The sequence below is a fragment of the Trichomycterus rosablanca genome, chromosome 2 (assembly GCF_030014385.1).
Source record: "Trichomycterus rosablanca isolate fTriRos1 chromosome 2, fTriRos1.hap1, whole genome shotgun sequence".
Taxonomy (NCBI): Eukaryota; Metazoa; Chordata; class Actinopteri; order Siluriformes; family Trichomycteridae; genus Trichomycterus; species Trichomycterus rosablanca.
Window position 1 is genome coordinate 28907632 of NC_085989.1, and position 72089 is coordinate 28979720.

General features: G+C 36.2%; 1 protein-coding gene across 1 annotated transcript; it reads left to right on the forward strand.

The window, feature by feature from the left end:
* Positions 1 to 25956: 25956 nt before the first annotated feature.
* sem1 (SEM1 26S proteasome subunit) lies at positions 25957 to 29732 on the forward strand. The gene is made up of 3 exons (XM_062990680.1): positions 25957 to 26096; positions 28446 to 28539; positions 29456 to 29732. Exons 1-3 carry the CDS (start codon positions 26021 to 26023, stop codon positions 29496 to 29498), a joined length of 213 nt encoding a protein of 70 aa, XP_062846750.1. The 5' UTR covers positions 25957 to 26020; the 3' UTR covers positions 29499 to 29732.
* Positions 29733 to 72089: the final 42357 nt, after the last annotated feature.

The window sequence follows — 72089 nt, forward strand, 5'->3', positions numbered from 1 at the left end:
GTCTATGTCAACACCAAGAGTTAATATTAAGTTAGTAAAATGTTACAGTAGTAAGATGGTCCCATTCTGGGTGATACCCACAAATTCTGAAATTAAATGCAGTTTTAAGTGGCTCATGCTTATTTTTATAATCAATATTAAAGTCTTCAACAATTAAAGCCATTTTGGTTGATAAGGCTCCAGACTAAATTGGAAAGAAAATGCACAAATATTTAAAGAAAATCAGAAGGATCGGGAGCGGTAAATAGTAATTAGCCTAAATGTTAAAATTTAAATACGTTAAATAAAGATTTAAGCTTTGCCAAACACCAGCATTTTAAATGAGTTAGTTATAAACCATGAAAGATCCTTGCTTGCAAAGTCTAAGCCTTTGGGGGTGTCCTATTATACACACACACACACACACACACATATATATATATATATATATATATATATATATATATAGTCTTGCTTTGCCTCTTTTTTTGAGTGTGTTGCAGGCATTATATTTATAAAATACAATTAGTTTTGTCAGTAAAAACACTAAAAATGTCCCAAAGTGTCCCAACTTTTCTGCAAATTGGTTTTGGAATAAATACTACATTTACATACAAGGGTGATACAAGGGTGTAATATGCAATATAATTCTTTTTAGCATACCCCACAGTGCTGAGAAGCTTGAGCTGGAGTGCAGGGTCAGCCATGACCTGGCTTCCATTCAGAACATGATGTTAAAAGTTTTGCTCAAAGACTCAACTGGGGTCGTTGTTGGGGCCAGGATTTAAACATTTGAACCTAAAGTTTATTGGCTCAGTCTGCTAGGGTTAGTCAAACAACCAATTAGATGGTTCAGATCAAATGTTTGGTAGGACATGATTAATACAGCATGAATGGATAATCATTAATGCAAGCAAAAGTATGGCCAATATAACCAGAACATTTCTTTTTTTAATGAATGTACTTTAAATGCTCTTAAATGTGTGCTAGCGAATAAGTGTGAATGTGCAGCTTCTGAAGAAGGAGTGTCGAAACTGAAGGCACTTCGAAGGACAATGGATGAAAGGAGCTGTCAGTGCGAGTAGAAGAAGAAAAGAAAGCGAGAGTGAGCTGAAGCGCTATGGGAGTGCCGTACAGGGATGGAATGACAAAGCTGGGAGGTGAAAGTGGGGGTGGGGGGAGTGTGCAAGGTGAATATGAGAGTCCTAGGAGATCAGGTACAGACTCCCCCTTGACCTTTACCTTAGTCTGGAATTTAAAAATGACACTAAAGGGGAAGTTTGACTATGCCTTTCATGTGTCTGAAATAAAGCCACTCTCACTTGTCATGAACACACAAAGCATCCAGTAGACATTGCCTATTTGAATCATTTATTGTCCCCCCCTTACCATATACTAGGAAATAAAATTACACTTATTTAATCTAAATTGCAGAGCACCAGTAATCAAAATAAACAGAACCATGTTATATATGAGCTTTTTAAGTATAGAAGTAGTTGGATTCAGCAGTTATAAAGCACCGTCAACAAATTCTGTAGCTTATTTGGGGTTTCTTCACTATTGCTGGAATTTTGGCAAACTCTGTTTTAGCCACATTGTTATTTCTATAATCCTAAACAGATTTGCTCCTGCCACTAGAAAATCCTGGGCCTGGGTGTTTCTGTGGTGTTCACCACAGGCTGCATTAATGAGCTACACATGTTGATAAGTTATGGATTGTATTAGTTGCGACGTATGTGGTCCTTTGGTGGCATTTAGGGACGAGGAAAACATCTGATATATGGGGCCTTTATTTCCACATTAACATGAGGAGCACTTTAGATTTAGGGTTTTATGCTACCAGGTACTGATCAATAAGTAGGTGAACTGGTAACTGGTGAGGACAGATATAAAACCTGAAACTTTATTACACAAAGAGCCTTACATAAATTCTATGCATAAATACCTCAGAAATGTGTGCTGTGGTCAGATAAGTCCACAGTTTAGCTAGTTTTTGGGTAAAATGGACATCGAGTTCTCTTTTTCAAAGATTAAAAGGACCATCCATACTGTTAGCTAAGTGTGTTTCTCTTTACAAAATACAATAGAGTTGATTAGGGAAAAAAAATTCTAATTATATCAGTTAAATAAAGATTCAAGTGAACTAACAAATCACAGATTCTCCTCCAAACGTCCAAACCTTTTTGGAATTGGGTCTGTAAATGTGTATAAATGTAAAAGTGAGCAGTTCTGGATGCCTGTGTGCATGTGCACTGGAAGGGAAAAATAAGGAAGAAAAATAACACCAAAGGCTTGGGCTTGAAAATAATGTGTGTACACAAGCCTGGCAAAAATAGGGCCATCTGAATTTTACCAGTAAACATAGTGAGACCATGCAGTCAGAGAACTGTGCTGTGCCTTATTCTAAAGGAGGGGCAAAGGGGAGAAGTCAGAGGCGTCTGCTGTAAACAATAAGGGTGCTTTATGGATGCCAATCCAACTGGCCTGAAGCTAGAAAGACATCAGCGCATCAACACAGCAGACAGAAGCGTTTCACTGCCTTTAGCTTTAAACAATCACAGCCTTCTAAGAGTGCACAAGCCATTTACAAGTGCTAATAAAAATAATTAGTAGAAAAAACTTGTAAATGTATTAGTAATAGATGTAATAGACTTTGCTTAAAATTGCTGTATTTAACCATTCATAAAATATTACTCAACATATAGGTTAGCATGGCTAAGTAGTGATTGTTTAGGTCCCTGCAATGTAATGTCAGATTTTAAACAGTATGTCACCCAATGCTGCCAAACATAGCAGCACTGGTAAAGCCTGCATATTTAAATTGTAGAAACCCTCTGTTGTATTCTAGTCTACACACTCAGTTGGGTTTTATTTAATTATACAAAGTGGCAGCCTCTTAACACTGCTTTTCATGCAGTGTATGGTTTGACTTCTGACTCTTCTGAAAAATGCCCATTATCCTGCATGTGAGATTGCCACATAATGGACAAGCATAAGCATTTAACTGCAGGGTCAATACAAAGTTTAATAATTGCAAACTCTTTAAAGTCTCTTGAACAAAGGTGAAAGCCTGTAAAATACATGCACACTACAATATGAGTGGTCATTTTTGCCTTCCAAAATAATGATCCATGTAATGGGTTCAGGGTAGGCATATTCCTTTTCTAGCTAATTGCTTTTTTCTCTCTCATCTGCTATTCATCTGTTAACATTTTATTCATAGTTTTAATTTAGTTGCAAGTATATACCGAATGCATCTGACAGAATTTACTCAAAAAAGCTGGTATATACCTGTGGCAAAGTGTTTACTCATTTATTTCTAAATTTATTTCTTTATTTTAAGCAATGCATGGTGACACAGCTAGTAGAGTGGGTGTCAAACATCAATATGGGTCGTGTGGCCCTGGATTCATTTTAAAACAGAGATAATTTGGGCTGTTATTGTGACTTATCTGTTTGGTATCATACCATTTAAATGTATTTACTAACAAAAGGTATAAAAACAAACGATGTAAAATTAGATTAATAAGCTTTCTTTATGGGCGGCACGGTGGGTCGGTAGGTAACACTGTCGCCTTACAGCAAGAGGGTCCTGGGTTCCCCCAGGTGGGGCGGTCCAGGTCTTTTCTGTGTGGAGTTTGCATGTTCTCCCCGTGTCTGCGTGTGTTTCCTCCAGGAGCGCCGGTTTCCTCCCACAGTCTAAAAACATGCAGTCAGGTTAATTGGAGACACTGAATTGCCCTATAGGTGAATGGGTGTGTGTGTGCCCTGCGATGGACTGGCGTCCCGTCCAGGGTGTTGCAGTGTGCCTTGCGCCCATTGAAAAGCTGGGATAGGCTCCAAAAAACGGCATTACTAGAGAAAATCCATGCAACATCCAACATAAAAAATTATCAAAGAATTATCCTAACTGAACCTATATTTCAAAAAGAAATCTATAGGTTGTTCTATGTATACTGTAAATACAAAAGTTTTTCTTTACATTTCATTAAAACACCTTATTTGTCTTTCAAGTCCCAGAAAATTTTTTTCATTTTGGCAGGTCTCTATTAATATTAAAAGAGTTACTGTCAAAGGTAAATAATCTAAATTACAAAGAAAACACAAACAAAGTGTGCCACATGTTGACTGTAAAGTCAGGTTTATTTATACCAGCAAACTCTGTCTACATGGTTGTTGCCTAAATTCCTTATTCAATATTCCAGTGCATTTCCAAAAGTTCTAAAATAGAACAAAAGGTTAGAATTCTACTTTTCAGAGTTCATAATGCAATTCAATGTGAATTTTTGATTTTATTTTATATTTTAGATCTCCTAAGCACAGAATGTTAAGACTGAGGATGAACGGGCACTGTCTGAGAGAGTCTATGTGATCAAAGAGAGTTTATGTACGGAGTCAGGGTCTGTTAGCCTGTTATGTGGCCTTATTGTTCTGTCCAGATGGCATAGCCAGCCTTTGAGGCCAAGTGTACAGTTTTGACCTTATATTGACACTTAATTTGCCATTTGACCCTAACATACTTTGACACATACGTCTAATGATGGGGATTACTCAGACACAGGAAAGATGTTGTAGTAATTTGGTCAGCATCCCGCAGCTGCCTCTTCAACCCATACGCTGCTATATTCTGGGAACCGGTCGTCTGTCTCCCTCTTTACCCCGCTATCTCCAGCCTTAATCTAAAGGCCAGCTATTATGATTTCTGTACTTGGCGTATCTGAGGCTGATTTAGAACATCAACAACATCAATCACAAAGCAGAGAGGCCAAGCAGCTGGTTGAACCTTGCTGGCTGGGGCATATCCTTCTTGCATATAACATTTGTTCAAAATGCACACACCCCCACCCATATTTCAACCACTGTCCCTGTAACAGAACATTTTCAAGTAACCTTCCACAACCACACGATGGAGGTCTTATCCAAATATCTACAACCCCAAACCAGAAAAAGTTGGGACAGTATGGAAAAAGCAAATAATAAAAAAAACACAGAGTTTCTTACATTTACTTTGACTTTTATTTGATTGCAGACAGGATGAACCTGAGATATTTCATGCTTTGTCTGGTCAACTTCATTTCATTTATTAATAAACCTCCATTTCTGCATTTCAGGCCTGCAACACATTCCAAAAAAAGTTGGGACAGTAAAGCATTTACCACTTTGTAATGTTACCATTCCTTTTCACTACACTTAAAAGACGTTTTGGCACCAAGGAGACCAAGGGATTTAATGTTTCAGCTTTTATTTTGTCTCATTCTTCCTGCAAACATGTCTTAAGATGTGCAACAGTACGGGGTCGTCATTTTTCGTTTAAAAATTCTCCACACATTCTGTGCTGGGGACAGGTCAGGACTGCAGGCAGGCCAGTCCAGTACCCATACCCTCTCCTTCCACAGCCATGCCTTTGTAATGTTGAAAAATGCATGAATGTTGCTCTAAGATCTCAATGTAATTTTCTGCATTAATGCTACCATCACAGAAGTGTAAATGAGGGCACTGACACAGCCCCATACCATGACAGACCCTGGCTTTTGGAATTGTTGCTGATAACAGTCTTTTTCGTCTTTGGTCTGGAGCACACGGCGTCCATTTTTTTCTGAAAAAGACCTGAAACCTGAAATGCTGACCTGTAATCTGACCACAATACACGTTTTCACTGTGTGATGGTCCATCCTAGATGCCTCTGAGCCCAGAGAAGTCGATGCCGCTTCTGGACATGGTTAACATGAGGCTTCTTTTTTGCACAGTAAAGTTTTAAGTGGCATTTGTGCATGTAACTCCATATTGTGGTGCTTGACAAAGGTTAGCCAAAGTAATCCCTCACCCATATCAGCTATTGTTCAGTGGCAGTTCTTGATGCAGTGCTGTCTGAGGAATCGAAGATCACAGGCATCCTCCTGATTCCTTGAATCGTTGAATCGGTTGACATCACCTGCTTGGAATCACATAATCATTTAGTTTTTTCACCTCATTACTAGCCCTAAATTGCCCCCGTTCCAACTTTTTTTGAAATGTGTTGCAGACGTGAAATGCAGGAATGGATGTTTATTAACAAATGAAATTAAGTTAAGCAGATAAAACATGAAATATTTTGGGTTCAAACTGTCTGCAATTAAATAAAAGTCAAAGTAAATGTAAGGAACACTGCATTGTTATTTTATTTGCATTTTCCATACTGTCCCAACTTTTTCTGATTTGGGGTTGTAAATATTAAAAGAAGAAAAGAAGATTGAGATAGGAACATGTATATGTTATTAACCATTAGTATAAAACTTTCTATTGCTAATGAAATGGCTTACTAAGCATTATACACTTTCACCAACTATATTAAACTTAATAACAAACAAATAAACAATCTCTCTCTGTAAAAGGCTTTAAATCAGAGTGTAGTAAAACAGACTAGTGGGTTGGCTGTCATGTACACATAAAATGGCTGAATTTGCTATAGAAAAAAGGAAATTGTTCTCTTTTGCTAATTCTTAATAGAATACAAAGGCAATAAAAACTGTATACATGCTCTATTAAAGATGCTTATAAGTAGATTGCAGCATTGCTATTACATTTTAACACATTAATTTTGGCAAACCAGAGGCGGTCTCAGTGTTTGACTCGCAATTGTTAGTTCTTTCATATATTCTAATGGGATTCAAGTTAAAAGATTAGCTAGACCATGCAGGCACCTTTACTTTGCTATTTTAGGTGTTTAAAGTTGCTGTTTGTTGAAACGTCCAATTTTATTTTCTTTGCTTATGAAATCAGGTTCTTAAGTAATCTGATTAAAGTCCTGACCTTAACACCAGTATATGTGGACTGTTCTAAAATCTAAAGTATGTGCCAAAACCCAAAACAAATGACTGCCAATGTAAAAGTAAATTTGCCATTTAGAGTGATTAACCAGATTCAACCAAAGGTGTATCATAAGCTTATTGATTAAACATGACATGGCTGTCAAATGTCAAAACAGCTAAGGGACAGTAAAAAACATTACACAAATGAAAGAATTTTTTATGTTTTTTGGACAAAATATGATTTTCTATCATTTAGGTACAGTAAGAAACAATTGCAGAAATTAGAAAACTGAAATCACAAGACTGATATTGTATACATGTCTCATATTAGGTAGACTATACACCGATCAGCCATAACATTAAAACCACCTCCTTGTTTCTACACTCACTGTAAATTTTATCAGCCCCACTTACCATATAGGAGCACTTTGTAGTTCTACAATCACTGACTGTAGTCCATCTGTTTCTCTGCATGCTTTGTTAGCCCCCTTTCATGCTGTTCTTCAATGGCCAAGACCCCCACAGGACCACTACAGAACAGGTATTATTTGGGTGGTGGATCATTCTCAGCACTGCAGTGACACTGACATGGTGGTGGTGTGTTAGTGTGTGTTGTGCTGGTTTGAGTGGATCAGACACAGCAATGCTGCTGGGGTTTTTAAACACCTCACTGTCACTGCTGGACTGAGAATAGTCCACCAACCAAAAATATCCAGCCAACAGCTCCCTGTGGGCAGCGTCCTGTGACTGCTGATGAAGATGACCAACTCAAACAGCAGCAATAGATGAGTGATCGTCTCTGACTTTACATCTACAAGGTGGACCAACCAGGTAGGAGTGTCTAATGGACTGGACAGTGAGTAGACACAGTATTTAAAAACTCCAGCAGCGCTGCTGTGTCTGATCCACTCATACCAGCACAACACACACTAACACATCACCACCATGTTATTGTCACTGCAGTGCTAAGAATCATACACCACCTAAATAATACCTGCTCTGTGGTGGTCCTGTGGGGGTCATGACCATTAAAGAACAGTGTGAAAGCAGGCTAAAAAGTATGTAGAGAAACAGATGGACTACAGTCAGTAATTGTAGAACTATACAAAGTGCTTCTATATGGTAAGTGGTGCTGAAATGGACAGTGAGTGTAAAAACAAAGAGGTGGTTTTAATGTTATGGCTGTATATATAATCAACCCTTTGTTATGTTTGTAATATTTGTAACTATTTGTAAATTATGATCAATCCATCCATTTATTTATACACTAAATATCAGTGTATCAATTCCTGATTTGAACAAGTACTTTGAGAATAAATAATGAATACTATGTCATTTCATTTGTGTGTTCATTGAGGTACAAATACTAAATTGAATATTCATGTTTCAGTAGCACGTAACTGAACAAAATATTCCACTGATTTGCATATCTGTCAGTGCACTTAATAGAGAACAGTGGCGTTACAGGCACAGAGCCACAGTTGTACGCATCAGTAAATGATCCCACATGTAATTATCCCCAAACACAACACAGCTTCAAATACTGCACAATATATTTGCTGTTACAATAGAAACTCTGGCTATTTGGGCATTAATTTACTGTATAAAGTGATTGGATGATCCTATAACTATTTTCTTATTTAAACTAATGTAAAAAAAAGTATATGCTTAATTTACAACTACCTCTGTTAATAAACATTTATTCCAATAAATTATAATAATGAACAAAACTAAAGATTACACAAAGGGAACTTTAGTAAAACATTTTGTAAAACCTTCAACACAAAATAACTCAATTTTATGTTTCATTATAACATTTTACCTTGTAATATTACATAAGATGCTGTTACAGTATCTGGGCAGTAGTACTGGTTGCATGAAACTGTCTTTTTTGTTTTGTTTTTGCTTTCATAGAAACTCATTAGCATTTTCTAGCAAACCACAATTTGGTTTTGGGATTGATGAAATGATTTTGTTCTTGGTTTAAGCCAAAATAACATAAATAAATAAATAAAACAGAAGATTATGCTGACATAAGCAAAAGAGTTTTATGTAAGTTAAAATTATATAGCAATTTTTAATGTATATCATTTTCATTTTCATTTTCGGCATTTAGCAGACGCTTTTACCCAAAGCGACTTACAATTATGACTGAACACAATTCCAATATCATGTACAGTAAACATGCAAAAATTGCAATATGCATTTCTGAATGGTAGATACAATTTCTATAAGACTAATAAGAAGGTCACAAAAAACATATATGACACCAGAAATAGGATCTTGAAAACTAATCATCTTTAAAAATAAGCTGTCCCTTTAGTGTTTCAGACTTATATTAGTCATGATTGTTCAGTAAATGTTAAGTAAATATTTAGAACACTGTACGTTGTTCCAAACATCAGCACCAAACACTGTATGATAAAACTGACAATTTTTATTTAAATTATTTTTTTTGGAAATAATAGTAAAAACCTTAAAACGATAGAATTTAGTAGCTTTGGTATGAATACAGTGCACTTTAAAGGGGGGGGGGGGGGGGGGGGGGTAGTGAAATAAAATGGACCCATGGAATTCACTAGTCTTAATGACAAATCACTACTTTCCCTTTCACCACCTAGTGTTTTATCTGCACACTCCCCGTGGTGCTCTGGTCTTTTTTAAAAGCTTGTCATTGACTAAGCATCTCAAACTCTAGCCTTTAGTTACACCTGACAAAATTATTCCTAGTTTCCTTCACTAATGCCAATGAACAAGTGGGCCTTGATACGTTCTGCATTTGATTTCTATAATAAGGACAAATCACTTCTATGGCCAATAAAACACTCAAACAGTGTTGTTGCACAATGTGATTTCTTTAAACATGGAATTGACAGAGGATTTAGGAACACTTTTAGGATTTAGGAGAATTGATTCTTTTAACTGTTATGTCTTGGAGATACACTGATCTGCCATAACATTAAAACCACCTCATGGTTTCTACACACACTGTCCATTTTATTTACATCATTATTATCTACAATTACTGACTGTAGTCCATCTATTTCTCTACATACCTTTTTAGCCTGCTTTCACCCTGTTCTTCAATGGTCAGGACCCCCACAGGACCACCACAGAGTAGATATTATTTAGGTGGTGGATCACTGCGGTGACACTAACATGGTAACATTGTAGATGTAAAGTCAGAGATTATTGCTCATCTATTGCTGCTGTTTGTATGTAGTATGTAGAGAAACAGATGGACTACAGTCAGTAATTGTAGAACTACAAAGTGCTTCTATATGGTAAGTGGAGCTTATAAAATGGACAGTGAGTGTACGTAGAAACAAGGAGGTGGTCATAATGTTATGCCTAATTGGTGTATATACGAGGGTTCTTCAAAAAGTTTCTTCACTGTTATCACTGTTATATATATATATAATCTCAGAAATATAATATAATAATAAGTTGTAATTATATATATATGAATGTGAAGGTTAAATAAAAAATGTCCATAGCCCTCTATTGTCCAAACAACGATTTGATCTGAGGTGGTCCATCTGTAGATTTACAGCAATGGAAATTTCATGAGAGACTAATTTTAAATGCGAGTAACATTGACCAATCATATTGTCCTCTAAATGGGTGGGCTTTGTTATCACTTACTTTATGACAGGATAAAAGCAAAGCGTTATCACTTATTTAACTTTTGCCTTTTTTATGCTCATTTATTTGAATGGCGAGTATAAATGTGATTGTGATTTGTTTAATATAAAAAATGGTTAAAATGAGGGACACTAAAGACAGTGTGAGTAGCAAACAGTTATGGTTTGCAATTCATATTTTTCATTCACATTCCCTATAACTTCCAATAGCTAACTGTATTAATTTAATGTATTAATTTAACTATTCCTAGCATAATAGGCCAATTCCTGTGATGGAAACTGAACCAAAACTCCACGCTGACAAATAATATGTGAAGACATATTGGCGGCATTGGGAAATGTTTTTATAAAACAGGAATAATTACATCTTCAAACAGCCCACCAAGCTGTACAAACATAAGACTTCAGAGCTCCAGGGAGAAGAGAGGGCACTGTGTCCAGCAGTGGATTCCCAGCACATAAGCGAAGAATCCACCAGCGACCAGTTGGGCCTCTCTGAACCAGCGGACACATACACAGGTGACCACTATTCTAGTCATCTTGGTCTAACAACTTAATAAGTGGCTGTTAGAGGTTTTCCTGGATGAAGTCCAGAGCTAAAGGGGCCCTCAAAGCAGCTAAGCGCAAATGAGGATGGCTTAATTTATCAATCTCCCCAATCACAGGCATTTCCCAACTTGAGGCCACATGGTGACTATTATTACATTTTCTCAGTGCTGTAGGCACCTAAAACAGTGGCTGTCCAACAGATCAATAACTGCTTAATCAATGCAAATAAATTTAAATGTATGTTGTATTAACCACCAGATAATGCAGCGTGATCAAGCTCAACAGAATGTTTTTCTTTTCCTTATATCCTTTACAATATCCCTCTGTATGCTGTAGATATTATTACATCCTAAAGAATGTTGTTTCATTTTCAAGCACCTTTATAGATGACAGATGAGGAGTGGAAAGGTATTAGAGTGGAACACTTTATCACTTACTTTGTAAGCCCCTTGTTGAGGGACATTCACTTGAAAATGTCAGCCTAACATAGAGAGAGAGAGAGAGAGAGAGAGAGAGAGAGAGAGAGGGAGAGAGAGATCTGCAGTATAAATCTCTTTACAATGCACCATTGTGGTGAACTAGTGCAACATATGATCAAATATTTACTATACAGTAACTGTTAAAGGCTGATTTGTCAGTCATTGAATAGCATATCATTATTTATATCCATTTTATTTAACATAGGTTTTGTCATCATGTAAGGATAACCTGATTAATGGTTCAAGTCTGCCATTTAACTGTGACTTTCAGTTGTAATTTACACTTGGGTTCTTGCAATATGGCTTTAGTGAGAAATATGACTACCCAGATTGTTGATGACCTTTCGTTGACAAATGATTGTAAAATCTAAATATTTTTATTACAACGCCACCACAGTGGGCCTAGTTAAATATACAGTTTTCCCACAGAGTAAATGTCATAGGTCTTATTCATATCCGAGGTATGTTGTGCCTTAAAACATTCATTATCTTGTGTCATTTTGTTATGACTGTTTTACATAAATCAAATGCAAAATGAAGAATTATAATCAAGACATAAATCTAAAATATTTTTGAGACTTATGTACCACATACAATGCCACACTTATATAGCCAAAATAATTTAGTTACTTTAAATTTATCTCTGCCAGCATTAAACGATTATGTTCTATTACTTGCTGGATATGCTTATTTTGGTAATGATATAAAAAGCTGCACTTATTTAGTATGGAATTATTATTGTGATGACATGAAATTTGTCGTGATCCCACAGTGCACAAACAAAAACATGATGCTGATTCTAAATAAGAGAATGACTAAGAAGTGGGGCACAGTTGTGCAGACACAGGTGGGGGTTCAATCTGTCACTATATTGTGAGGTGTTTGATATGCTCTTCCAATGCTTATGTGATTTTTTTTCCAGGTGCTCCAGTTTCATTCAACCTCTCAAAAGTATGCAGTAGATGGATTTGTTAAATTGCCCTTAGGAATGAGAGATTAAATGGCTGAGTGTATGTTGCCATGTGATAAACTTGTCAGGGGTGTGTTTCTGTTTTCTCCCATCACCAGGATAAATGACTTGAGAGTAGTCAAGTTTAACTGGACTGAAGCTAACAGTTCACATTAGACAGAGTTCAACAGTGTTCCTACACTCTAATTTAACATGGTTTGTGTCATTATGTGTTAAAAGACTGTTGAACTGAGTGTGTAAAACCTTGTGTCTGGCATGTTAAATTATTAAACAATTAATTCATTCATTCATTTTAAGAAATCACTTCCCTAACAGGGTCAAAAGCCTACTCAAACACTAGGTGCAGGGCAAGAATACTTCCTAGACATAGCACCAGTTAATAGGAGGGCACTTGTCCATAGCAGGGCACCACACACTCATATGTAATGTAAAGAAACCCATTGCAATTGAATTTTATTCCACTGTATATTCAAGTGTAATTCTTGCTTGATTGGTGCTTTCAGGTAAAAGAACACAGACAACACACAGCTTGTGTTAAACGTTATACTAAATATTTTGTCCTTAACTGGACACATTATGTTGTTTTTATTTACATACACTTTTTGGTCAAAGTTATATAGACCTGCCTCCTAATTAATGAGTTTGTGTGTTTTGAGCCACACATCTATTGCTAACAACAAATTGTTAAAACCTAATATATAAAAGAATTGCTACCCTTTAACTTTGTGGCAGCAGTTAAGGCCCTTTCCTGTTTCAGCATGCATGACTTGTGCACAAAGGAAGGTCCATAAAGACTTGGTTTGACAACTTGGTTTGACAACTTGCACAGAACCCCGACCTGTACCCCACTGAACACTGTAATTCAAATATTTTTATTCATCATGATGATGATTGTGTATGATCTTACAAATGCTCTTTTAAAATAGTTAATGCTGCTATAGCTGCAAAAGGGACTACATATTATTGTCCATGGTTTCAAAATAGGATGTCCAACAAGCTTGCTGTCAGATGTCCACATACTTTTGACCATACAATGTAAAAGTAACATAAATGTATGTTCTTGCAACTCAATGCAGACCCCCCATATTTCATATCTCCCTTGCTGATAGCATTTATCAGCAAAATACTGATAAACAGAAAATATGCAACTTAAGCCCGAGCACAAGTAAGCCACGGAGGTGAACAGGATTACTGGGGCCAGCAAGGACAGACATTAGATTGTATGACCATAAAGGGCCATTAGTGTGTTGGCAAACTGTACCTCAAGCCCCAGATGACAGGGCTTTTCAAGAAGGACAGATGAAAAATATGAAACTAAAATTCCTCATGACAGACAATTCAATAAGTTGGTCATAGACAGGGGGCTGAATGGAAAAATGAGAAACTTTGTTGTGTATATCTTTTCCATATGTTCATGCGGCTTGAACTGTGTTATTACCTTGTTTGATTAACTATATACTTTGCCAAAAGCAGTGCCCTTATTACAGAGGTTCATCGTACAAGACTCTGGGATTTTAAACCTAGTGGTTAGATGGGATTAAATCTAATACCTAAACAATTCATTTCTAGGAATCAATGCTTATGAGCTTTTATGAAATAAATCATGTTAATTGGACAGGTTGGTCATCAAACAAGCCCTAGAAGAAAGAAATGTTTTGCAACAGCAAAGTAATTGTAAAATAATTTAATATAGTTGTAATGTTGTAGCAGAAATTTGCAATTTGCAGCCAAATATGATTATGTGGTCTACTGATAAGAGACCACAAGAGATCACATAACTATACCTGGAGCCTAGGACAAGCATATTTTTAAATGAGATATCCAAGTGAACAAACCTCATTTCCATAAAATTTGGGACATTTTGTAAATTGCAATAACAAGAAGAATCTGTGATTTGTTAATTCTCCTAAACCTTTATTTAACTGACAAAAATACAAAGAAAGGATTTCCAGTGTTTTCAAAGATCAATTCTATTTTGTGAATAAAAACAAAGAATTTGATACCTGCAACACAAACATTATTTTGTTACAGTAGCTCACAGTGCACAGGTACTGTTCACAGTAGTACATAAGACTTATTTCTACTACTACTACTAGTACTACTACTACTACTACACACACACAGTCATATCCAGATGGAATGTTTATGTGTTTATCGTGTTTATGTGTTCCTCGTTTGGCTAAAGTTGTGATTTTCTCTGCACGCGTCCTGGTTCTGGAAGTGTGCAGATCCAACAGTGTGGGCAGCTTAACACTAACAGTCTTCTCTGCAGACCAGATAATGCGCTGCAGTCTGTGAATGTTGCTCTTGGTGGCTGAGCTGCACCACACTGTAACAGATGTGGTGATGACAGACTCTATGATGGCAATGTAGATATGCACAATCACCTCAGTTTATGAAGGAAGTACATCCTCTGCTGGGCTTTCTTAATGATGGAGCTAATGTTGCTGTCCCACTTGAGGTACTTGGTTATTGTAGCACACAGGAACTTAAAGGATCTACTGTCAATACAGTTCTGTTGAGGATGGTGAGTGTTGGCAGGGTTGGGGGACTTCTCCTGAAGTCCATCTTCAGGTCCAGGTTGTTGTGGCTGCTTCAGAGGACAACCTTGTATCAGAGTCATGTTTACCACTGTGTTTCAACACTTTTGCAAACATTTTAATTAAATGTGTATTAATAAATGTCAGATTTATAATAACTTGTAATTATATATTTACATAACTGAAGCTAATAACTTCACGTGTTTATACAGAAATGGCATATAAACATTCAGCTTTCCCAGAGTTGGCACAATTGTCAGATCAAGGCCTTTCAAACAGGTAGATAACCCCATGTTCCGTTGTGTTGTCACTTTCCTTCACAGAGCAGGAGCCATGTTACTAATCTGAAATAGGGATCAGCCAGATGGGAGCTAGAAGTGATGATGGCTCTGCTCGCCCACCTTTTCTCTGTTTCATAGCTGCCCCATATCAAAACCCTGTGTCTTCGTCTTAGCACCCCTCAGGCCGAATTTTGATCTCTTTCCTGATAAGGGTCGGTGGAAGCGAGACTGCCAGACTGGGTCGGAGACTCTATTAGGACTTTGTGCTGTACTGTCTTGAAGGGGCCAATGAATGGCATTCTCACATGTGAAGAAAGGCCAATAGTCTGTCTGGGCAGCCTTGCTGTCTGCCGCCTCCCTACCCCTTGAGACTCCAGGCGCCACGGTGTAACTGCAGTCTCAGGTATGTTCAGTAGACACTGAGATTCCCAAGCACATGCCTAGGACTTTGTGCAAGGATGTCCACTTTTGTCAGCTGTATGCAATTAGAATGAACAATACTGTGGCAATGCTAAATGAAATGACAACATGACATGACAAAACAGTTTTATTGTATTGAAATAAGTCAGACTGATTTGTTTAAACCACTAACCTAACACTGCCCTTTTCGGCATAGTCTTTAAATCTTTGAATAAGCATTTAAGATGATTACTAAATAGTTTTGAAAATAGAATAAGTGAGCAAGATCTTAGCTGAGGTTTTCATCATCTGTCAGCAAATGGGAGCCACGGGGCAATTTTCATTGTGGTGCATGTGGTTTTGTGGTGTATGTGCTGTCATTTATCTAGACTGCAGCACAGAGGCCTACCCACCAGTTGCTGTCATTACTTGAACACACCACTTGTATCACAATGTAATTTGTATTTTATTGAAAAATGTGCACCCTAATTGAGGTGTTTTCTATTCATGTAAATAGTTTTACATTTCACCACTGGTTTTACTTAAAAGGTCTCTTTTGTTTCCACATATACTTGTTTTACTGGCTTAATGGCACTGCTGAATGCTAAATGGTTTATTCTTTCCTTTATAAAACTTCCATGCAATCAGTCATGTGTAAGATCTAACTAAAAACTACCAAATATTTATAAGAGTGTCAGCAATGGTATCATGTACCCAGTGTTAAACGAGCATGGTTTTACAGCTTTGTAAAGGATGCTGGCATTAAAAAAAGAAAAATTACAAACAAAAGCACAGGTATCAAATAAAACAGTAATAATGTACAAAGTGGTACAAACCCTATTTCCATGAAATTTAAGACATTGTGTACATCTACATTTATATCAATAATCTGTGATTTATTAATTCCCCTGAATGTTCATGTAACTAACAAAAGTAAAAAGAATCAGTTTTCACTGATTAACTTCCTTGTATTCTGTAAATATTAACAAATCTAGAATATAATGTCCTCAACATACTCAACACAAGTTGTGACAGGAGCAAAATAAGAGTAAAAAAGAATATAGAATATTGAAGTTACAGTGTTTTAAAACATATAATTGGGTATAAAAGAAGGATTTACCAAAGTCTCTGTGCAAGCAATGATGGGTCGTGGCTCACCACTTTGTGTCAAACTTGACGAGAGAAATGTCAATCAGTTCAAAAAGATCATTTCTCAAGAGATCACAAATAATTTAGATCTTGTACCTTCTACCATACATGATATTTGTTTGTTTGTTTATTATGATTTTAACGTCATGTTTTACACTTTGGTTACATTCATAACAGGAACAGTAGTTACTCATTACACAAGGCTCATCAGTTTACAAGGTTATATTGAACACAGTCATGGACAATTTAGTATCTTCACCTCACTTGCATGTCTTTGGACTGTGGGAGGAAACCGGAGCACCCAGAGTAAACCCATGCAGACATGGGGAGAACACCATACATGATATAGTGAAAAGATTTGGGAAATCTTTCCCTGTACGGCATAGCAAGTAAACACTCCTGTTGGAGTGTGACCTTTCAGCCACACTTGAGTACTTCAGAATACCGTTGTTACTTAACACAGGCCACCACTGAATCAAGAAATGCAACCTGAAACTTTATCACACAAAGATACAAAGGTGTACATCAATTCTGTACAGAAATGCTAGTGAGTTTGTAGATACTGTGTGTGTTTGACTGGCCTAACTGACAGACCTGTCTTCTACTGAAAATGTATGGTGCATTATGAAAAAGGAGAATCAGACAATGGTGACTACGGGCTGTTGAGCTAAACTCTGTGCTAAATGAGTTTGTAGTTATAAAAGATTCAAATGCTATCCTGTTGTATGTGACTATTTGTAAAAAATAGACAAAATAAAGACATAATAATACAAGCCAAAAAGATTTTTAAAGACTTTAGTAACAGGATGATGAAGTTTTAGGTTAATGTTATAAAAAAACTTAAATATTCCAACGATCCATGCTAATGTTTAAAACCCAGAGCCCAATTTCTTAATAATTCTTAGAAATGATAATATATATATATATATATATATATATATATAAATACTGTAAATATATACAGTGGGGGAAATAAGTATTTAATCCCCTGCTGATTTTGTAAGTTTACCCCCTTACGAAGACTTGAACAGTCTATAATTTTTATGGAAGGTTTATTTTAACAGAGAGAGACAGAATATCAAAAACAAACAAACAAAAAAAAAACATTAAATAAAAGTTATAAATTAATTTGTATTTAATTAAGGGAAATAAGTATTTGATCCCCTACCAACCAGCAAGAATTCTGACCCCCACAGACCGGTTATGTGCCCATGAGGCACACAAATTAGTCCTGTCCCTGTATAAAAGACTCCTGTTACAGAATCAGTTTCTTCCGTTCAAATCTCTCCACCACCATGGGCAAGACCAAAGAGCTATCAAAGGACGTCAGGGACAAGATTGTAGACCTGCACAAGGCTGGAATGGGCTACAAGACCATCAAAGTCCCTTTGCTCAAGAAGGCTCATGTACAGGCCCGTCTGAAGTTTGCCAATGAACACCTGAATGATTCAGAGAAAGCTTGGGAGAATGTGATATGGTCAGATGAGACCAAAATTGAGCTCTTTGGCATCAACTCCACTCGCCGTGTTTGGAGGCAAAGAAATGCCCGGTGGGGATGGTGTTCTTGGGGTCATATCCAGCATTTCTCTGCTCCCAGCTCCCTTGAGATCATTGACAAGCTCCTCCCGTGTAATTCTGGACTGACCTCACCTTTCTCAGAATCATTCTTACCTCACCAGGTGAGATCTTGCATGGAGCTCCAGAGCGAGGGTGATTGACTGTGATCTTGTATTTCTTCCATTTTCGAATTATCGCACCAACAGTGGTCTCTTTCTCACCAAGCTTCTTGCTGATGGTCTTGTAGCCCATTCCAGCCTTGTGCAGGTCTACAATCTTGTCCCTGATGTCCTTTGATAGCTCTTTGGTCTTGCCCATGGTGGTGGAGAGATTTGAACGGAAGAAACTGATTCGACGTGTTCAGTTTGTTTTTTAAAATTTCATTTATTTAATTTCAAATTAACAATGAACAGTCGCTTTGTTCGGCGCTTGGCTTGAGCAGTGCGGTAATACGTCATCAAAGTGTGCATATGAGATGAATCTGCTTTTGTGTGGAATAACTGTCAGATTCACTCTAAAAGCATCCACATGTATCTGTGTTCAGCAGGATTTTCCTCCCTGTTTCACTTTAAAACATGTTTTGCAACTCTGGGTTCTGAGAAATTGTAAGAATCAGCTTTCAGTGTCAAAAATAACCCTATTATTTTACATTAGCCTAAAATATATGAACGTCCACTGGACCATGGAATGCATTAATACATCCTTATGGGGAAAAATACCTTGAAACTCAACGCCTTTAAAACTCAACGGCAGTCCCAGAACCAATTGACGCTGAGTTTAAAGGTACCACTGTATCTTCTTCTTCCCGGCCTTCGTGATCATTGATGATCCATGGCGACACGGTGGATAGTAGCTCTGTACATCCTTCTGTCTTCAGCCATTTTGATTAACGTTGATATTGTAGTGTTCATTGTCTCTGTGATGTTGTCAATCCATCGTGTTGCAGGTCTTCGTTTTCCACTAACTTTGCCGAGCATGATATCTTTCTCCAGCGATTGGTGTCTAGCAATATGTCCAAAGTAAGATAGTCGTATCTTTGCTACTTTTGCTCGCAATCTCATTTCGGGTTTGATTTCGTCCAGTATCGATTGATTAGTTCTCCTGGCTGTCCATGGCACTCTGAGAATCCTTCTCCAACACCACATCTCAAAACTGTCTATCTTCTTCCAATCAGTCTTTTTGATTGTCCAGCTTTCACATCCATACATCATAGTTGGAAGCACCAGACAGTTTACTAGTCGTACCTTGGTTCTAAGCCTGATGTCTTTGCATTTCCATACTTTGTCCATATCTTTCAGTGCTGTCTTGCCTATAGCGATTTTTCGTCTGATTTCTTCTGTATTCGAGGCCTTGTTATTTACGATTTATCCGAGCAAGGTGAAATCATTGACTATTTCAATGGTTTCCCCATCTATCTCAAATTCATCCCTGCTGTTTGTGGCCAGTATTTTTGTCTTCTTCATATTTAGTGTCAGGCCCATTTCCATGCTGCATCTTTTTACTTTGACTATTAGATCTCGGAGGTCTTCTTTGCTTTCGGCCAGTATAGTTGTATCATCAGCATACCTCAGATTGTTCACTGTTCTGCCGCCTATTTTGATGCCTCGGTCATCTTCATACACCCCTGCATTACGCATTATCTGTTCCGCGTATAGGTTGAATAGTTGCGGTGATAGGATGCAGCCTTGCCTGACGCCCTTGCCAATCTGGAACCAATCGCTGTCACCATGTTCCGTTCGTACTGCTGCTTCTTGGCCACTGTATAAATTTCGCATCAGAACTATCAGATGCTCTGGTACTCCCATGTTCCGAAGTGTTGTCCACAGTCTTTCATGATCTACACAATCAAATGCTTTCTGATAGTCAATGAAGCACATGTAGACTTCTTTTTGGTGTTCTTTTGACTTTCCCATGATCCACCGAACGTCCGCTATTATGTCTCTTGTACCTCTGCCTTTTCTGAATCCTGCTTGATTGTCTGGTAGCTCTCGTTCAGTATAAGGTTGGAGTCTACGTTGAATGATCTTCAGCAGCACCTTGCTTGCATGAGGTATCAGAGCTATTGTGCGATAATTAGAGCAGTCAGCTACATCTCCTTTCTTGTGTAGCGGTATAATGATTGACCTTTTCCACTCTTTTGGCCATGTCTTTGTTGTCCATATTTTCTGGCACAGTGTTGTCATTGCTTCTGTTATGGCTTTGGATTCTTGCAGCACCTCTATGGGAATTCCATCTATTCCAGGAGCCTTGTTCCTGGCTATATCTTTAATCGCTGATTCCACCTCTTCTTTTAGTATGGCTGGCTCATCTTCATAATCTTGCATCTCTAAGTAACTGTCAGGTTGAACACTTTTGTATAGTGTTTGCGTGTACACTTTCCATTGGTCCTTGATGCCTGAAGCGTCATTGTACACCTTCCCATTTTCATCCCTTAGCATGCACGTTCTTGGCTTGAATTTTCTTTTGAATTGCCTGATCTTTTGGAAGGCGGATCTTGTTCTTCCTTTCATGCACTCAGCTTCCATTTCCCTGCACATTGAATCGTAGTAGGCTTCCTTGTCTTTGCGGACTGCCCTTTGAAACTCTCTGTTGTATTGGGCTTCTGCAGTGCTGACGCCTTTGGATTTGGCTGCCTTACGCTTTAGAGCTATCTGCAGGGTTTCTTCAGTCATCCATTTGGGACATCTTTTTTTCTTCACTTTGTCTAAATTTTGTTCGCATTCTTCGTGTACGATTGATTTCATGGTGTCCCATAATTCATCCGGAGTTCGTTCTTCGTCCATGTTTAACATTTCAAATTTGTTACTCAGTCGGCTCCTGAATTCCACTGGTATATTGTTGACGTTGTACCTGGGTGATGTCTTGACTTGATTGTTTTTTCGTAGCCTCACTTGAATTCGGCACACTAGAAGCTGGTGATCTGTTCCACAGTCTGCACCAGGTTTTGTCTTTACAGATTTTATCGAACTTTTCCATCGCTGTCTACCGCATATGTAGTCAATTTGATTCCTGTGCTGCTTGTTTGGAGCAGTCCACGTGTATAGACGACGTTTATGTTGTTGGAACATGGTGTTGGCTATGAACAAATCATTTGCCTTACAGAATTCCACCATGCGTTCGCCGGCATCATTTCGGTCTCCCAAACCATATTTTCCAACTGTTGGCATTTCTGTCTGATCTCCAACTTTGGCATTCCAGTCTCCCATCACTATGAGCTGATCGCATTTACTCACAATATCGATTTCTTGCTGTAGCTGTTCGTAGAACTGATCTACATCTTCTTCTTTTGCATCTGTTGTCGGCGCATAGATCTGAATGATGGTGGTGTTGATTGGCTTGCCATGGAGTCGAAGTGACATGATGCGCTCGCTGATGGTTTTGTACTGCACATTAGACGTCCCGGAGGCTTTGGTCCAATAGCGTCACAAATCCTGGACGTATTTCGACGCATCTTTGGCTCTTCCCCAGTAGATTGTTGAGTGCCTTCCGACCTGAGGGGCTCATCTTCCAGCACTATGTCTTGAAGTCTGTTGTTGCCACTATCCATTGTGTTTTCTTGGCTTGTACGGAAGTAGATCGCCAGGCCTTTCTTCCGCGCAGTCATGCATACTCTTCTATGACCGCTGCTGCCCAGTCAGAAGATAAGCAGTTGACCATTGTTGGGGTCCACATGCGACTATGATATTACTATAACCAACTCTAAATAAACATGTTAAACCCTGATCTACACAACATTACTATAACAACCCTAAATAAACATGTTAAACCCTGATTGACACAACATTACTATAACAACCCTAAATAAACATGTTAAACCCTGATCTACACTACATTACTATAACAACCCTAAATAAACATGTTAAACCCTGATCTACACTACATTACTATAACAACCCTAAATAAACATGTTAAACCCTGATCTACACTACATTACTATAACAATCCTAAATAAACATGTTAAACCCTGATCTACACTACATTACTATAACAACCCTAAATAAACATGTTAAGCCCTGATCTACACTACATTACTATAACAACCCTAAATAAACATGTTTAACCCTGATCTACACAACATTACTATAACAATCCTAAATAAACATGTTTAACCCTGATCTACACTACATTACTATAACAACAATAAATAAACATGTTTAACCCTGATCTACACAACATTACTATAACAATCCTAAATAAACATGTTTAACCCTGATCTACACAACATTACTATAACAATCCTAAATAAACATGTTAAACCCTGATCTACACTACATTACTATAACAACCCTAAATAAACATGTTTAACCCTGATCTACACAACATTACTATAACAACCCTAAATAAACATGATAAACCCTGATCTACACAACATTACTATAACAACCCTAAATAAACATGTTAAACCCTGATCTACACTACATTACTATAACAACCCTAAATAAACATGTTTAACCCTGATCTACACTACATTACTATAACAACCCTAAATAAACATGTTTAACCCTGATCTACACTACATTACTATAACAATCCTAAATAAGCATGTTAAACCCTGATCTACACTACATTACTATAACAACCCTAAATAAACATGTTTAACCCTGATCTACACTACATTACTATAACAATCCTAAATAAACATGTTTAACCCTGATCTACACTACATTACTATAACAACCCTAAATAAACATGTTTAACCCTGATCTACACTACATTATTATAACAGCCCTAAATAAACATGTTAAACCCTGATCTACACTACATTACTATAACAACCCTAAATAAACATGTTAAACCCTGATCTACACTACATTACTATAACAACCCTAAATAAACATGTTTAACCCTGATCTACACTACATTACTATAACAGCCCTAAATAAACATGTTTAACCCTGATCTACACTACATTACTATAACAACCCTAAATAAACATGTTAAACCCTGATCTACACTACATTACTATAACAACCCTAAATAAACATGTTTAACCCTGATCTACACAACATTACTATAACAACCCTAAATAAACATGTTAAACCCTGATCTACACTACATTACTATAACAATCCTAAATAAACATGTTTAACCCTGATCTACACTACATTACTATAACAATCCTAAATAAACATGTTTAACCCTGATCTACACAACATTACTATAACAATCCTAAATAAACATGTTTAACCCTGATCTACACAACATTACTATAACAATCCTAAATAAACATGTTAAACCCTGATCTACACTACATTACTATAACAACCCTAAATAAACATGTTTAACCCTGATCTACACAACATTACTATAACAATCCTAAATAAACATGTTAAACCCTGATCTACACTACATTACTATAACAACCCTAAATAAACATGTTTAACCCTGATCTACACTACATTACTATAACAACCCTAAATAAACATGTTTAACCCTGATCTACACTACATTACTATAACAATCCTAAATAAACATGTTAAACCCTGATCTACACTACATTACTATAACAACCCTAAATAAACATGTTTAACCCTGATCTACACTACATTACTATAACAACCCTAAATAAACATGTTTAACCCTGATCTACACAACATTACTATAACAACCCTAAATAAACATGTTTAACCCTGATCTACACTACATTACTATAACAATCCTAAATAAACATGTTAAACCCTGATCTACACTACATTACTATAACAACCCTAAATAAACATGTTTAACCCTGATCTACACTACATTACTATAACAACCCTAAATAAACATGTTAAACCCTGATCTACACAACATTACTATAACAATCCTAAATAAACATGTTTAACCCTGATCTACACAACATTACTATAACAATCCTAAATAAACATGTTTAACCCTGATCTACACAACATTACTATAACAATCCTAAATAAACATGTTTAACCCTGATCTACACAACATTACTATAACAATCCTAAATAAACATGTTTAACCCTGATCTACACAACATTACTATAACAATCCTAAATAAACATGTTAAACCCTGATCTACACTACATTACTATAACAACCCTAAATAAACATGTTAAACCCTGATCTACACAACATTACTATAACAACCCTAAATAAACATGTTAAACCCTGATCTACACTACATTACTATAACAACCCTAAATAAACATGTTTAACCCTGATCTACACAACATTACTATAACAACCCTAAATAAACATGTTTAACCCTGATCTACACTACATTACTATAACAACCCTAAATAAACATGTTAAACCCTGATCTACACAACATTACTATAACAACCCTAAATAAACATGTTTAACCCTGATCTACACAACATTACTATAACAATCCTAAATAAACATGTTAAACCCTGATCTACACTACATTACTATAACAACCCTAAATAAACATGTTAAACCCTGATCTACACTACATTACTATAACAACCCTAAATAAACATGTTAAACCCTGATCTACACAACATTACTATAACAATCCTAAATAAACATGTTTAACCCTGATCTACACAACATTACTATAACAACCCTAAATAAACATGTTTAACCCTGATCTACACAACATTACTATAACAATCCTAAATAAACATGTTTAACCCTGATCTACACAACATTACTATAACAACCCTAAATAAACATGTTAAACCCTGATCTACACTACATTACTATAACAATCCTAAATAAACATGTTAAACCCTGATCTACACTACATTACTATAACAACCCTAAATAAACATGTTTAACCCTGATCTACACAACATTACTATAACAATCCTAAATAAACATGTTTAACCCTGATCTACACAACATTACTATAACAACCCTAAATAAACATGTTAAACCCTGATCTACACTACATTACTATAACAATCCTAAATAAACATGTTAAACCCTGATCTACACTACATTACTATAACAACCCTAAATAAACATGTTTAACCCTGATCTACACAACATTACTATAACAATCCTAAATAAACATGTTTAACCCTGATCTACACAACATTACTATAACAACCCTAAATAAACATGTTAAACCCTGATCTACACTACATTACTATAACAATCCTAAATAAACATGTTAAACCCTGATCTACACAACATTACTATAACAACCCTAAATAAACATGTTAAACCCTGATCTACACTACATTACTATAACAATCCTAAATAAACATGTTAAACCCTGATCTACACTACATTACTATAACAATCCTAAATAAACATGTTTAACCCTGATCTACACTACATTACTATAACAACCCTAAATAAACATGTTTAACCCTGATCTACACTACATTACTATAACAATCCTAAATAAACATGTTAAACCCTGATTGACACTACATATATGTACACTACCACTGTATATGAACTTTTAATAATGAAATAATTATGTATGTAATTGTGTATGTAATAATTAAATGAAGTAGACTTAGGTAATTATAAGTAATTCTATGTTAATTATTACTGCATACTTCTCAGAGAAAAAGCATCAATACAGTGGTGCACCGTCCAGGTTTAAGTATGTACTAAATTCTGACCTTAACCACACATTGTTGCAGGCTGAACCCCGGTTGTGTTCTGCACATGCGCGAATCAAATGCGCATGCTCTATAGCTCCTATGACTGTTTTCCTTTGAAGCGCGCAGTAAGAAGCTAAGCTAGTTACCATGTCGGAGAAAAAACAAACTGTAGATTTGGGCTTGTTGGAAGAGGATGATGAATTTGAGGAATTTCCAGCTGAAGGTGGGTGAATTGTGAGAAGTAGAATAGTTGTGTGTATTTTTGTTACTAGTAAATAGGGGTTGTATTGTGAGGCAGTGACTCAGCGTGCAGCCTATGTTGAGTTGAAATGCTAACTAACTAGCATGAGTGTGTTAGCTCACTGTGTTTAATCTCTTTAGTAACATGCGGCAGTGGAAACTAAATATACTGTGCTGGTTGTAACATAACTGTAATGGTAGGAAAGTAGTAACTAATGTTAACTAACCTTTTACTCAACGTCACTATTTTGTTGCTGTGTTCTGTACATGACAGAATGAATTAGCATGTATTGTGACATGTTTTACAATTTTACGTTGGCTTAAATATCAGACACATGTTTATTAATGTAGAAACATGATGATCACTGTAGCATCATATAAGTCCTTGTCAGATCTGTAACTATACATGGTTATTCCAAATTATTTTTACTTTTCAAATTGATAAATTGGCACAGAATTAGAAAAAACGATTGAGAATAGGAACTGTATAAAGTACCTGTTTGGATTTCTCTTTGTAAATAGCTTGTTTATGAATTTGTACCTCCTGTACAAATCCACTACCAAATTATACATCATTCCTATTTAAAAAAAAATCTGCTATAAAGTGAAATGACTCATCCAAAACAAAAGATTAAGACTTTAAATAAATGCAGCACCATAAAAGAAACATTAAGACTTAATCAGTTTATATTCCTTTTAAATAAAAGTAATTTAAATTAAGCGTCTTTGGTTTGAAAATTCTACAGAATATGTAAACAAAACTATTTGTACTAGCAAGATGGTGAAGTTCATTTCTAAGCTTTGTACATCCTGGATAGGGCACAAATCCATCACGTCATATCCATCAGTGTGCTTCCTACACTGAATTATTCACTCATCCTTAGGGGCAGTTACATTTTTAACCTCTGACCCCCCCAACGTTGTGGCACCATGCCACTCTGTAACAATGTAATTTATGAAAATATAAAGCAGTATAATAAAACCAAATCAATAGAAAAGACAAAGCTACAATTTTATAGTAGTTGCAGAACCATTTTAATGTTTAGTGTTACACACACTAATGTGTGTGTGTGTGTATATATATATATATATATATATATATATATATATATATATATATCATTGTCAAAATATTATAAACAATAGGGCTGGCTTCTTGGACCAAGATTAGGCCTAAATGTAATTTTTTATTTAAATTACAACAAGATAGGCTGGTTGCATATAAGAGAGAACTGCATACAAGGTGTCCTGTTACCAGACCAACAGACTGCATTATAATTTTTTACTCTGCTCGTAGACAGCTGACAATAATGAATTGGCGAGCAAGGCAGTAGTAACATTTAATTTAGTTTTTTTTGTTCTCCTGTTTCATTTTCTTAAATAACCTTTAATGTCATTCTGTAAACAGTCACACTAAAGAACCCATTTCAGATGAAATATCCCAGCCTGGTCTATTTGGGAAAAAAAAGAAACATTGCAAAATTTAATGAAACAGATCACTCTGCATCCCACCTTTGATCATGGTCAGGCCAAAGGACCTCATCCACATCAGCTATGATGTTTTCCCTGGCCAAGCAGTGGGGGAAAACGCCTGGTGTGACGGATCCATCTCAGGTATTCAACTGCATGGATGTCATCACATCTCCTCCATTGCCTGGAGTAATGCTACCCGTATTTGCATTTGTACACTTTCCACTGCCATGCTGAAAAGAATTCCTCTACTGGATTTAGAAATGGGGAATATGGTGGACGGTACAGCACTACAAAATTTGGGTTATTGACATGCTAAATTTGAGTGTGACTGAGTGAAGGAGCAACTATACCAAATCTTTTTTATACTCTAGCAAATGATTGAAATATTCTTTCAATTAAGTTAAGTTGCACAGGTGCAACATGAGTGAGACTAATCATGGTGTTGCATTTTATAGGCCAGTTTTTCTAGGTTACCAAAGTGTGCTAAATAATTCAGTTTGTGTTCATAAATTTGCAAAACTGTGATTTAGAATGATGTTCGTGCGAGAACAATTGGAATTGTGCTTAGAGTTTAGCAGTTTGAGTCATGTTGTTGATACATTAGCTTTTCAGAATTGTGTGCATAGTTCCATACTGTTCGAATAAAATGGGGGAAAATAGTGTTGCCAAATCTGGGTTTATATTATGTAAAAATTATTTTAGTGTATTTTCAATCCACCTTTTTCCTCACATTTCTTGGGACATTTCTTTTTCTGTGGTCTGCATTTAGTTGTTAATTAGTTGTTAATGTTATATTTTTTTATGTTTTGTGTTCTCTGCTGTGAAACATGCCATTAAAATGTTTGTGTTTAATCCTCAGATTGGACAGGCCTAGATGAAGATGAGGATGCTCATGTCTGGGAAGATAACTGGGATGATGATAATGTTGAAGATGATTTTTCTAATCAGTTAAGGTATCCAAATTCCATCCATCCATCTAAATTGTATTGTTTAGTATAATCCATTATCTGGAGAATAGGGTCAAAAGGGGGATGTTGGGAGCAGGTAAAGATATTTTACAAGTCAACCTGAATTTGTTAATTTGGAATATTATTACACATCCACACAAGTAAAATATTACTACAGTTTAGATTTTACAAATTGCATACAATACAATAAAACGAACAATAAAGTGGAATTTGGTAAAAATATATAAGTTTGATGTATTAGGGGTTTACTTATTGAGCTGCCAAATTTTTTTTTTCATCATATCGTGCCAAACTTAAAATTATGTGCAGCCTTAAACCAGAGGTGTGTACTGACTTCTAGCTTTCTAGCTTCTAGCTACAGGAGAATGTTCTTTTAATCACAGTTTACAATACCATTAAATTTTTTTTCTAAAATGTATCTTGGTTAACCACAAGAAATAGAAATCAAAACAAAACAAAATAATTAAGATTTATGTACTGGGAAGAAAAAGAAAATGCATTGCTACACAGAATGGCTGACTGGAAAAAAAAGGTTTAATGGTGCATTAATATTATTTAGGTTTTAGTATACAGTGGAAAATGTTTTTATTACAGTAAATGTGTCATCAAACTGGTAATGTTTATTTTTTAATAAATAAAATAATGGCCATTTGAATGGTTAGTCAGTGATTTTAATTCATCATTATATTCTATATTATTATTTTAACCAAACAGTTTTTTTTTCTGGTAACCCTGTTAATGTTACCAGTCAAGTATTAAGAATTTCATGGAATTAAACGTCTTTCCCCATCCCTGGAAAGTTTTTGTAAAGGATAGTTTCAGCCAGTTATATGACAGAAAAAAAACCTTAAAATCTGACATGGTATAATGTATCTGACGTGTGTTTACCTTATTTTTGCAGAGCCGAGCTTGAAAAACATGGGTACAAGATGGAGACGTCATAACACTGATCATCTTAAGACGAAGATCGAGTTATCATATTTGAAGCTGTCACTTCATTATGGAAGTTTTCAAATGTGATTATGCTTCTTCTATACAAAGTCAAGTATCTTGGCAGATGTCAACAGGATGAGGAAAATTTAATGGACAGTCCCACTTGTTATATTTTGGGTTTTGCAGTGACTTTGTGCTTGTATTTGTTGATAGTTGGGATATTAAAATGAGTTTTTTTTCTGAAATGGTTCATTGGATTCTTTTAATATGGATGGAGAAATAAATGGATGAATATCAGTGCTTAATGATTGTGCCCAGTGCTGCTATACCAGTTTTATCTAACGCTTTTCAAAATCAACATGCACATAAGCTGTACTTTTATTGTGAAATGTGCAGAAATATCTACCAAGGTCAGACATAAAGAAGTAATTTTAGTCTTGATTCTTCAGAGGAATGGTCTACAATCAGCCATGGCCAAAATATATGTAGAAAAGCTTTATTAAGATTTTAGCATCAGAGGGAAAGCTGCTACTAAATGCACCTCTACAGCCTACCCCTATTTATCACAACATATGTAATCCCTGTTGTCGTGTTCATTCCTATCTGGTGGAACAAGGTAAAAATATAGTTATCATTTTAAATAATAGGAACAGAGACACACTACACTGCTTAAAGCCTGTCTATCCTATCTGAAAATGTACACAGACACTATATGACCAACATTATTTGAAACCTGGCTTTAATCTAGTTGGACAACCCATATCTAAATCATGTGCATTGATATGGAGTTGATCTCCCTCTGCATATAGAACAGTCTTTTTAAAAAAATTTCTGCCCATTCAGTCAAAAGAGCAGATGTGAGCTCAGACATTTATGTTGATGAGAAAGAACTGGCTCGCAATCTACAAACCCCATTTCCAGAAAAGTTGGGACACTTTTTAAATTGCAGTAAAAACTTTACTTAAACCTTAACAAATGAGATTTTGGTGTTATTTTCCTACAATGAATTCAATTTGTTAAATATAAACAAATTTAGATGCTAATGTCTGTAACATACTCAAAAATGCTGCGACAGATGCAAAAATAAATTATTAATAAAATTAAAACTCCTCACATATTCTGTAGTTGGTTATACTCACTGATATAAAAAAGCAATTTTACAACTTACTATAACTGGGCTAAACCATGAAATATTTACATGGAAGGAGGAATTTAGGAGCTGATAGAGATGTGTTGTTAGAGTTCTATATTATTTTACAGATTAAATAGCCATTAAAATATACTTCAGTTAATAAGGCAACGATTTAAATGAAATGGCAAATGACAATCTATATTGACCTCTTTCTGCTTTAGGGTCCCTGGTATCATCTTTTAACAGAGTAATATGTGATTGTGGTTGTGGTGGGATATCAGTTTGGTATATTCAGTGCTGCAAGCCCAAAGCTAGAACAGCTTCAGTGTTTTGTACTCGCACTTCCAGCTGAGCCTGTGGAGCTTTGCGAAGTCTCTGCAGGCAGATTATCCAGTTCAGTGTGTGTCAGAGGTATTGAGGTGGTCACAGCGTGCCCTGCCTGGGCCTGCCCACTCAAGATCACGGCCTGCTCTTCTGCTCCTCTCAGCAGGGGGCTTCCCCCATGCACACAGGCCGAGGCCAATTTGCCCAGCCGTACTCCCCCAGCAAAATGATTTCTCTGGATTTGTTCCTCTCAGTCTCTGAGCCATAATAAGCTGAAATTGACGCCAGTAAGACATCTTTTACCGCAGGAGGGCTTCTTTCCATTACGCCTTACCACTGTCTTTGGGTTTTTTGGATGCATTTTGTTTTTTGGTTAAGACTTTCTGTTAAATTTCTAAAAAAAAGAAAAAAAAATTGTGTGGGTTTTAACCAATACTGTTTGTGTGCTATAAGACTTACCCAGTGGAATCGTGAAGGGGTCTATGAAAATTTAATGAATTGAAAAATTACCATTAAAATTGTAAGTTTTCAGCTGAATTACATAAGATTTCTTAAAACATTTTAGTGATAACATGCTTTAAACATGAATGCTCCAGCACTTGTGCTTAATTGGATAGTGTCAGTATAGAGTGAATGAAATGAACTGATACTAAATCAATAATACCTGCACTTATTCTAATTTATCAAGGGAATACAGAGGAGCATATGAGCCTACACAGCCAGACAGTCATAAAGTGCAAATCCACTGATACCCCTGAAAAATAACTGCTTTGTGCTGGATGATTATTTTATTTGTTGGAAAGTTAACGAGGTGTAAACATCAGTAAGTAAGAGCAGCAGTGGAGAATCAAAGACTTGTTTGTTTGTGCCAAAGGCATGAGATTGGCCTCATGTTTGATGACGGGGGTCTTTTCTCAAAAATCTGTGTTGCAGGCTGTGAGAACATAATCTTTAGGTTTATGTACATCTGTTTCTTTTGTTCTTTTCCTAACTGCTTCCCTGAATTATGTGAAATTATGCATACTGTATTGCGTATTAAATTATATCTATAAAATTTTAATTAAATCACATATTAAACAATATCTATAAATTATAGATTTAAAATTACTAATGTATTTTATAAATATGCAGTGGGAGCCAAACGTCTAGTAGTGAGATTTTTTTTGTGTTTTTATTTATTACAAATACATTACAATTACATATAATTGATTTAAAAATGTGAGTGAAAAGCAGAATCTGTAAAAAATATTTATATGAATATCAAATATCAAGTATTGGCCATATTTGCAATAACAAACAAGCTTCTGATGAATAAATCAGATCCACCTGCTTTAGTCATCTGGATAGGACAAGAAAATCTGACTGTTTGAACAAAGTTAATGACATGGTCAGTTTTACAATTGTCCTCATTTGCTGTTCCAGAAAACATATATATTTTTTCAAAAAAGGCATTTTACATAAAAAAGTAATACACAAACACACACACACACACACACACTGATCAGCCATAACATTAAAACCACCTCCTTGTTTCTACACTCAGTGTCTATTTTGTCAGCTCCACTTCCCATATAGAAGTACTTTGTACTTCTACAATTACTGACTGTAGTCTATCTGTTTCTCTGCATACTTTTTAACCTGCTTTTACTCTGTTCTTATAATAGTCAGGACCCCCACAGGACCACCACAGAGCAGGTATTATGTAGGTAGTGGATCAATCTCACCACTGCAGTGACAATGACATGGTGGTGGTGTGTTAGTGTGTGTTGTGCTGGTATGAGTGGATCAGACACAGCAGCGCTGCTGGAGTTTTTTAAATACAGTGTCCACTCACTGTCCACTCTATTAGACACTCCTACCTAGTTGGTCCACCTTGTAGATGCAAAGTCAGAAATCGCTCATTTATTGCTACTGTTTGAGTGGTTCATCTTCTAGACCTTCATCAGTGGTCACAGAATGCTGACCACGGGGTGCTGTTGGCTGGATATATTTTTGGTTGGTGGACTATTCTCAGTCCAGCAGTGACAGTGAGGTGTTTAAAAACTTCATCAGCACTGCTGTGTCTAATCCACTCATACCAGCACAACACACACTAACACACCACCACCATGTCAGTGTCACTGCAGTGCTGAGAATGATCCACCACCTAAATAATACCTGCTCTGTGGAGGTCCTGTGGGGGTCCTGACTATTGAAGAACAGCATGAAAGGGGGCTAACAAAGTATGCAGAGAAACAGATGGACTACAGTCAGTAATTGTAGAACTACAAAGTGCTTCTATATGGTAAGTGGAGCTGATAAAACGGACAGTGAGTGTACTAGAAACAAGGAGGTGGTTTTAATGTTATGGCTGATAAATATATACACTAGTATTCTTTAGTCAATAAATTTACAATAGGAGAGTTTTTATTATTAAATGGTCCTTCAATTTGTATCTGCAATAATACGCAAAACTTGAAAATACTGGTCATGGTTTATAATTAAATGAGTTGTCTCTACTTGTAGTTATAACAGCTTGTACTCTTTTTACAAGATTTTACAAGAGATTATCTGTGAGAATTTGTGCCCACTAAGTCAAAAGAACAGTTGTTAGGCCAGACACTGATGTTGGATGGGAAGACCTGCTTTGCAATTGTCCCAGTTTATCCCAAGATATTTGGTGGTATGGAGGTCAGAACCCTCTGTGCAGGCCACTAGAGTTTGTCAGCTTCAAAGCTTCAAACCATGCTGAAACAAGAAAGGACTTTCCACAAACTATAGAAAGCCTATCATTTATTTTATAAAGCTGACTTTTAAGTATCTATTAGCAATAAGCAAATTTATTTGGATGCATTATGTGTTTACATAAAGATGTTTTTGTAAAATACTGTGATGCATGATGTGCATTTCATTTTACAATCATTTACAAGAACAATCAAGACTTTTCCCCTGACCTTTGATCGAAAAAAATCAACATTTGTAAATAACCTTTACTTAATCACATGAAACAAATTTCATGTTGCTTTTAATGTAATTGCTTTTACACATATAAATGTAATTGTTATATACTTTTATATTTAATATTGTTTGTATTGCAAATTTTCATGGCATTTCTCTTGTCTGTGGCTGTGAGGGTGCTTGTGGATTTATGTTGATCATGACCTTAGTGTGCTGCTCTTCTGTGAGCCAAGAAAAGACAGGGGGTTGTCAAGCTGGGAGCATGCAGCTGCTTCAATAATAGGCCTAATTGCACATTTTCTTTTGTGGGACTGAAATTAGCGGCAGAGCACAGCTACAATGCCCAAACCACGACAAAAAAAAAAGACTCATGGGGCAAACTGCTCACCAGTGCAGTCCATCACCACCCACCCACATCTCCCTGTCCACACCTGCAGTCGCCCTCGCCAAAGTAAACACAGATAATAAGGTGTAATTACTTTAAAAATAATAATGAGAGTCCTCATGTGACAATGGCTGGCCTGTTTATTGAGGGATGAAAATAACTTCTGAAGACACAGATGAGGGTTCCCCCATCAGGAGACCCTGAAAAGCTGTGCAGTGTGTTAACCTTGATCCTCTCCCACCCTATACCGGAACAGTATGAAGGGTACGTATGAAAGAGAATTCCTCTGTGATTTCAGCTCTGTCATTTGGTTTTCTGTGTCAAGCTCGTAGTACAGATCTACATCCATCATAAGATCTGTTAACATTTAAAAAATTACATTTACATTACCATTGAATTCAGCGGTTGTTTGGAGATTCATATTTTAGCTTTTACCCAGAATAAAACATTATGGGTTTGGATTATTCATTGTTTTTAAATGGCATCAGCAGTTGGTGGAGTGATGAAGACAAACCAGGTTTTTCCACAAATAATTACTTTTTTAGGTTTAGGGTTTTACTGCATACAGTGCCACTCAGAAACACCCCCCAAAAAAATTCAATCTGAACAGGGTACCAATCAATTGCAAGGTAACATATTCACAAATTTACTCACTAATGCCTTAGACCTTATAGATTAGTTAATCCAACTATCACATTTTTGGGAGATAGAAGGAAAGAGATTTCTCAGAGTAAAACAACATGGACACAGACAGACATTACATTTATCACAGGTGGTAGTTCAAGGATCAAAGGATCAAACCCAGATCAAAGCTGGATCAAAGACGCTCCTCCTGGATACAGTCATGTATATGAGCCAGGTCTTAATGGTCGGTGAAGAGGAGTAGCCACAATTTATGACATAGGCCTTAATGTAAGAAAAACAACTTATATGGCTCATTTGAAATGCTTTTGAGTGATCAATCTCTTATTCAAAACGTAATATTAACTATTATCAACCGAATTTACTATTTATTACATTTACATTTACATTTTCTGCATTTAGCAGATGCTCTTATCCAGAGCGACTTACAGAAGTGCTTCCATAGTAAATTATAATAAACACTATTATCCTAAAATCTGTAAGCATTGCCTAGAATGTAATGGGATTTACTCACCACTGTAAACATTCCTTACTCACAATATTAACGTTTGGTTTTGACAAAAACACCCAATCAAAACTGACATAGTCCCAGATGCCACTATGCCTAAATACATGAACTCTTTAACTAATGTTAGTTGTGAATTATTGACTGATGTCATCATCTGAGCCAAATAGCTCAAGCCCAACACTTGAAGCTCATATTCCACACATGATTAAAAAGAATATGTCTGCTCCATGGTATAATGACCATAAACATGCTTTAAATCAGTTTAAAAATTTGAGTGTCAGTTGTGGCTTTTTATTCGTCTTTGTAAATCAAAGATGTGTGGCCCCCGGTCCTGAGGGGTCCTACCTGCTGGTTTGTTTGCTGTGCTGTGTTTCGGCCCTCTAGCTTTAGATGAAGGCGCAGAGCTGGAGCGTTCATGATCTCAGAGAGTTATGCTAATCAAGTACGTTGAGTTGCTGTCGTTCTGCCTCTCCCATACGCTCAGGTTTGTTGATGGTGGGGGAGGTGGGGCTGATGTCACAAGTGAGCCCTAATGGCTGGGGTATATTCTGGTTCTCTTTTTAGATATGCTGTAATAATTAGGAATGCCAGAGTCTCATGCTATACACAATTGATATTAGTATTAATAGTTTTAGTTATATTTTAGCAACAATGTTTTTTTTACAGTAAGGGGCTTCTGACATGAATCTTTTAAACCACCTACAGATTTATTTATAATGTTGTTTTGAGACAGTTTGTATTCTAAAAAGAATTATACAAATACAATTTTAATGTCAATAGGATTCTCACAGCCCATATTGTGTGCAGCACCCAGAAAATGGGCTGCCATTACAATAAAGACTTTACAAAATATTGAGTCTATTAAAAATAGTGTAAAGACATTATGGTTAAAGTTATTCTGATTACTAAATATAGCCAAACATGATGGTTATATTCTTGAACTAAAATTAGATTTTCAATATGTTTCTCTAAACCATTTTTGGGATGTACAGTATTTATACCCCAAATTCTGCAGGGCTTGAAAACAGAAGCTGCTTTCTGCTAAAGATTATTAGCACCCTACCAGATTCAAAATTTTATGTGTTCTGTAAAATTCATTCTTTTTTAATTTCTAAGTAACTCTACTCCCCTGCAAAAAGAGTTCTGCATAAATTAAACTGAGTTGACACTGTGAACAAAGTTTGACATTACATAGCCTGTTAGCTTATAGTGATGTAAAGCCCAGTTGTCTGTGTCATTTTGTTTTATAGGGGTTTCTAATTGATGGCAGATCTGTTTTTGGTGGTTTTTGGATTTGGACCTTAACAATAGCTACTATCTGACAGGGCAGGCTTGACTTCAGGGATGCTGGACTGTTTGAATGCTATAGAGAACTGTATTATAGTCCAAAGTATAGCATTAGACACTCATATTAGTGTCTAAAATATTCTACTTCAAAATTTCTTGTAAACTGAAGCATTATTGTTATTATTTGATTGGTTTGATATGTGGACATCCCTTCTACATCAGAGGATCAGTTGTTTAGCAGATGAGTTTATTAAAAGTGACTTACTATAATGACCAAAACAATACAATCAATTGAGGTTTAAGTGTCTTGCTCAGGGGTCCAGCAGTAGCAAACTGGCAGTGGTGGGGCATGAACCAGTGACCTTATGATCAATAGTCCAGTACCTTGAGCACTGAGCTGCCTCTGCTTCTTTTAAGATTAAGTTATGATCAATCTTTGTACAATATTTTATGTCAAACAATTAATGTCAATGCAAGTGCAAAATACCTAGGGTTGGTAATTAGCTTCAACATTAAATAGTGACATTATGCCAGCGTGTGATTTGATGGCTAATGGTCAGCTAATGCTATTACATTACTGAATGTTTAAATTACAACTGCAGTAAATGCTGTTCAGTTGTATTAGTTCTAATAGCAGATTAAATATTATAAAACTATAAATGCATTTAGTAGTGTTGAGCTTGCTACTATCATTATGCTAACACTGGTTTTGAATATATCTTTAGGATGTCATTTTTGAGCTCACATTTTTCACAAGTTACAGTTTTGTTTTCAACCACCAAACTCAAGTACCAGACCCAAAGATACCCAGCAGACCAAATTTTCACATACTTCATTTTTCCCAATAATATTTTAAGCAGACCTCCATATTGAGCCATCTCACTGCACTTAATAGCCATGGCCAGTCAGAGAAGGAAGCATTAATAGAACTATTTAAGCACATCAAGGCTTGGTGGGGCAATTAAGCACTATTGATGTTATTCTCACCAGTGAATTACCAGTGCTCTGATAATTGTAATTAATTAATCATCTCGCTCACTCATGCGCTCTCATTAACAGGAGAACTGTAAGGTGACCTTTCAGGTGTGACACACTCTTTTTCTTTCTCCCTGAACAATTCACATTAGTGCTCTCTGTAGCAGCAGGGCCTCTTTAACATGAACATGCACTGTGCTCTATTCTTACACCAACACTTAATTAGCAGATTTACATTATATACAAAAAATAACTGTCTATAACCAGGCTGGGGATATTATTAAACCTTCTTTTTAGTTAAATGAACCAGATTACATCAGACATTGAGTCATCCAATACTCATTCACTGGTTTATCATGTTTTAACAGTTTGACTTGACTGTATTTTGCTAAGTTAAATAAAACAGCCTAATTCGGCACAGTTTTCTATTGTGACCATCTCTTTCTATAACAGACATAACTATATGGGTTAGTAGTTACACCACAGACACTGGACAACTAGACAAACTAGTGAAGTTGTGCTGGACTATTAATCGGAAGGTCGATGGCACCACTACCACAGAGTTGCCACTGTTAAGCAATTGTAACTTGCTTTGGATAAAAATTCCTTTCTTAAAAATGTGAAAATGTAAAAATACCTTGAAACTTAACGTCAGTTGGTCCTGGGAATGGTGTTAAATTTAAAAGACGTTGAGTTTCAAGGTATTTTTTCCCACAAGGATGAATGGAAAACCTGTTATTGCATTCCATGGTCTCGTAGAACTGCATATATTTTGGGCAAATGTAAAATAATGGTGTTGTTTTCGACACTTATACACTGACAATAACACAAATATAATATAAAAACACTGAAATATGATATACCTGAAATACCTGCACCTTACCTTTACTTCTTCTTATGCTTCTTAATCTGGAGATGTTTGATGTTGGAATACCATATTGCATTCAGTAAATGCGCTTTCACATGAGAAGCGGCAAAATAGCTGTGCACAAAACTTAACGTGACTTATTGTACTAAAACAACGAGCGAGGAATTTTATTAGTGGAGAGAACTTATGAGCAGTAATAATTAAGAGAGGTTTAGTGTTCCTATGTCATTCTTTTAATACGTTAAGTCACGGTTAGCTTTTTTAACAATAAGTGTTTTAGACTCGAGAAAAAAAGCTGATTCTTACAATTTCTTAGAACCTGCAGCTGTAACACACATTAAAAATGAAACAGTGAGAAAAAACCAGCTAAACACAGATACATGTGGATGCTTTCAGAGTGGATTTGACGGTTATTCCACACAAGTACAGATTCGCACTTTGATGACGTTTTACTGCACTGCTCAAGCCAAGCGCTGAGCAAAGCGATTGTTCATTGTTAATTTGAAATTAAATAATTGCATTAAAAAACTTAACACGTTGAGTTTAAGGGAAACGTTGAGTTTAATGGTAAAAATTTTTAGACAAAAGGCATTGAGTTTCAAAGATTTTGAGTTTAGGGGACATTGAGTTACAAGGTACCACTGTACAGTAAACATGCATTACAACAATTAAATATAATTATAATAATTAAGCTCCTAAATTACATGAAATAAAAACTGTAAAAAGTTGCCAAAATAATTCTTGAAATGAAACGTTTTTATTAGCTGACTTGCATAAATTAAACAATGACCTGGCATCAGGAGGGCATGCATGCAGTGGTATTTAGGATGTTGCTATATTTCAATAGACAATGTTCGTATCATTATGGCCCTCTTTATTTGATACCTTTAAATCAGTATTGGTTTTTAAAAAGCTGTAAAAATAACCTTAGAGACTTGAGACTTAGACACAACAAGGGCCAATTTATAGCTCCCAATCCACCTATCAGCATATGTGATAGTGGTGGCACAGTGGGTAAGGTCATGCACTATTGATTGGAAGTCTGTAGGTTCATGCTCCACCACCATCAGCTGCCACTCTGGATCCCTCAAGAAAAGCCCTTAGTCACAACTGCTTGCACTGAATCTGGCCTTGATTGTAAGAAGCTTTAGATAAAAGCATCTGCTAAATATGTAAATGTTTTTGGCAAGGCAAACAAAAATGTAGTAAATATTAAATAAATTATATCAGCTAAACCATTTTATTATAATAAAATTGATATTTCTGTATATTTAATGTTGACCAATGAATTAGTGAGACACCCATTAATAGGTTGCAAATGGCACATCAGGAACAAACCCAGTCCCATGCATGCAGTGTGAATATACAAGACAGCACAATGTGGAGAAACTGGATAGCAGGGAGATCCTCTGAACAATATGGCATTGGGCTTTGAGTTCCTGGGAGGCCTGGAACAGACACAGAGAATGATAAAACTCAACAAGGAAACAATTAATCATGTGTGAGTGGTTGTCTGCTAACAAGACAACAACAGTCTTCCAAATCTCTCCCCGAGGCATGATTCAAATCCTGAAAAGTGTTCAGCATGCGGCCTCTTACACACGCACACACACACATTATAACACACACAATTACACACATGATCACACAAGCATATGCACATGCACACACACACACACATAGACGTGCATGCACACTCATAGGTGTTTATGATGTTTTCAAATATAACGTATTATAACGTGGTTTATGTTTGCATCATTCTGCATTTTGCTTGATACTACACTGAAACCGTTTGGTATAAAGTAAATAGTCTGTTCATGTCTCGTCTTACTCTTAGTGCAAACATGTAAAATTCAAATTTGACATTAATCAGCTTCAGAAACAGGAGTTTGATGTTCATTTTCTTTCTGTTTTTGGAAAAACTTCATCCTTCATTTACCTATGTGTCCTGTGAGTGGCAAACTCCCCTGGAATGAGGCAAAGCAGGCGTGCTGTACCTAAGAGCTCTTGAAAATACTGAGTTTTGTACTGCTGGTCTTGGAGGTGGAGAATTAAAGAAATACATAAGCAAACAAAGAGGTGGTGTGTGTTTCATGATGGGATGTCTGGTCAGAATCACAGCAGTCATCAGAATAAGAACTGACATAGGTTACTGCAGGGCTTTCTGCTGAGGAACACTTTCTGCGAGCCAGCAGAAACAGCGCTTTGAATCATTGAATCACTGCTTGGCACTCAGTATAATTCACTGACTAAGAGAAGAAATATGTGGCATTTCACACTTTCATTTGTGATTTATTGGCCATTTGGATTTCCTATAACAATATAACACTATCACTTCATTAAACTCACAAATGATTCATCGAGTTATCATAAAAGGTTTTAAAGAGAATTTTATTTCACTACTTTGCACAGTGGCTCAGTGGGTAGCACTGTCTCCTCACAGCAAGAAGGCCCTGGGTTCGATCCCCAGGTGGGGCGGTCCGGCTCCTTTCTGTGTGGAGTTTGCATGTTCTCCCAGTGTCTGCGTGGGTTTCCTCTGGGAGCTCCAGTTTCCTCACACAGTCCAAAGACATGCAAGTGAGTTGAATTGGAGATACAAAATTGTCCAGGACTGCGTTCAATACAACCTTGTGGATTGAAAAATCTTGTGTAATGAGTAACTACCGTTCTTATCATGAATATAACCAAAGTGTGAAACATGACGTTAAAATCCTAATAAACAAACAAACAAACTACTTTGCACCTAACCAGGACACCCTAGGTTAAATTTCATGTTTGATAGATTTACTAGGGTAATCTATCATTTACCTCTGCACATTTTAATGGTCATGTTATGGTCATTTTTATTTTTTGTTTTAGTTTTGTCAATTGGCAACATTTAGCAAATAATTAAAAAATGAGCTCCAAAATGAACAGAAATAAGTTGTCTGTAAAGGTTGTGACCTATTTACACTTGGAAAATAATAATAATTAAAAAAACATTAATAAATAAGACTACTGTATATATGGTCTATTAGTTGCCCCACATTGCATTTGAAGACGCTGGCATGTATACATTGATTTTAATTTAATTCATTAAAAATCTGTTTATATTTTATTATAGACTAATTAAAAACCACAGATAAATCACAAATATTAATTATTTAATTAAATTATTAAAAATAATTTAATATTTATTACTATGAATTGTAGTTCATTTTTTCTGTTTTTCAAATGAAAATTAATGATAATCTCAATTAATAATTTAAAATAATTAATGAATTAATTTTTCTGTTTCTGCTAAATAAACTGTGGGCTTGTTAAGATCTGTGGTATGCTTCAGGAGGGTAAAAGGACAGAACTTAAAGATTTACTGGTGTACTTGTTTTGTTCAAAGGACCACATCATTTACCACAATACTCTTGAGCAGCAATTATGAGAGTGAGTAGGAATGTGAGGGCAAAGCATGCAGGCAGATGGGAGCAGAATAGCCAAGAGCCTTTTTGCTCTGTGGTCAGCTCTCAGTGTCTGTGGGCAGCATCTGGGTGCATTTAACTGTCTTGTTCGGCCTCCTCTCGTATTGCAGGTTTCAGTGTGGGCCCTTGTTTTTCTGGAGATGGCTAAAGCCGGCTGGTCTGGACCTTCTCAAAGTGCCCCAGTGCATCCGCCCGTCTCTCCAAAGGGGCAATTTTAGCCCTTCCCAGATGCCCCTTAGCATGTTTAGTGTAGCTCCTCATTTGAAATGAAAGATATTAAACAGATTCATTCAGAAGCCGCTCTTCTTAAGCCTTTTTGGAGAGAAAGAAGTGGGTGGCCAATGGCAAGCGGGGGCTACAAGTGTCTATGTGTGCACTCATGCACTTGTGTATAAGTGAGTGTGCACATAGGCGGACGGTGCAAATCCGCAGAGTCAATGGCATCACTGTGGTGAAGTCGTCGTGACACTAGGCAGTCCTCCTCATCACGCTACCGCTGTGGCTTTGAAAGTCCTCAGTCAATCTGCTCAGAGGTCAGGTTTTAGCAAATGATCTATCTAAGCAGAATGACTGCTCGCTGCGTTTATTCATATTTACTCGTTGACTACTGTCAAAGTTGTTTATTGCTGCGGCAGCTGAAAGCAAACCAGAGCAAGTTTGACTTGTTAAGTAAGATGGAAGGATGTTATTCAAACATAGGTTTATTTTCATGTAAACAAAAAAGCCTGTCAAGGCTTATTATCCTCACTCAGATTATGTCAATAGCATGTGTATCAACAACACTACATTTATTTACTTTGGTAAGTTTATTTGAAATCTTTGTGTTCAAATTGATTTACAAGACAGAATTACTGCATATACAAGTACACAAAATGCTTTTATAAATATGAACTAATTTTCGAAAAAAAAAGTTGGGACAGAAGGTAAAATTCATAGATAATTTGTTTAAGTATGCTAAATTAAATACGTTTATCTTTCTAACTGTATTGATTCAACACATTCTAAAAAGTTGTGACAAGAAAATTTAAGATTGGGAAGTTGATGATTGGGTATAAAAGGAGCATTATTAAAAAGCCCAGTTGTTTATTAGCTAGAATGGGTCAATGTACAAACAATTTAAGAATAGAAACAGTATTTCTCAATGTACAATTGCAAGGACTTGTAGGACCATTCTGATTGAAACCAACACAAAGTAAAAAGATGCATCTGTGTTATAAGGGTCTGTTAGTGCTTATGGCATGGTAACTTGCACGTCTGCAAAAACTGAGAAGCATTTTGGAGCAACACATGCTAACATCTAGATGACGTATTTTTGGGACGTCCGAGCATGTTTCAGGAAAACAGTGCCAGGTGGCACATTATGAAGGGAAATATACAACGTCAGAGATTCTGGTCTGTTGAGCAGTGAAAGTGTAATTTTTAAGAAGAATGGGAAAGAATTCCACTTTTGCAACTACAACAGTTGGTATCCATTGTTCTCAGTTACAGAAAATGGTTTAATATAAAGCTGATTTAACATAGTTGTAAATATGCCCCTGTCTCAACTTGTTTTAAATCATTGACTTTTGCAAGAGCTAATAAATACAAAAGTAAGTGGATTACTTAGAAACTGTAATATTTTTGTATTGGGGCTTGGGTAAGGCAGCAGTCTTTTATGCTAGCCCACCACTGGTGGTGCTGTCAGCCAGCTGGGCATCTACACGGAATTGTTTGGCTGTTTGAGAAGGGGTGGCTGAAATCCTTTGATGGGTGGCTAAAATCCTTTGATGGATTGCTTCCCATTGCTGTTTAAAGGTAAAATCAAATGAAATGTCTTTGTATCGATTTCTATTGGGATTCCAGGGATATTGGGTTTGTATTTAATTAGACCAGAAAAATATAATAGTTGTTTTTTGAACATTTGCTCATCATTATATTTATAAAGAAGCAATTAAACAAACTACAAATGAACCACACTAATTAAAAAAGTAAAACAATGTATTTAATGAAAAATTCAATATATTATAGAATACATTACTAGGTCCTGAGGACCAGGACAATACAGTCCTAAAGACCTGAAGAGGTCTACAGTTCCTCAGGGTATTCCAGTTGCATTTCACCTCCCAAAACATTCAGAACGTGGATCAGCTTCTCTACCCTAGGTGTAAATAAATGTGTAAGTGCATGTTAACCTGAGATGGATTGGCACTTTGTCCAGGTTGAATTCCTGCTTTGCACCAAGTGTTCCCAGGTTGCACCAGACCCATCTGATACTGAGATCCTGATAAAGTTAAAACCTTTTTATGTAGTTTTATAAAATTCATGCCATATCTTGTAAGTTTAATTTTAGTTTGCACATAGATGGCACTTTATACAGTGTTTACTTCCAGTACAGAAGAACATACAAATAAACTAAAATAAATGACAAATTTTGAAAGGACTGAAAGGTAAGTTCTGTCAGTCATTTTTATCAGTATACCTCTTCAATACCAACTATTAACATGTCAACATGTCAGACATACACAAAGTTTGTAAGCCACCTCTCTTTGTTACTTTAAGTAGAGGGTATTTAACCCTCGCGACCCCAGTCGTCACTATTTGTTTACTATTAATAGAATTGGCAAAAGCATCAATGTGTTCCAATCACTTGTTTTCAAGTGGCTCTATTTTTAAAGCCTTGATGTTAAACAACTAAAAATAGACACGTCTTTCTTTTCAAAGATGTATGTGTCATTAAGCAGGAAAAAATGACCCCAGGCAAAGACATGTCAGAGGTCAGCAGTTCTATCAACATTACCCAGACACTCAGCAGAGCCGGACCTGAGCTTTGACAGCTAAATTTAAGCAATCAGCTTTCTCCTATTACTCTGATCACAACAACTTGCTTAATTAGGGAATATGTTTTCCCTTTTTTTAGCCATAGAATATATGTAGCCTTTTTTGTTGTGCTCCTTGCATATATTCACTTTTCAAAAGGCCACAAACCAGCTGCATGCGCAGCTTTCATGTAAGTTCTTTTATATGGCATTTGCATGTGAATGACGCATAAATGTCACAAAAAATTACCCCATGAAGAAGGAAACGTTTGAAAATGTCATGTTCTGTTTATTGTATTACAAATCAAAATGTAAGTTATAAAACACAGAATTCATTAGTTCATAAATACCACTTTAAGGTATACTATCCAATAATAGATCAAGTTGGTGTCATCAATATTTTGGGACAGAACAAACTTGTTTTTTGAGACTGAGGAAACCTGCTGTGAAAAACACTGTGGTTTATGCCACTGCTTTAGGAACCTAAGAAGCTACCAGAGAAAAGGCATGAATTATTTTGAGCGCAAAACACATTTTCTTTGAAGACGATGTACCATTAGAGACCTTTTACTCTTTTCAAAATTGGTCGTATGCTGTGGTGAATGTTAACCTTTGCTTTTGTAGTAATGGAATTCGCTTTTTTCTTACCACAATGCAAATAGGAGCGAAAACGGCTGAAAATAAAGTAGAAAAACCTTTCAGAACAAAGAACAGGAGGACTAGAATCAACAAACCTTTTGTATTACCTGCAACAAGCTTCTCTAGAAACTGTGGCATAATGGAAATACTCCAAATGACTATGTTATTTCATGGTGTTGTTTGGGGTATTTCCATTAAGCCACAGTTTCTAGAGAATTGTTGCATATAGTAAAAATCAGTAAATTTACAGTGCTGTAAAAATGTAAAAATGTTTTACACACAATGTTTTGCACTCTGGGCATTTTTAGTAGTTCTTAATTAACCTGACTGGGAAGCCAAAGCACTCAGAGGAAACCCATGCGGACACAGGGAGATCATGCAAACACCACACAGAAAGGACCCTGGCCACCTGGCTAGGGAATTGAACCTAAGTAAACCTGAGATTGGCTGCTTTCATGGCTTACCACAAGCAGTGATCAGCTAGAAAGTTAAAAACATTTATAATTAGGACATCATTCTCAAATGACACTAAAAAAAATGTAATTTGCAATGTATAACTGTTAAAAAAATAAATGTTACAAAAGGTTATTTATAAACTTACAGATCATATAAAATGCACAATAAGAGAATAAGTGATATGTTGTTGGATCATAATGTAGGGTTTTTGTTCTAATTTTTTATCCTCCAGTATCTTAGAGTCAAAAAAATAATTGTGATATGTCTATATGTCTTTACAGCATTGGCATAACTGGGGTATTTTATACCTGTAAAGCTGTTAAGTTGGCTACCACTGTGTCCAATTAAAAAAAAAATTACTTTATTTTATCCATAATTTAATAAACGTAGTAACATTAAAATTAAAATCTGACACGCAAGTTAGTTATGGCCTCAGAAAATAGAACACTGAATATATTCATTTAAGTGGATATTTATAGACACACCAAACGCGCTCCCATTATACATATTTGCAACCCACAAGCTTAATCCGTATTTCTAAGACTGCATACAGAATTTAAATGTTGAGTTATGCTTTCTTAGTTTTATTTATGCATGAGACAGTGGTTATAAACAAAAAACTAAAGACAGTGGTTATGAACAAAGCTTTTGTTATCTTATGGTATTGGGATATTGCAGGAGATTTTTTATTCATACTAGAATAAAGGGTCAAAAATCTTAATGCACAACAGTGCACTCTGCTACAGCTCTACTCAGCAGGCCAATTCCAGCCCTTTTACATTAATATGTATGTTTTTAATGATAGATAATGATGGGCACTGAAATGTTGGGGTAAGTAAAAAAAAAAGACTGGAGTTGCCACGGCAACCACCTGGGCTGTGGTGTGCAGGGTGCATGTGGTCATGCTGCACATATTATTGAGACTGCTTTAAACACTGAGAGGCACACATACTCTGTAATTGCCTGAGCCATTCAGCCACTGTGCAGCGTGTGACTCTGGGGCTGGATAAATGGCTGCATCACAGCCATTAAGGGATAACTATTAGAGAATCATGGCTTAGGCTCTATATCTGAACCTCATTTGGTTATTTGAAGGGATTTGAATGATAATATGCAAAGATTGTAGGATTAGGTTAGACAATAGAAGACAAAATATTTCATGTTTACATGGATTATGTTGATAATAGCTAGCATTATGTTCTGTAATGCACAATTAGTGTTATTGCATGGTGTAGTTAAAGCTGCGGCTTAATACAAAAAGAGTATAAAAAGCTGTGTAACTAATAAATGTACACTGCAAAAGGATATTACAATTATTTTTTTTATAGTAATATGAACATATGCTACTACCATAATTGTATAAAAGAACATTGGAAGAATCCAGTACAATATAAGCAATAAAACAAAACAAAATTTAAATAAAATGTTCAATTTATAGTAAAAATAGGATTAATTACTTCTGAATAAAAATAAGTGGTAGGTCATTGGCTGTCAGGGCAACCAACCAACAAAACAGCTTATTTTAATTAATGGGTAAATAAAATAGCATGCATTTCAATAATTAAATTAATACAAATCTCAAATCCAGAAAAGATAGGACAGCAAGTAAAATACAACTAAAAACAGAAAGCTCTTGTCCGTCCACTTTGACATGTATAGTACCATGTTTGAATATGAAAGGGACTTCCAAGAAAATGTCTCCTTAATGGGCGAGCATTTGCTTGAATCTTTGAAATCATTAAAATATTTGTAGAAATCTGTAGATCTTTTTTTTAAAAAGTGTGAAGGACAAGGCTTAAAACACATTGTTACAAATGCAAAGTGAGAAAGCCAGCATTTGTGGTAGACTGGGTGACTTGCATGTCTGTAAGGGCACCATTAATGCTTACATATATTTCAACATTTCAACATTTCAACATATGCTTTCTAGACAATGTGTTTTTCATAGACCAGTATGGTAATTTTAACATCACATTACTAATACACCATTTGCACAGAGTGTGCGGGTGCTAGACGGCCTGATCACATACTGGCTGTTGCAGGAGAGCTAATCGATGATGGAAAAACAGTCAGGATCAGGAATTTGTGATGTTATAATGGTGATTCTAAGTTCAAAGACAGGTGAACAGTATCATATATATATAAAGCAAAGTAACTTCAGAGCAATACCAAAATTGAAATCAAACCTAAACTAAAAAACACACTTAAGCACATCTCAACCATAGCACTACCATTACATCTAAAGGCTGCCCCTTAAATGCTCTGTAGTATTGGACAAAACCATTAAATTAAACCATCACATTACATAATTACATGAATAAATAAACTTCATATTAATTATCTTAAGACAAAATCACTAACACAATCATATAAGAACACCATACAAAAGATAGCTTACACTTACAATTCCCCCCACACATACATTCAAAATAGAACATTTCCAAAATGGTGCAGACCAGGGACTCCAAATACCATCAACCCTCAGTACTCAGGTCCTTTGACTCTTAGCACAGCTGCCTGCACGCCTGATGAAAACCTGTAAGTACAATTACTTAAACCAAATCTTTATTTTAAAGAACAAATAATACAGTTAACAAGGCATATGCAATTATCACACTTCCTAAAATCATCCACACTGAATAATGTTGGCTAATTACAGTTTGTATTGTTTACCAAGTTAATGATTCTGGTGTTTGTACACTGCAGCAGTCAAGCAATAGCTTAAGAGTTGAAATAAAAAGAATCTTGACCCATTATCTCGGTCTGTTTTCCTCCCGACTTGTACATGTTCATACTATGAAACGGACATCAGCTCTGTTACACTGACTTAATATGACAATAAAATCTCCATCTCTAGTCGGCCCTTGTCTCAATCTGAAGTTTAGGAGGTTTCTTCACAGTTCACCAGGTTTTCTTCCAAGTACTTTGGCTTCTCCCCACCTTTCAAAAAGTTTTAGAAGGTAGCCAACTGTTGAGTTCTAAGGTGTAAGTAAGTGATTAAATAAGTGAGGTTGTGATGCCTTGACTCACTGATCAGAATGTTTGTTTGATTATTAGGATTTTAACGTCATGTTTTACACTTTGGTTACATTTATGACATAAACAGTAGTTACTCGTTACACAAGATTCATCAGTTTACAAGGTAATATCAAACACAGTCATGGACAGTTTTGTATCTCCAATTCCCCTTGCTTGCATCCTGCAGTCTTTGGACTGTGGGAGAAAACCCACACAGACACGGGGAGAAACATGCAAACTCCACACAGAAAGGACCCGGACCGCCCCACCTGGGGATCGAACCCAGGACCTTCTTGCTGTGAGGCGACAGTGCTACCCACCGAGCCACCGTGCCGCCCCCTGATCAGAATGTATTCTCAGCTTGTGCACATTGTTTTGGTATGGCGCCATCCATCAGAATAACCTTGACCAAAATAAAGTGGTTGCTGAAAGTGAATAAATAGATGGAAGAATAAATGAATATCTTAAAAGCTATTTAATAAATATATCTTGAGTATACTATGCCTCTTATTTTGTTGCTTGTTGTGTATAACAGTGTACATTTTAAAAAAGTTTATTCTTTGATAGATCTGTGCTACGGTTTTGAATAAAACTATGTTAAAAGTAAGGTGTTTAACTGATAGAGGAGAAACAGATCATTGCATGTCTTGGCACCACCTGAGCATGAGGAACTCATGTAGTATAGAGAAATGCATTAGGTACCAGATTCCTGCTGACTTAAAGATCTGATGGACACATTTTCAATCCTTTCCTCCCACCCCCTCTCCATTTTTGATGACAATTTCTTGAAGTGTAAAACATCATAGTCTCTTGGGGGTTAAAACTTTGTAAAGAGGACATGCTGAGAAAATACTAGGCCATGCACATGTGCATCCATCCTGGTGTTGAGTTTTGCACTCAGAGAGAACCAACAGTCTGTGTCCCTATTGAAGTGACAATGACAGGTCCAGAGCTTATTGAAGGTGCTCTCTACTCACCTGTCATGAATAAAGATTGGTACGTTAAGCCACTGCAATATTAAATATCTAAATAGTGTCTCTGTATCCTGGTAGAGACAGTGTTTACCAACACAGGGCAGAAGCCTCCATTCTGTTTAAGAAGCCACATCCTTTAAGGGAAGTCAGCTTTTATTGCATGAATACAGAGACATTATTTTACATGTGATCTATAACTATACCAAAAACTGTCTATCTGAACTGGGGCATCAAAACTTGGACTGGATAAAACAAATAGGATATGATGTGTCTTACATGTGTTCTTTTGGCAAAAATGTCAGTCACATGTATAATAAAAATGGACTCCTTAATAGTGTTGTATCAAATGATAATTGTAAGGATTTTTGCTAATTACACAGTAACTAAAACTGGTAAAACATGGGGGAAATTCCTAGAGGTTAAGTTCCCTTTAATAAATACTCTGATTCAGAACTGTTTTGTAAGGTCCTGCACACGTGTTAAAATAACTGAGAAAACTGATCTACACCTTCTGAATTATCCAACATTAAACCGTTTCAGTGTGTTGGTATAGCAGGGTTGTAAAAAGCAGATGGGTGTCATGGCAAGACAAAATTTGGCATGCTGATTTGTTCTGGTTCCGTGCCACATTAGTTGATGGTTGGAAGAGGTTCTGCAGTGATTTGATTATTTAAGTTTTGCAGTGAATGCACTACATGGTTTTAGTCATTTTCTAGGAGGCAGGGCATTATTAATCAACCATCATAGACCTGCTCGTCTGACAGGGCAATCTCTGTTGGCATTGAGACAGACTATATAATGTAGATGTTCTTACCAAACTCATTTCAGATGTATAGTATATCAAACACAGCTGTTGACAACAGTTCAGTTGGTTTCACTGAATCATTACTAGAGGACTGCTACTGAACAGTATTGCATATGGTTGTTAGTTTTAGGTAGTTTTAGATACACACCTTACAGATGTTGTTATAAGTTACACTGTTTTTGTAAGCATAGCAGCTATAACGTGTTTGAATTTTGTTTTAGCATGGGCTCAATCGAGTGGCTTTGTGGCTCTCTGCCCACTCTAAAACAGCAGGCCGCTGCTCTCAAACGTCAACTTGGTTAATGAAGCAATTCCTCTTGACTCTGCAATATGCCTGATTTTGCATTCTGGAGGCGTGTAAATTCTCAATTTCTTTGGATTTTCATCAGTAACAAAATTAATTAGAGTGGCCACGAAAATGTAATCATTGCTCACTGGAAATTGAAATAAATTAGAGATGCATGCATTGGGGGCTGCTCATGAGTGCTGACCTCATGTAATTACTGTATCCATTTGTAAAATTCATAAGAGAATTGAGGCAACTTTGAACCGAAAACGAGATTGCACGGTCCCATGAGTTTGCCATGAATGTACAAATAGATTCGTTGATAAGTTTTTTTTCTTTTTTCTTTTTTTATCTCTGTTTGAGTAAGAGGAAGATGGACAGATAAATTTATTTTCATTTACTTCAATAAAAAAAAGAATGTGCATAAGGTAGATTTATGGGTGGCGTCCTCGTTTTGCAGTCAAAATACCATTCAAATTTAAGGTACCTTACTAGGCAGCAATTTAAGGCATCTAAGAATCTGAAGAGCCTTCTTCTCTGGAGCAAGCATAGGATGACTTCAAATGCTGTCTATGTAGAGAGCTCACTAGGGTTTCGAACACACCCATTGGATGATAGCAGAAAGCTGGACCGGAGCAAGTCTGGTACTGTTCCAGAGAAAGCAAGTTTGCTAAACTAAGGAACTGGCAAATCTGTAAAAGAGAAATGGGTATGCTGTATATAGAAAGACTCAATTAATGCTAACAAGGAGCAGGTGATTTGTCAAATAGGAGAAACTGACATCTGTGCCTTTGTGCCCCCTCTGCAGGTTAAAAATGGACATGACAGTAGTACCACAGCAGAAGGACATGACTCCGACATGTCTTACTGCCAGACTTCTTCAGCAGCTAACCTACATTTCAACTGCTTCATCTTGGGCAAGGTCGTGGTGGGTCCAACAGTACAAAACTGGACGGGACAGCAATGCATGGTAGGGTACGCACAATCATGCATTGGAATTTATTTACTTAATTCTGTATGTTTATGGGAAAAAAACAGAGTAACCGGGGTAATCTACACACACAGAAAAAACATGCATTCATTTTTTACATACAATATTTTAAGGAAAGGATCTAATTTGGTGACCATGTTGCTGTGCATCATTCACTGACAGTATTTTCAGAAGTAGAACTACTTTACTGCTTTGTAAAAGAGTTACAAAAGACCTTCATAGTAGGTAAAGAGTTTATTAGCTATAAAGTTGCCTGTATTACCATGAGATGAGAGGTTGTTAAATGTTGGTAAAAACTTCTGTGGAAATCGGCAACATCAGTCCTAAAAGCTTGCAAAGATGCAAGATCAATAAAACTGAACACTTCACAGCACAAAAAAAAAACACTCCACTATATACACTACAAATAAACACAAAGCATTAAAATATAAAAAGACTTGGTAAAGGGTTATTGACATAATTTGCAATGCATTATGGTATGAATGGTTCACTTGTGCTCCTTTAGGTATAAAATCTTGTATCAATGCCTGGGCGGCACGGCGGCACGGTGGCTCAGTGGGTAGCACTCAATCCCCGGGTGGGGCGGTCCAGGTCCTTTCTGTGTGGAGTTTGCATGTTCTCCCCGTGTCTGCTTGTGTTTTCTCCGGGAGCTCAGATTTGAGAAGTGAGGTGAATTGGAGATATAACACTGCATGACTGTGTTTGACATTAAGCTTATGAACTGGTGAATCTTGTGTAACAAGTAACTACCATTTCTGTCAAGTGTGTAAAATGTGATAAAATCCTCATAAATAAATTGTATTAATGCCTTTTCCCAGGTAATCTAATTTCTTCTTCTTTTTTTTTTATGTTTAATCTTATATAATCATTTATCCCTGGAAGTTCATTATTAAAAAGAAATAGGCAAACTAATTGTTTATTCACGGTTTTTATACGTGGTTCAGGATTTTATTATGTAAGGTCCTTCTATTATATGGAATGCTTTGTTGCTTTATATAAACACTTTGTGCTGAAATTCCAAACGTTTTAAATGTGACTAAGAGCATGTGCCATGTTCAGTGCTTGAAGTAATGGCATTTGACAGTCAGACTGGAAGCACTTCCATCAAGATTGCTATAAAAAATAGCCAGTTACGTCAATTTGTTTTGTCATTCACTTAAGCCCTTCGCTTAGAATCGAGACTGGACTGTGTATTTAGATGTTTTGTACATCATAATTTTAGGCTGATAATTACAGATGAACAAATCACTCAAGTGTCAAGTGTTCACAATGAAAATATGTGGTACCTTTTTTGTTTCACTATGAGAAGCAGTAATCAGTGACGGATACCCAATCATCATACAATAATACAGTGCTGGGTGTGCTGGCACTGAGTGTAGCCTGTTGGGCTGGTTTTGTCCCTCCACCAGGCTGATCTGCTTTCAAGCCTTTTTGGCCTTCAAATCTGTACTGTATCTTTAAAATGGCTTTTTTTCATCAATGTCTTTGACAAAACTAGTAATGGCATGCCCACCTTTTGTGATTGCTGTGTCATATTCTTTGAAGGTCAGGTGTACTTTTATCAGGATGTGCTTGATATCACGTTTTATTTGTTTGAACATTTTTTGTCAGATTGGGATTTTTTTTTTCATTAAGTGAAGAAGTAACACACTACTGATCTGTAGGCTATGAAGAACATCGTTTTTGAAGTGCAGTCACGTTTATTCAGTGCATAGTTGACATGGATTTTCAAGTTTGACATCCACCGACACCCACCAAGTTTGACAGAGTGGCACAGAAAAGTGAGACCTCGCTGTTAGGATGACACCACTATGTGTTCAAAATGTCAGTGTCACTGTTAATGCTTTGTGGTGCTGTGGTGCAAATGTACTGGCAAATGGAAATGGTTCATGTTTCAAATTTTGCTAATTGATTTAAATAGCACAGTGGTTGCCTTCTGGAGCTAAGACACTTAACTTGATTTCAAATGCAGAACGCATGCTATTTATGAACAGATAGATTTTTTTCCTAATTGTCATAGTCAGTAGGGAGTATGATCTGTTAGCTTCACAATGTTATGCACATATGTAAATTGATCAATTAGGTATTTAGATGTGATGGTTTGGTGTCATAATTAAAAGGTTTGATGTTCTTTGACTGTAAAGGTTAATTAATGTACCACTGTCAGTGCTACATTGAGCTTGGGGATGGAAACTAAGGGAAATAAATTTTGTCATATACACCTTTTCACAGACAGTGGAGAGGGCAATATGGTGTCATGAGACCTTGATCCGTCACTCTGTATGCGTCCCCGGTCACAACAGATTTACACACTATTGTTTTTACTATTAAAGTTTGATGGCAATAACTTTTTTAAGGATATTATCAGCTTCATTCTTGTACACAAGAGGATATGGCTAAATCATCATTGATGCCAAAGTTACCAGGACCCTTTTGTATACAACTCTTTTAATGCTATTATAAGAGTTAAAGGTGACTATATTTATTTTATTACATTCTAGCTTGTTTTACCTCTTAATAAACTAAAGTATTGCCCTGTGATGGACTCGTGACCTGTCTGGGATGTTTCCCACCCAATGACACTGCAACTCTGACAAGGATAAAGGGGTTGTCAAACAGACAATTAATGAATAACAGGTCATGCATTTTACAATTATGGAATGGTTTGAGTCTACCAATATCCACAGTTTATGGATATAGTTAATGAACATGCAAGCTAAAATAAGTGTGCCAGGCACTCTGCTGTACTTCTGCCAAACAGATAAAAAGGAAGAACGGCTTAAGTGTTGACAGGCCCATAAATGCAGGTCTGGAAAAGAAGTAAAGTGAAACGCTGTTGTAATATAATATATTTACTCCCTCATTAAAACTTGCTGAAGCTGTTGTGTTGCAGGAATAATCTGTACACTTGCATTTATTTATTTTACCGCCTTGTAGTCTTCATTGCTAAATAAATGTTGTGTAGTTAAATGTATATATACAGTGTGTATGGTTAAAATGAAAGAAAATAATTTGAACCTTGTGATCAAAGCAAATGTATCCTAAGACTGGGAAAGCAACAATAAAAAAATGAGATGTCTTGTTTACAATTCTCCTGATGGTCAATTGGTAGACATGTCCCCTAGAGCCCTTCATTTTATAACAAACTTTACTGCTCACCAATAAAACAGTACACTTTTTGCTAAAGGGTTATCATTTTATTATACTATGCTTGGGGGAAAATATAGATTTTCATCTGCTAACATAGATCACCTTGTTACCATTAGAGGCAAAATTGCTTTGAAATGATTTGATACATTTAATTTAAAATTAAACAAAAGTTCAGTGCATTAATTGATGGTAAAAAAAACTTGCAAGTTTAAGTGTGCTTAGTCATTAGCTAATCATTTAGTAATGTTACATTCCATTTGGGTTTGTTTGGCTTAGTTTGTCACTGCATTTATTGTTGGGAAAACAACTAGTAATACAACTTAATAAGAGTAAGGGCTACTGCTTAGTTGCCCTTGAATTGTGACTACTAATAACTATTTTGCTTTAGGTTCTCAGACTTTTTTGGGGCTTGTAATTATATTTCATCAGAGATCCGAGGAAGCATGTGCAAGTTTTTATTTAGGCTGCTATTAACTTTAATCCGCACAGGTTTTAAGAAGACTGTGTTTTAATATTTTTAACCCAAACAATCTGAATTAAGAATCAAGATTGGCTTTTGCTGGTTGACATCCATTCATGAAATGGAACCTTAAAGTTATTAATGAAATGAATTGAAATATATCCATTGAAATTAGTTACATTGAAATTGATCATTTACATTTACATTTTTTGCATTTAGCAGACACTCTTATCCAGAGCGACTTACAGAAGTGCTTCCATAGTAAACATTTCATTTCTCAAGTTTTAGTAAACAACAGTCAAAGAACACGAATCTGCTGAAACCTGTTAGAACCAAAGTTTTTTTTTTTTTTTTTTTGATCAAATAGATTAATTAGTACTCTTGCTGCTTTTTACAGATCATATTTAGAGTTTGGTTTAGTAATATATTAATTCACTTTTATCTTTCTATTCTATCTACATCATTGTAGATAGAACTATTGTTCTTTTTAAAGTGAACATTGGACTATAAATTTGGAATATAAATTGGACTATGCAATTTCTGACTGTTATTGTGTGTTGCAAAGGATATGAAACAAGTGTTATTCATCCACACATTCCTCTCTAACTGGGGTTTGGACTTTGTTCAGATTTATTTCAGCAAAGAAAAGAGCACCTCAGTTCCTGTTGGTGAATGCTGCCAATTTCTCTCATTTCTGTCATTTTCTCTTTCTTTACACTCATTTCTCATATCCCCCCCCCCCCCCCCCCCCCCCCCTCTCTTTCTCTCTCTCTTTTTTGGTAAGTTTACTGTTTCAGCCCAGTCATCATTACACTGATGACCACAGATTTTAAATGGCAGGAGTCCATGTACTTGGTGTCTGGCTTAGACTTGTTGGGATTGACAGAAAGCGCAGTTTTGTGGGCATAAATTCCCTCAGCACAATGAAACATATTGACCTAGTTAGTCAATAATGAAACACTGAAGATGTAGTCCAATGCTGCCATTTGTTTCTCATTAGGTGATGTAACCCAAATACAGTTCAGTGATTTCTACAAACAGGTAGACATTTCCTTTGGTAACACTGGTGCTCCTGCAGCTTTTTTTTTGTATTTACTGCATGTGTGCCATGTTGCAGTATAATGTCTAGACCTGAAAGTAGCAGTGAGAGAGTTAGAATAAACTGTGCCAAGTTTGAATCTACGTACACACACTATATCTGAATAAGCTTTTTATATTACAGCTAATTGGGTCCAGATGCGTTTGGAGAACATACTGTGAGAAACATGCTGATATTGTATTTGTAGCCAAGACAGGATGCATTTTGTCTTGAGTTAGTCCTGTCTGACTATAGTTGTTTCTGCTGCTTTGGGACTGAAACATTCTTGTTATGTTTTGTTTAAGAACTGTGTATAATTTCAGTCATCATGGTATGGGATACAGTGAAGTTAGTTGTTCTTCAAATTAATATTTATCTGGAAAATTAAGTTACAGTTATGGCATGAAATTATCTAGGACTTTAGCATCCAATGTTTACGGTCACCAATTTACTTTATGATATTAATATGAATATTCATTGTCATAATGTAAAAAAACAACACTTAAATTAAGTTCAATGTACTACTAAAGTGCTAAATATTTCATAGAAACCCCTTACCTCTTACCTGATGAATCCTGATTACTGTTGAGACCTGTTTGTATAACAATGAGTTCAGTCTTCTCCAAAGGTCTCCATAGTCACCTAATCTTAATCCAACCTTTGGAATTTGGCAGAACTAAGTTTTGATTCATGAATATGATGTTGACATAGACCAATATCTAAAAGGATTTTTTTCAACACCTTGTAAAATGTATGTTACAAAATATAAAGGCTGCTCTGTTTCTGCACAGTACAGTATTAGCATGATGTTCCTACAATCCATATTTCCAGAAACATTTTGTAAAATGCAAAAATAAATCTGTAAAATATAACTAATCTGTACATTTTAAAATTTTCTTAAATCTTTAGTTATCAAAAAATTATATTTTGTACATATAACAAAATTAGAATTTGATTCCTACAACACACTCAGAAACACTGGAACAAAAGCATATTTACCAGTGTGTTACACCTTTTCTATTAAATACACTTTGTAAACTGTTGTAAGATAAGGATACTAATTGTTGCAGATTTGCAAGTGGAATTTTTGCCCATTCTTGCTTGATCAAAAACCTCTGCTGGTTAACAGTCCGTGGTCATCATTGAATACACATTTTTAATAGGAGACAGATCTGGACTGCAGGCAGGCCAGTTAAGCACATGCACCCTGTGTCTTAAGAAATAGAGTTGTAGTGTGTGCAAAAGGAAGCCTGGCATTGTTTGCAGCATACTTATGTCTAAAATCTTAATATACACCTCCGTGTCAGTGGTACCTTCACACATAAGTCACGTTTTGCTGATAAGGTCCTGAATAGACGTTTCTGAATCTAAATACAGCACACAATTCCACTCTTGGTCACTGTGAGATAAGCCTGGGCTTAGAGAACTTGGTGGTATTTTTGCATAAAAGTGACACACAACTTTCTTTTTGTGCAATAGTTTCAGGTTGAATTTCTTGATGCAGCGGTGGACTGTGTTAAATGGCAACGCTTTTCTTAAGTGCAGTCATATGTCATCTCAAATGACTATAATAATCTCAGTAGCATGATTGTTCCTCAACCATTGGAATCTGGGGGCTCAAAGATCAAGCTCATACAACAGTGGTTTATGGCCTTGACCTAAATTTCTTCCTGAATCTTTTCAAAATTCTATGTACTGTAGTTGGTAATGAACCTAAATAATTTAAATAAATTAATCTTGCTTTTATAAATTTTATAAAATACTGTTTTGAACTGTTACGGCATTCTCTCACAAACTTTGGCACAAAGTGGTGAACTGCAGCTCATCTTTGCTTGCAAAGACTGAGCCCTCTTTTAAACTCAAACTTGATACCCTCACCTGTTACCAATTTATCTGCTTGTTGTGAAATGTTTTACAATTGTGTAACTGAAACCTTCTATAAACGTTTCATTCATTTCGCCCCTTGTCCCAACTTCTTTGAGTGTGTTGCAGTCATCAAATTCAAATTGTGTTTGTTTACAAAATAACATTTTCAGCCAAAACTATGTAATTTGTTTGTACTCTTTGACAGTTCAAGAAGTAACAAATCATTAATTCTTGTTAATCATTAAGTCTCCTAACTTTTAAATTAGACACTGAACTGTCTAATAGGTGTTTTTTTTTAAGTTTAGTTAGGCCCCTTAAAGACGTTAAACATGGCTTTTTGGTAAATTGTCCACTTTTTCCTAATACTGCTGCAGACTGTATATGTCAGTAAGTAGCAACCAGATGGAGATAATGTAAAATGACAATATTTTACTATAGCTTTACATAAGTGATTCTTAATGAAACACTGACATGACATTTTCTCTATGGTTAGTTGATTTCAGGGCTGACTATGTTCTTCATTCCTTTAAATATACCATGTTATTAGCATTTGTAGTTGTGGCACCATGGTAAAAAACCATGGTAAAAATCTTATTTACCTATTAAAATGTGTATTTCTGCAAAATCTTTCAAAACATTTTGAAATGCTCATCATTATTTCAACTTACATAGTGATCCAGGAATTTTCATTTAAGTGGTTGAACATGAATTGTTTAAATATGATGCTTGTTAAGGCTTAAATTAAAATATTCCAGTGGTGCTGCTTAGTTGAATCATTACAAACAAGGGTTTTATTTGAATACATGGACAATTAAAGTAACAGTAAATACTGGGGTGCATTTTAAAGCGCAGGCTTACGAAGGATTCAACTCTACAGCTAGAAATAAAAACAATCATGTTTGGGCCACATTTGCAATAAGTTAAGATTGTAAACAGAGGCTCTGAGTCACGGCTCTTATGTAGTCCCATCTGGTGGTGGCTGTACCTCAGAAAATTGCAGGCCGGCTTCTGTTCTGGCATTCATCCTCCACATTTTTCCTCTTTTTTTTTCATTACTGCACTTTTTTCTTGACTTTTTTTTGTTTGTTTAGTATTTAAACATTTAAATTTTTGTTTTTTCATTGTACAAAAAAGGAACACTGAACACCTAAATTATTTTCATACTATTTTCATAAATTATTTTTATAACTAGTTGGTTGTTAGTTACTGATTATTTAATAACATACATTTCATTTCACTGTAAAATTTTGGTAATAAAACTATTTAAAATGTTAAGCTAAAACCAGTATCCAGTTTACAGTAAAAATGTGTAAATTATTTTACAGTTCACAGCAATGCACTGTGAAGCAGATACTATTTTTATGCTTACATACATTAATTCATTTGTCACTTAAAGCAACATAAATGAAAAAGCAAAATCCAGCTGTTTGCCAAAACAATTATTTCTTAACTGAATACACTAACGGCAGGGATAACAAGCAACAGATGTGATTCATTAATAACTAGCTGAAAACAAGTTCAGGAAACATGAACTATTTAAGGAAAGTGGTCAGCTAAAGGCACAGGCAGTACACAGATTATTATCAATGTCAAAATTAGGAAACAATGGCGAACCAGTTTTTAGATTCAGTTCATCTTATTTACTAATATTTATTTCAGAAAAAAGAAAAAACAAGATAATGCAACATCAAATCATCTTCACATCTCTTTTATTTCACTGCAGGTCTTTTATCTATTTTTTTTTTATAAAACACAAATATAATACTCTATTGTAATGAAATTTTATGGTTGAATGCTGTGGGGAAAACACCAATTAACCGTGTAATTAGAGTTTTGTTTCTGTAATACAATGCAGGGCTTTTAACAGTAATAAACTTTTCAACATTTACTTAATCTTAAAATTACACTGAGACCATATAAATTATAGTTTTATAGGCTAAATGAAATGTATAGCTTTACACAGCAGAAATAACATTTTAACAGTGTACAACTTACCACTGCCTTAAAAAATAAACAAAAATATTATGAGCTTAATCATATAATGTTCTATTGGGCATTTGGGTTTAAAAGGAGGTTAGCAATTACAACGAGCAATTACACTGACATATACTGTATTTTATGTCTATATTGGCTAAGTGACTTTTGAATTGAACAATTGCATTATACTATTAAGCTAGTAAATAATTTCTCTGAGATTTTTCTGTTTTATAATATAATATGCATATAATAACTGTGCAGTAAAGTTTATTGGAAAGAATCAATTTCGGTGCACTGTACACATACATGAATATACATACACACTTTTTAATACACATTTTACAAGAAAGTCTTTTTTGGTAAAATGGTAGGTTAGTGATAAAGAAGTAATGTAGGGGCCATATCTGGCAGTGTACAGGCCAAAAGCAAAAAAAAAAAAGCTTCTGTTTTACATTCTCAATATTAACACAACATTTTTATTACAGATCATATAATAAGCATTACAGTTTCTGTGAAAAGTTGAGTCTTTGAAAATACAGAATTTCTTAGTATTTTGCACTATGGAAAAGGAAGCAGGCACATTTGTGAAATGGACCATGTTAGTTCCTTTGCACAAGATTTTCTTGTGTCTTATACTTTCTGTTATAACTGAGCACATGCTCAGACAACTTTGGGAATTTGGATTTGACCTACTAGTCAGAAGCTTGTTTAAGTTAATACAGTTAAAGCCAATGTTCACCATTATGGTCAGAATAAATACAAAGTATTTCTGAAATTCATATACATTTTTAAAGAGTCAACTCTACTGAAATTGTTATGATGGTTAGAGGATTTGTTATAGGAATGGAATGAAAATATGAATGATAAACGTTATATTTAGGGAAAAATGTAGAGAAACTGTTAATGCTCTCTACAGCCTCTAAATGCTTACACTCCTTGGTCATTATGTAAACTATGCTTTATTAATATTTTCTTTATAAATGGCCACTGTTATCATTTCACATTAATTGGAGATGCAGTAGGTGCCATACTGGGATTAGGAAGAGCACCCTGAGTTGGATCTAAGGAACATCAGACCTCCCATGCTGTTTGTGGAGGAGTGTTTGGTGGCAGTCAGTCTTCTCTCTTTGATTATTTCCTTGTTTGCGTCTGTCAGTGCAGGCGTCTGCACAGAACTAACCAGGCAACCATGCTATTTATGGATAAAGACTTGCTTCAAAGATTCCTTAAGAGTGCATTTAAACATGTGTGGTTGCAGACATGTACTATGTAGAGAAATGTTTGTGTTGGAGAGTGTGCGCTCCCATGCGTGTGTGTGTGTGTCTAGTTCATAAACGCTCCGTGGAGCCTGTCATTTTCACCACAGTATGAGCCTTATAAACTTCAGGGTTCTGCTATATGTTTGTAAACACACACTTCCAAAGCCATTAGAAAGAAATTAAAGACAATGTCTGCTTAAACATTGTCGCCATGTGCAATCCTTTAATTGCGATGATGTGAAAGATGAATGGAAATTCAAGCCTAAATATTTTTCTTACATTATTTTGCTATTCCACCCATGTCTACTTTGTATTCCACCCATGTCTTTTTGCTGACTGGATTTAACTGTTCCGAACACCTCCATGGGGGGATTGCACACTGTATCTCTTAAACACTTTGGGATTAGCAGTTGGACCACATGGCTATGTCTGCAAAGCATACAGTGCCATCTAGTGAAAGAGATGACTGGTTTAGGATGCCATCCTCCCCCACTTTTCTAGCGAGAAGTGCTGTTATGTTACACACACACACACACACACGGTTAAACACACAACATTCAGTCACATTTTATTCAAAGCCAAACTGTTAAATCTTGTAACTTTTGTGTTATTTTATATCCTGCTGGTTATATTTGGCTTAGCTTTTTAAAATCATATATCATGGGTTGTAATGAGCACTGTTGGGGTAAGAAATGCTAAGTAATGATTTACTGTAATCTGATTACCTCTTCCTGTAACTTGCTTGCAATACTATATTTATTCCAAAAAAAGTTTTCAAATATATTTTTTCCATATTTAGAAAACAGGGCAACAATAATATATTTCTACAGATTTATCTGTATCTGTTGTCCTGTAAACACGGATGTTTGTGGGAAGCTAATAAAAGACTTACCTCATCCTATATTTTCCACTTTACACATGCCTCTTCTCATAAAATGACTTAATTAAAGTGGCCCTCCAGCCTTGGTTCTTAAAAAAATGCAACCGGTCCCCTTAGTGAAACTCTGTGGTAGCGTAGTTCCCCCCACTGAGTGCTAAATAAATACATGTGCAGTTTGACTCATGTCTTTTATTCCTTTAAAGATTTTTAGTACTAAAAAACAACACTGTCTGTGGGTGTGTTACCCAAAAACAGCAGGTGACGATAAGTCACACAATCGTACTTCAGTAGTTTAAACTGATATGACAGAGGTCATTAGGAAGGTCTATATACACCACCATGCCAGAACATTGCAAAGATACTGTAGTTACATAAGTCTGCTAGGGTAAAAGATGCTTAGAATGACTGGATAAAGATGCTTTCGTATGTTCTCCATCTACTTGTCTGTGATGCTCAAAGAGCATTTTAACTTTAAGGTTTTATTCTGTAACTGCATATAAGGGCAAGGGTAACAGGACTATTAACAGTAAATTTTGTCCAGATGCTTTGTCAATCTCATCAGGACATTTCATGACATATGCTACTCTTGACCAAAAAGCACAAGAAATTTTAACTGAATTATGTCATAAGGTTTAATAGAGTGATGAATCAACACTGGAATGGTTTGGACATATGGAGCAGTGGTTTGTATTGTGCAAGATTAGGCTTATGACCAGAAGAATACTATCCCCATGGTCAAGCATGGAGGTGGGTTGGTGATATGGGGATGTGTTTCTGCTGCTGGAACTGGCAGTCTTGACCATGTGACTAGCATCATGTATTCAGCAAATACCAAACAGTGGAGGTGGTAATTTTGCTGGAAATGAAGACCCACACCAATCAATTCCGCTAAAGGAAGTCGGACCCCAGAATCCATTCAAGTGGATTATAAAAATGGGTGGTTTGATTTATACAGGGATTAGGTTTTGTTTTAAACAGCAGAATGCAAGCATCCCTCAATCTTCCCACAACATTGCTCATGTTTGCACTAACAATAGACTCTTATCAGGAAAAAATACTTTAGGTAAAAGTCTTCTCCTCGATAAGAGAAGTTTGGTAAATGCTTTTTTTTTTTTTAAATGCTCTTTTTTATAACTACTAAGCTCAGTTATACAAAGACGACTGTCGCAGCGGTGACTTTGTCTATAGTCATTCAAAGACTCAGCACCATGCTGCTTTACAAGCACACTAACAAAGTGATGAGTCCTGGTGTAGCGAGTTTGACTAATGAACGCAGCTTTGTCTAGTCTTTGTAGTTTTTTTGGAACTATAATACATTTCTCCATGCTTCTTGTTTCCTGAAGGAACAGTGGATGTTGGGCACCCTGTTAGAACCACAGCATTATGAGGTGGAATGTTATGTCTTCTGTGGTGAAATTAACCCTTGGTAATAATTGGACTTTTTAGCAAGATAGTGAGGGTATGGGCACTGGACTGGCTTGCAGTTCTGAATCAACTCCTATAAAGATTGTGTGGAGAATTTTAAAATAATAAATGTGACCATGACAACTCCGTACTGTTGCACACCTTAAGACGTGTTTGCAGAAAGATTGGGACAAATTAACACATGAAACACTTCATCATTTGGTATCCTTAGTGCCAAAATGACCTTTAAGTTTTGAGAAGGAATGGCAGCATTACAAAATGATAAATGCTTAACCGTCCCAACTTTTTTGAAATGTGATGCAGGCCTGAAATGCAGGAATGAATGTAATGAATGAAATGAAGTTGACCAGACAAAATGATCTTGTGTTCATACTGTCTGCAATAAAATAATTCAAAGTAACTGCAGGTTTATTTTTATTTGCATTTTTGATACTGTCCCAACTTTTTCTGATTTGGGGTAAAATAAGCACTAAATGACCCCTTAATTATAGAGTGCAAAGAGTGTATTTTTCCTCTATTTTCACCTCAAAAGCTTTGTCATGACCCATTAAAAAAGTGTTATGATCCATTAAAAAGTGCTGATGAAAAAAGACTGCCAGTCTCCTCTGACTCTGTGTCCAGCTGCTGACCTTTTTAACAGCCCTCCCAGTCAGGCGTAGTATACTCCTCCATCTTAAATGCACTCTTTGCACCACACGCCCTGATTGTGATACTATCAGGACTGCAAGGGACCGCAGGGATTGTAACTGGTCATACTGTGCTGTTCTCACAGAGTCCAATGGCTGCCATTACGTAGCACTGGGACCTGTACGTGCACACTTCCATGTCAGACTAACTTACTCTTGCCTCATTATTTCCATATGTGGCACAGCTTTAATCCTGCCACAGCATCATGCATCCACCTCAGCAGCATTGTAGCTGTATACACAATGAACAAATTCATTTGTTAAACTTCATAGGCATTGTTTGAAATATAGTTCCAACCAAAATTGTGACCTTATCCAATTAGACATATTTACAAGTTTAACTGACCAAAAAAAAAAGTCACCGGGCCTAACACACACAAAACTACTGATTTTTACTAACTGTTTTCTCCTGGTCCTTGTTGCAGTGGGTCTGGCACCACTCAGAAACATGGCTACAATATAAAAATATACTCTGGATTAAATGGCAGTCAATTGAAGGGCATCACACACTTACCTTTTCACTTACTCATTCACTCCTGAGGGCAGCCAAGCTTCACACAGGCAGTAAATAAAAGCAAAAATCAAGCCCTATGCAGCACCCACACTACAAGCTGTGCAACCCTAAGTGATAAACCTTTTGCTTACTAAATGTAAGTCAGATTCATTAGGTGCTTTGCATGTAATAATGCATGTTTTTTTTCTCCATTTTGCCTTTTTGTCAAGACTGAAACAGCATTTTTGACCAGAACTACCCCAGGACTAGGAATAGGACAAACAGGAATAGCTTCATATTGCACTAGCCCATACACATACAAAATGCATTCTTCATTATCATTTACTGCGCCGTTACGTTTACTGCACTTATATGAGCAACATTCTACAGTTGTACTCTATTTGTTCTGCTCCCCCAGTCTTTGCTTATAGTCATTTGTTGCAATGAAAAGCATGTCTGCTTAATTGTCAGTCCAAAGTAATGGTAGTAAGTACAAAGCCCATTTCAAGAGAAGTTTAAATGAATCTGTTACTTAAATTCTTCTGAACCTATATCTATCTACCAAAAGTACAAATAAATGATTTTTTTATGTTTTCAGTGACTAATTTCATTGTACTTTGTAAATTTTGCATTAACAAACTTACAATTTAATGCCTGTAATGCACTCCTAAAGCTGAGACAGAACAAGTCTGATATGATAACTTCCAGTATGGTGTTTACAATGTGGAGTAGTAAAGAATCTGTTGTTAAAGCACAGAGCTATTTAATGTTTAAGGCCTTACACTGCCAAGCTTCCATTGCTGACTCTTTAAGCAATGCCCCTAACTTTCCTTTGCTTTAGTGCATTGTCTATTAGTGTTTTGTTTTATTATGTGCTTCGGTATTGGATAATGTCTCAATTAACATTTTTTTTTTTAGATATTCAAGTGCATAATAAGTATAAGCATAAATGTGACATTAATTAAATGAATGAAACTATTTTAATGATAATGATCTGTTGGACCTAATGAGGCCACACATTAGATTGTGTGAATAAGTGAGATGTTAAGATTCAGGTGCGTGTGCAATCTGTGATTGTAGCTCTCTTCACACTCCAGAGCATGTTTAAAGCCAGGGGTAAGCTGAGCTCATCTTTATTGAATAGGGCTCTGTGTAAGAACACATGCTGCCCTTTTAAGCACAGTCACTCTACACCAGTGCAATGGGAATCACACTGTAAAGCAGCCGGCCTTGTCCTGTTCATTACCACTCAGCACTTAACCTTCACACCGCACTGGTATTTAATACCGCTTGCCATTCAGTTAGTCGACATAAAACCAGCCTCTCGGCCTGGAGATGCAGTGTAATGAACGAAGAAGGATGGACCTAACAGTTCTGTCGTTGGAGGGATGACTAAAAAAGCTTTAAGTAAAGTTATGTAATTATGTAATTGTAGCACTCTGATTCAGAGTTTGGAGTCTGCCTAGTCTAGTCAAGTACATTTTCCCAATATTTAACTTACAATCATACATTATGACTTTCCACTAAAACAATTCCTAGGAATTATGGTACCTACTTTAAATGGATCCAATATAAAAGTTAGTTATTCAGATTTCTCACCAAAATGCCAACAGAACCTAGTGTTGAAGTGCCTTCATATTTTATTCTTCTTTTATTTTCTTTCTCAAGATTACACATTATGAATATGGAAAAGTAAGGATTATTAATTAATCTTAAATGTTAATTAATGTTTGTTTGTTTTTTTAAAGGGGCAAAGCCAATCTTTTATGAGGCTTATTAATATGGTAGTGGCTGTCCACAAACAAAATACAGTCAAACAAAAAGTCAAGTTAGGGATGTAATTAACACAGATCTGGAACATTTCCATACCTCAGAGCTCAGTTCAGTTCAGTTTTAAAAAGGTGAGACATTCTGCCTAGGTCAGGCCACTTCACTACACAATGTATTAGAAAGGTGATTGGTTAAAATACATAACCAATCATGAGGCAAAATCATGAGACTCCAAAATCATGGATGTTTACTCTGACATTCATTAAAAGTGTAACCAGGCACAATTTTCAAAAGTGGTGCAATAAAACTTTGGCTTATTTTAAAGTATATGAAATACCTAAACTAGTCTGGTGTTTACCAAATGAGGAAAACATTGATCCACCAGTCATTTAACTCTAATACACCTCTGTTTAGGTTTAGTCAGTCAGCTAGCAGTGATTAGCATTCAGCTCTGCTGTTAACCCTGGGATGGTTTAATTTGGAGAATTCTTCCACAAAAGCATGTCATCACAAAAACCCACAGGTGTAAAGGAATTCTTTAGCGGTATCTTTCAATGACAAAAGCACAGAAAGCTTTTCTTTAAGTTCTTCAGAAGGTACCAGAATTGCTAAGGCATGCCTTTTGACACCCATTTTCTGTTCCCCTCTCTTTCTATTTTTCTTATTTTTATCTTATCACGCTGCTCAAACATTTTCTGAGGTGACCCCCATGGGACTTGACATTCTATTTCACCTGGTTGACCTGTCTGATTCATGTGGGTGAGTTAGCATGACTGTTCTATCTGGGCTGGTGAATCACCCACTGTGTACCCAACCCAGGTTCAACCAAGCTTCAGCATGTGTTAGTTCTGCCTGTATTTCATGACCCCCCCCCCCCCCCCCCCCCCCCAACAGCTTGCATGTCATTTTTGTTTTTCTAAAAAGTGTCACCTGGCTATAATGTAATTATATAACTGTTTTGCCTCCTCAGACTTTTTGAAGAGGACAGACTGTTTAAAAAGGAGAGCTATAACCATGATTTTATAATGGTATTTCCTAAAGGTATGTGATGTATTGGAAGTAGTTATTATATACACGGTATGTCACAGAGCCACACAAAGCTCAGTGAAATTGAGGAAATGTGCAAACAGTGCTGAGATATTAGAGCAATGAAAAGTGGTTATTCTGTTATAGCTAGTGCTAGCTGGCTAGCATAATCAGGTTTTTTACAATGGAAATTATCTTGCTAGCTAAAAGACAAGCTATTATTAAATACAAGGTAGCTGTTCCACTATGATGTCATAATGATGTACAGTCATTTTTATTGTCTTACTTAGGACTTATTCCAAACCACTCCTAATGCACAACATTGGTATGATGAATTTAATTACTGTATAGTTTGCAGTTTGGAACACAGCCTTGAATTTTTGAACATGCAGATTGACCATGCTAGGTTTTCTGCAAACGGTAAATAATATTAAATGATGTGAATTGAACTCAGAGCTTTTAAAAACATTCTAGCCTTTTGGCCTTCTGGGTTTCTTTCAGCAACATTTATAGTACTGTTGCCTTGGCTTGGGCCAAAGCAATGAAAGATGAGAATATCTTAAGCTGTCATCAATGTGCCAAACACACAAATAAAAAGCTGTGCGTGGAATCCAAGGCCAGCAGTGAAGGAAAGTTATCACTTTCCATGGGCAGCTGAGGGAAATTAAAACAGACATAGAGGTTTTAGGACTCTGCGGGAAGAACAGAGGGGGGAAGGCTACATGTGCCTTTTTATTTTGTCAGAAGCCACACTTTCAGGCGCACCAAGAACTGAGTTATTCCTCCATGGCGGGCTGTCCAGGGCAGAGACGCCAGTCCCACCACAATGAGCAGCTTTGGGCTGTGGTCTGGGGCTGTGGACTGCAGAGCTGTGGGCAGCTCTTCCACTTCACATTCCCCTTTTCCTTTTCCCCACCTCCCCTGAGAGAGACTGGGGGTCTTTGCTGTGTATTCTGGAAGTTCCAGACAGGTGGTCCTAGGGGCAAAGATACTAGGCAATTAGCTGCATGTTTATTTAAAACATGGATTAAAATGCTTTGATTGTTTTAGCTGTCTTCTTTTTTCTTCTGGAAAAAAAATTACAATAAAATTCAGTTCAGTCTTAATCCTAGTTGATGCTTTATTCTTAGTAATACAACTATATATTGAAAAATATGTATTTAGAGGCAGGGCAAAAGGTTTATTTATAAAGAACATTTCATACACAAAGCAACACACACATTACATGACAGGATGAACATGAGTAAAAAGATAGGAATAGAAAGTGTTCTTATGATCTTATAAAATACAAACATTATAAATACAGAGAAGTAAAGTATAAGATACAAGATAAATGTATAAAAATGTTTAGAGGCATTTCTATTGTTTTGTCAGTTGATCCAATCTATAAGTAGCAAAGAAGGTAAAGGCTGTTTCGGTATGTTTAGTTAATACCTTCAGCACATACAAATGATCACTTAGTCTTCGTTAGTCTGAGTTGTTTGATATCTTTTTTTGCAAATCTGGTCAGGAGACCATTACAATGTTCAACCATTCGCATGTCCCCATTTCTTCAATCTGCCAAGTTATGCAGAAGGTAAACTGGCTACTCAAATATACCTGAGCAGATTTTTGTATTGTATTTATATTACACCATTTAAAAACATTTTACAATACGTAGGTTAATTAGTAACATGTTAGGGTATATTTATTAGGTATAAAAGAATTAATCAAAGGCTCAGTCTTTGCAAAGATGGGTCAAAGCTTTACACTTTGAGATAATTGTTGTTCAGTTAGAACAGATTGTTTCTCAACACAAGATTGCAAAGAATTAATGTCTTTCACTATCTGCCATACATAATACAGTGAAAAGATTCATGGACATGGTTTCTTATATTTTTGCATTTTTGTCACACCTATATGTTTCAGATCATTAAACTACTTTAATATTAGACAAAGATAACCCAATCAAACACAAAATGTTTTTGAAAATGATTATTTCATTAAATAAAGGAAATGTTTAGCCCTACTTGGCTAGAGTAATAACACCCTCAGCTACTAAATCAACCAGCTGACCAAATGTAATTGGCATTGGGTTCAATTTCACTAGCCACACCAAGGCATGATTACTGCTGTACCTGTTAAAACTAAACATAATTTAAATAAAACCTGTATGGAATGTGAAGCAGGCTAGAGGGTCTTAAAAAGCAGCACACGATGCCACCATCTAAAGAAGATCAAATACAAATGCAAAACAGTCATTGCAATCTACCAGTCATAAAAAAGTTACAAACTACAGTTAGAACCATTATCCACAAATTAAAAAAACTTGGGACAGTGGTAAACCTTCCCAGGAATGGCCTGCCAACCAAACCAAGAATGACTCAAAAACTTATTTAGGAGGTCACAAAAGAACCCACATAAACATCTAAAAGACTTCTGGCCTTACTTGCCTTAGTTAAGGTCAATGTACATGATTCTACAATAAAATACACTGGCCAAAAATTGCAACCATGGGAGAGTTGCAAGGCATCCACCAGTGCTGACCAAAAGGAATGCAAAGTCTCAATGACCTGATTGTCCACCTCTGATTTTCTGTGGAAATACCCTTTGCTTGAAACCATGTTCAAAAACCCACCAATGTAGTCACATGGACAAAACTTCCACTTGTGAAATTACTTTTTAAGGTGTTGTGGAACACTCAAGGTGATATCTATCCATGTTTTGTATGTGCAGTAGCCACCAATTTGATTTCTCCCTGCTGTGTATTCATGGAGATGAAGAGACTGAAAACAGATCCATAGCAAGCTGCTGCAGTGTTTCACATGGCCAACTTAATCCAAAACTTTTGACGTCAGTTAGCAAAATTCGAACCATTGTTGGTTGGCAAGAGTCTGTCAGAGAGCCATGTATAGACAGCTTTGACAAGTGAGCCTGTTGTGCTGTTGCCAGTTGTACTGCTGCTGATTATTGCACTCTTCCAAAACTGTTGCCATAAACTTTTCCTGGACAGAAGGTTTAGAAACTGGGCTTAAATCACTAATGTGAGTAGTATTTTGGACCTTCAAACTTGTGAATCTGTCAAAGAATTGTTTAAACACTCCCCCCCCCCCCCCCCCACACACACACAGACACAGACACACAAATAAACATGCACACTCTTTCTAGAACTAAGCAGTAATGTGGTGGGGAGAATTGCCTATGGGCTGACGCTAAGGTCAGTAGCTGGAGGTTAGTCATTCCTGCATCATTGTTCTCCACCTTTTTAACCTCTCTCCTGATCCCCTTATGGCTGCCATACTGCACAAGGAAGGAATGAAACAGAAAACAAAGGCTGCCCTATTTCGTTCTGAGGGGGTGAATTAACCTGCCTAAGAAAGAGAGAAGTCTAACATTGGAACCTCCTGTGTGGATGATTTTGTACCTGTGAGGGATCCGAAGTGTGTGTGTGTGTGTGTGTGTGTGTGTGTGTGTGTGTGTGTGTGCGAGCGAGCGAGCAAAAGAGAGGGGGAGTAGGTGGTGCTTGTCTCAGTGTTTTTGGGTCCAGACTGGCTCGCTCATAGGAGACAGGTTAATAAGGAGGTAGCACCCGGCCGGATATCTCTTTAATTAAGCCTGTTGACTGCTTTGTGTCCAGCATAAACCTGTCCAAGAAGGTTTAACTGATGGGCTTCTGCCTTTCAACTTTGTTGAGGTGTGTTTAAAAGCCCGCATGAACCCTCCTCTTCCAGCAGTGAAGGCCGCAGTGTTCTGGCAGAGATGTACGCTAAACCAGCCACCATTCATCTTCATACTAAGTGCCTCACGGCAAGGAAACTCGTATCAAGGAAATCCATTGCAATAAATATGAATGTGGATCTGTGTTTTTGCTTGTTTGTTTCTTTGTCTTGAAGCATTTATTTGGTTATATTAGTAATATGAGGGTTTTCCAAAAAGTTTCTGCACTTTTTAAAACTCAAAAACAAATTACATCACTTTTCTACATAGTCACCTTCCGTTGCATTTTTGCCAGCGTTGTACCATTTTCTTTTTTAATTCCATCAGCAAAAAATGTTTTTGGTTGAGTGTGTAGCCAC

Bases quoted from the DNA above. Each gene is read 5' to 3' on its own strand.
- sem1 (XM_062990680.1), top strand. From the start codon at position 26,021: ATGTCGGAGAAAAAACAAACTGTAGATTTGGGCTTGTTGGAAGAGGAT. The intron at 26,097-28,445 runs GTGGGTGAATTG...TTTAATCCTCAG, and splicing joins TGAGGAATTTCCAGCTGAAG to ATTGGACAGGCCTAGATGAA. The intron at 28,540-29,455 runs GTATCCAAATTC...TTATTTTTGCAG, and splicing joins GATTTTTCTAATCAGTTAAG to AGCCGAGCTTGAAAAACATG.